The sequence below is a fragment of the Populus trichocarpa genome, chromosome 11 (assembly GCF_000002775.5).
Source record: "Populus trichocarpa isolate Nisqually-1 chromosome 11, P.trichocarpa_v4.1, whole genome shotgun sequence".
Lineage (NCBI taxonomy): Eukaryota > Viridiplantae > Streptophyta > Magnoliopsida > Malpighiales > Salicaceae > Populus > Populus trichocarpa.
The window spans coordinates 113810-185294 of NC_037295.2; the positions used below are offsets into that span (position 1 = coordinate 113810).

At 32.2% G+C, this 71485-nt stretch overlaps 7 protein-coding genes, 3 long non-coding RNA genes and 1 pseudogene across 14 annotated transcripts in view; 5 read left to right on the forward strand and 6 right to left on the reverse strand.

Annotated features, from left to right (window-relative positions):
* The first annotated feature begins 2160 nt into the window (after positions 1–2160).
* LOC18111264 (uncharacterized) lies at positions 2161–2502 on the forward strand. Its single transcript, XM_006389577.2, has one exon. It carries the CDS (start codon positions 2161–2163, stop codon positions 2500–2502), a length of 342 nt encoding a protein of 113 aa, XP_006389639.1.
* Positions 2503–2515: 13 nt separating this feature from the next.
* Positions 2516–6004, forward strand: LOC112329090 (uncharacterized). Its single transcript, XR_008056775.1, has 2 exons — positions 2516–2741; positions 5126–6004. It is a non-coding gene; the product is annotated as an uncharacterized LOC112329090 (long non-coding RNA).
* A 1453-nt stretch (positions 6005–7457) lies between these two features.
* On the forward strand, positions 7458–10766 carry LOC112323335 (uncharacterized). The gene is made up of 5 exons (XR_002976757.2): positions 7458–7507; positions 8329–8370; positions 8461–8588; positions 8857–8965; positions 10546–10766. It is a non-coding gene; the product is annotated as an uncharacterized LOC112323335 (long non-coding RNA).
* A 3256-nt stretch (positions 10767–14022) lies between these two features.
* LOC112323365 (uncharacterized) lies at positions 14023–14919 on the forward strand. Its single transcript, XM_052445252.1, has 2 exons — positions 14023–14166; positions 14257–14919. The coding sequence occupies exon 2, from the start codon at positions 14269–14271 to the stop codon at positions 14785–14787; it is 519 nt and encodes a 172-aa protein (XP_052301212.1). The 5' UTR covers positions 14023–14166; positions 14257–14268; the 3' UTR covers positions 14788–14919.
* A 1514-nt stretch (positions 14920–16433) lies between these two features.
* On the reverse strand, positions 16434–20820 carry LOC18111263 (protein DETOXIFICATION 36). Of its 4 annotated transcripts, none has more exons than XM_024581016.2 (7): positions 20381–20818; positions 19664–20295; positions 19094–19150; positions 18530–18768; positions 17816–17934; positions 17465–17551; positions 16434–16861 (listed from the first exon to the last, which is right to left on the reverse strand). In XM_024581016.2, exons 1-7 carry the CDS (start codon positions 20726–20728, stop codon positions 16787–16789), a joined length of 1557 nt encoding a protein of 518 aa, XP_024436784.1. In that variant the 5' UTR covers positions 20729–20818; the 3' UTR covers positions 16434–16786. The 4 variants fall into 4 exon arrangements, with proteins under 4 accessions (XP_024436784.1, XP_006389638.2, XP_024436785.1 ...); XM_006389576.3 differs by having other exon boundaries at positions 16434–16846; positions 20381–20815; XM_024581017.2 differs by lacking the exon at positions 19094–19150 and having other exon boundaries at positions 20381–20820.
* Positions 20821–22780: 1960 nt separating this feature from the next.
* Positions 22781–25877, reverse strand: LOC18111262 (uncharacterized; annotated as a pseudogene).
* Positions 25851–29757, reverse strand: LOC18111261 (protein DETOXIFICATION 40). The gene is made up of 8 exons (XM_006389574.3): positions 29625–29757; positions 29116–29525; positions 28275–28906; positions 28068–28124; positions 27030–27268; positions 26660–26778; positions 26481–26567; positions 25851–26176 (listed from the first exon to the last, which is right to left on the reverse strand). Exons 2-8 carry the CDS (start codon positions 29455–29457, stop codon positions 26111–26113), a joined length of 1542 nt encoding a protein of 513 aa, XP_006389636.1. The 5' UTR covers positions 29458–29525; positions 29625–29757; the 3' UTR covers positions 25851–26110.
* Positions 29758–30411: 654 nt separating this feature from the next.
* On the forward strand, positions 30412–34860 carry LOC112323315 (uncharacterized). Its single transcript, XR_008056786.1, has 3 exons — positions 30412–33215; positions 34141–34220; positions 34814–34860. It is a non-coding gene; the product is annotated as an uncharacterized LOC112323315 (long non-coding RNA).
* Positions 34861–38684: 3824 nt separating this feature from the next.
* LOC18111260 (protein DETOXIFICATION 40) lies at positions 38685–42388 on the reverse strand. The gene is made up of 7 exons (XM_006389573.3): positions 41989–42388; positions 41193–41824; positions 40800–40856; positions 40087–40325; positions 39730–39848; positions 39469–39555; positions 38685–38903 (listed from the first exon to the last, which is right to left on the reverse strand). Exons 1-7 carry the CDS (start codon positions 42328–42330, stop codon positions 38838–38840), a joined length of 1542 nt encoding a protein of 513 aa, XP_006389635.1. The 5' UTR covers positions 42331–42388; the 3' UTR covers positions 38685–38837.
* A 9456-nt stretch (positions 42389–51844) lies between these two features.
* LOC18111259 (protein DETOXIFICATION 40) lies at positions 51845–57512 on the reverse strand. 2 transcript variants are annotated; one of them, XM_024580904.2, is made up of 7 exons: positions 57086–57509; positions 56325–56956; positions 55255–55311; positions 54825–55063; positions 53161–53279; positions 52836–52922; positions 51845–52292 (listed from the first exon to the last, which is right to left on the reverse strand). In XM_024580904.2, exons 1-7 carry the CDS (start codon positions 57434–57436, stop codon positions 52227–52229), a joined length of 1551 nt encoding a protein of 516 aa, XP_024436672.1. In that variant the 5' UTR covers positions 57437–57509; the 3' UTR covers positions 51845–52226. The 2 variants fall into 2 exon arrangements, with proteins under 2 accessions (XP_024436672.1, XP_024436673.1); XM_024580905.2 differs by lacking the exon at positions 52836–52922 and having other exon boundaries at positions 57086–57512.
* A 6119-nt stretch (positions 57513–63631) lies between these two features.
* Positions 63632–71485, reverse strand: part of LOC18111257 (protein DETOXIFICATION 40) — a 12648-nt gene continuing 4794 nt past the window's right edge. Inside the window, exons 2-8 of the mRNA XM_006389571.3 lie at positions 66465–66527; positions 65508–66142; positions 65336–65392; positions 64849–65087; positions 64348–64466; positions 64181–64267; positions 63632–63936 (exon numbers count right to left, since the gene is read on the reverse strand). Of these exons, the coding sequence (XP_006389633.3) occupies positions 63871–63936; positions 64181–64267; positions 64348–64466; positions 64849–65087; positions 65336–65392; positions 65508–66142; positions 66465–66527 (1266 nt within the window). The 3' untranslated portion in view covers positions 63632–63870. The remainder of the gene's footprint in view (positions 63937–64180; positions 64268–64347; positions 64467–64848; positions 65088–65335; positions 65393–65507; positions 66143–66464; positions 66528–71485) is intronic.

A 71485-nucleotide genomic window follows, 5' to 3' on the forward strand; every position in this document is an offset into this window, starting at 1 on the left:
CATTTTGTCATGTCATTCAAAATATTACTGTTTTTTTTTTTTAAGTTTAATATGGGTGTCCGGATCAGCTTACGCGCACCTCGACTAATTCCATGGGCCCTGAAATTAACGACCATGTAAGCCTCCAGTGGCCATCATATAAGCAACTACATGGCTCGAACCTGAGACCACAGAGAGAGCAAATTACCGTCTCCTTTTTTATTTATTAGTGCAGCGTGTGTCTCGATTGATGGTCATGTTTGGTGTAAGTGAACTTTTTTCTTTTTTTTTTCTCTTTCTCCTCTCTAAAAAAATATAGTTTGACTCCCTTAATTGTAAACATTTCAACTTCAATCCTTCTTCTTTTAATTTTTAATTTTTAATTTTTAGTCTTGGTTTTTTTTATAGAAATTTTATTTGTTTTTAATTTTTTCCTTCAATATCAATTTATCAAATATTATATTCTCTAACATGGTCCTCACTTTTTGGATTTTAAATTTTTATCTTTGACTTTTTTGTAAAGGTTTTAGTAGAATTTCACCCTTCAATTCAAATCGATGGTTTTATTTTTCAATTTATTCCTCATTGTTTTGATATCTAATTTTTTTCTTAGCCCTTTTGTTAAAGTTATTATTCTTTTCCATTTCACTCTTCCATTACAATATTGTTTTTTATGTCAATTTTGATCTCCATTCCTTTAAATTTGTTTTGTCCTTTTACTAAATTGATTTTTTTTCCTTCAATTCCACCCTTCAATTATATATAAAATTTATTTTGTATTTTAATTTTGATCCTTATTATTTTAATTGCTATCTTTTTTAAATTCTTTTGAATAATTTTTTTTTAATTTCATCCATCAACTTTTGATTGATTGAGAATTAAATTTATTGATTTTTCTAGTTTGGATGTTTCGGGTCTAATAACTCAGGTCACGGTTTGTTTTTTTTAAATAAAAATCTTTATAATTCTCTATATCTTTTTGTCTCTTTTTATCTGGTTATTCGAATTTCATATTCTGAACCGTCAAATTAGTATAATATTTCAGGTTGGCTTGAACTAATTACCACAATTACAATTTTATCATAACTGGTTTTCATATATTATTTTTTCACCTCATTTAAGCTACTAAATATTATTTGTTGAGAAAACAAAAATCCAGCAAATGGCGTGCACCAAATCTAGTAATAAAACTATAGTGACAAAGAGAGGCATGCAGCTGCAGTCGGCAAGTGTACCTAACAGGCCAGAAATTGAAAAGCCAACAGTTTTGGGCATGGTTTTGTCCCCTCAGTCACTGAAGCATGGTCGACACAAAATTTTATTTTAGTTTGTGTGTCAAAGATGCTTCACGCCGGTGGAAATTTGACGTATTTTATGTAAGGCAGGCATGTTTCTCCTTTTTGACTTTAGAGCTCAAGATATAAAATAAAAACTGTGTGATATCAAGCACCGTTTAATGCTCAGCCGGTCTGTGAATAATGTCCTATTCATTTCAATATATAAATGCCAATAATTCTGGTTTGGTTCAATAGTTTAAGTGCATGAAATTTAGAAAATTGTTCTGCTTATCAAGAATATATATATTTATTGATCATGATTAAGGGAGATTAACTGTCCCCTGCTAGTTTATCCATGTATTTATCAAATTCATGGTCTCTCCAGCACATTAAATCAGCCACATGCATGCCTATCATAATGATGTGATCCAACAATCTTATCCAAATATCAATAGATTAAATCACTTAATCCATGCATGATACTCCCCTAGTTTCCATCCACAAATACAATACATTAATCCTCAATTTCGTTAATTACTCATCACTTGCTCCTGCTGGCTACAATATTGTTCATGCTGGCCTGAACCATTATTAATTAATTTTGGCAGCAGCCTGCATTGAAAACTTGTCATAAGGGCTACACAAACAGACAAACTAAAGTGGCAGTAGTGGTCTTCAAACCATGATGTAAGGCCATCTCAACGGGGCAACTTTCCCATTATTTTTATACCAAGCATTAGTGCACATGCACCGCTTCATCACCGTATGACCACATCCAACTTGCCCCACATAGAAACATACTACTCCAATTACCATTTCTTTTCTACACACTATAAATATACTTCTCCTCTAACGTATCTTACTTCAACTTGTGCGAAAATTATATTGCTTTTCCTTACAAAGAATGAGTACTCTAGCGAGAAGATCATCATATGGCTACTCAAAATTGGATAAAGAAGACCCGGAAGAGGTAATGCATAGAAGAGCACAGTTCTTGATCTACAAGGCACTACAGCAAGCAGATTCTCCTAGAAGAAGGCCATCTTTTTTGAGGATCAGATTGTGTAGGTTAAAGATAAAGATTGGCAAGAAACTAAAGAAGTTGGGGAAGGGCAAGTTGTTGTCTATATCTGCCGCGAGAGTTAGAGTGTATGGGCAAGTTACTAGTCATTGGAAGCGCTTGTTTGGCAATGGAGAGGCCATTGCTAGTCTTCCTCCCATGCTGGCCTTGAAGGCTCGAAATTAGGTTTCAAGTTTTTTGGTTCTAGTCTTTTTGCTTGTCAGAGGACGGTACTACTGAAAAGCAATATTATGGTTAGAATCATCGTTATAGCCTTTATATGTTATCATTGCATGTTTGTATCTAAATGAAGGATTTCTGGTGATTCCAATCATCTGATCGACAAAGGATTTAGTCTTGCTATTGGACTAATTATCTAGCACGTACAATCTCTGCTTTGCTTGAGACATCAGATCCCTCGAAAGGTAAATGCCTGTTCCATGTTCTCCCAACAGTCTTGTAATTGATCATTGGATAAGTTCCATTTTCTTTCTTTAAGATCCAATTAACCCCATGTATTTTTGACCAACCAAATAATCCCATCCCATGTCATGTGGAGAACATCAAAGATCTTGCAGCCTGGCAAATCTCATCGACACATCTTCTATAATTTGATTAGTTTAATTAAGAGATTTTATACCCCTCCACGACATGAATGCATGTACCGATTCTGGCCAACACTGATATATTTACGAGGATACTTGAGGATGTGTTAATGATTGTAGTTTAAAGTATTTTATATTTGAAAATATATTAAAATAAAATAAAAAATTTAATTTTAAAAATTATTTTTGATATCAATATTAAAACAATTTAAAAATATAATAAAATTAATTTTAAATTAAAAAATTAAAAACTTAAAAACTTTTTAAAAATACAATTTTAACTACGATACCAAAGACCAACTTACTTGGTGCCTTTCGAAGATAGTGGCAACCCAAATACTTTAGGAAGTTTCCCATTTCTGCCGTACTGTCCCCTAACACTCCTTTTAGTTGATTGGCTAGATAGTTGGCAGCTGGGGCATCATCAGCCTAACAACACCAACCCATATGATCCAGTTGGCACAATTAATTATATATTATATTATATTATATTAACCGTACACTTACCTTTATATAGTTAAATTATGATTTTGCTCTTCACTGAAAAAACAAAGAATTGGTCCTAAAGAGTAAAAAAGTCTTTTCATACGATTTACTTATTATTTTAGAATTTTTTTCGGAGTATCTCAATTTATTTATAATTTTTTAAATAGTTAAATTACTTGTTACCATTAAAAAAAAAAAATTTGGCCTAGGGGTTTTCCCAATAATTTCTTTTGCTACGTACAGTTTGATTATTTTATTACCCTTGAAGCAAAGAATTCTTAGATTTAATTTGAAGGGCATATTAGTTATTTCATATTGGTGTTATGACGATCCTGGTTTCAAAAGTCATTTAATAATTTAATTAATAAAAAAATAAAAGGAAAAGCCGCTGGAATGTTTAATAAGTGAGTCACCCCGTCATCTTCGGGTGGCACGTGTACTGGTTCAAGGAGGTGAAAAACCAGTTTTTTTGATGTTTTTCAATTCGGGATAAGCCTTCCTAGGCGGTGCATATGACTTAATTAAAAGTGGTTTGACAACACTTGATTGTTTTTCCTTGGATTCCGTGTTTGCCCTTGTATCGTTTCACACTAACTCTTCAATTTGATTTTTTATAATTTAATTCATGTTTTTTTAATTATAAACTAATTAATTTATAAAATTGAATATATTTTTTTCTTTCATCCTTCATCAATTTAATTATTTATTTATATATAAGCTTTTTAATTTTTATTTAGATTTTTTTTAGTGCAAAAATATGTTGAAAAAGTTTGTGTTTACAACTTTTTTTGTCGGAAAAAAAATATATGACCCGTGATAAAACGTCGGGTTAAATAACTAGTATTTTGCAATTGAAAAACGTTTGCCCCCCTTCTTATTTCTGATTTATGAAGCCTGATCCCCATTTATTTTCCAAAATATCTGTTCTATCCACACCCTTACTAATTGTATCTTCGACTAAGAATTTAGGCTATGTATCTACACGGGTTCAAACTATGTTTGATTTGAAAAGGCATAAAAAATAATGTTTTTTCAAGCCAAATGTAGTTTGAAATAACTTTAATTGATTGCAATAACTAAGAGAAATAAACTCCCTCTATATATGCTTTTTCATAAAATATTTTTTTTAAAAAAAAAACCCTTAAAAATTGGTGTCGGGTTCATGAAGGGCACAACTAGGAGCACGCACGGCTTCTTTCTATTAAGAGGGTGTTTGACAGTGTGGTAGTGGTTGCTTTTTAAATAACTTTTCGTGCCGAAATACATGCCAATGATGTTTTTTTATTTTTTAAAAATTATTTTTGACATCAACACATCAAAACGATCCAAAAAGTACAAACCGCACTCAATTTTAGCAAAAAAAAAAAATTGAAATTCGATGAAAAGCAGGTTGAACAGCAGAGCCAAACATGCTCTAACATGTTGGGGTGATCAGTTAGGGCCTCGTGATAAGATCAGGCTAACAGCTAATATGGTCAATGTTTTATGCATTTTTCCTGCCATTGATTGTGGTGTGATGGCCACCTGCTTGACACATCATGTCACACTCTTTTTCCACTCGTGCGGAAATTGCTTTGCTTGTTTGTGTTTGTCGTCATTTGTTTCTCTAACTCTATTTAACAGGACATTGAAGAAAAAGTTTGTTATGAGGAAAATCTTTGTTTTAAACCATGCTCTTTGCTTTCCTTGATTCTTTATTCTTATATGTGCTTTCTTAGGTCGTAATGGATTTGAACTGGTTTTGAGCCTTTAGAGTATAATTCACCCTTTCCCCCCTTCCTGAGTTGCATCTTGGCTTAACTCGGTAACAAGAAATGCCAGAGCTTTGTGACTGAGTTACAGAGGCATGGGATCTCTATAATCTTCAAAAGTCGGAGGAGTGATTTTACGAAGATGGAGCAGATGAATCAGAAAGGTACTTAGACTAGTATTACCTTTGAGATTCACCATAATTTATCGTGTTATGGAAACAACTGACAAGTACTAAATATTGATCCTAATTAAAATCGATATAAAGAAGAAGAGGCTAGAGAGAAAGCAAGAGAAGATCCTCCAAGTCGTATTGCAGATTATCGGTTGAATGATTAATCACTTCCTGCTGGTGAGAGATGGTTGAAGGAGAAAACTCTGAACGATGGTTGAAAGAGAAAACTCAACAGCAGGACTCGTTACTGAAAATGTTGATCCAGTGCTGTGGTCAAGCAAAATTAAGAGAAAAACAGAGGGTTTTGATGCGTACTGTTCTCATATCCTTTGACTTGCAAAATATAATATTGTGTTAAAGATTATTTCTGCTCGATAATTTGATCTCTGGTGGAGGATCCTCCTTCGAAGTTTGATCTTGTCGAATGATCATAAGGTCAAAAATATACGACAGCATTTTGTGCATGAAGTGGTGATTGAATATTTATGTGGAAGATTTTAGCTAAATGGCCGAGCAATATCTCACTCAATTGTTAGAATGAGGTTCGAATACTAAAATGAATGTCAAGATTTTAGCTAAATGGCCGAGCAATATCATTTAGCTAAAAATTGATCACATGTTTCTAACAATTGGAAAAATTTATCACATGAATGTCGTGCTTTGAATTCTACAATACTTGAAGTCTTCTCCTGGAAAAGGACTCATGTTCTAGAAACATAATCATGAAAACATCAAGGGGTACATGGATGCTGACTGGGTTGGAAATACTACTGACAAAAAATCTACATATGAATATTTCACCTTCATTGAAGGTAATCTAGTTACCTGAAAAAGTAAGAAACAAAAGTGATTGCACTGTCTAGTTCAGAGGTTGAATTCAGAAGCATGGCTAAAGGACTTTGTAAGCTTCTCTAGCTAAAGAGGCTACTAGAAGAAAATAGCTATTCATCCAGTTTTAAAATGAATCTATTTTGTAATAATAAAGTAGCTATAGAGATTATATAAAACTCATCGAACAAAACATGTAAAAGTGAACTGACATTTTATTAAGGAAAAACTTGATCTAAGATAGTTCTATTTTCTTTTGTAAAATCTAAAGAACAACCAGAAGATGTTCTTACAAAAGCAATCTCAAGTAAGGTATTTTATAACTCATGGGCATTTGAGACATCCATGCGTTATTTGGTATCCACTGGTTATGGAATACCAGTTAATTCTAGCCTAAATTTATGTATGACAGTAACTACCTACCTAGAATAAATCTCCTCTGTACATACTATATAAATATACTCTTGTATTCTGTAAGTGATATATAGAAGTTGATATATTTTGGAATAATATATATATGTATATATACCAAGTTACTAATACATTTTGTATGACTAGCTAGGGTTTCACTACAAAAAAAATGGGGTATTAGCATCTGAATTTAGCAACGGATAATTCCGTTGCTAAATTCAGTAACGGATTTGCAACGGATTACATATATATTATTTTTTTAATATCAGCAACGGACTTTAGCAACGGATAATCCGTTGCAAAATTTACGTTGAATTTAGCAACGGATTTTCCGTTGCTAATTAAAAAAAAAATTATTTAAATTTTAATATAAAACCAAAATTACGAACACCGTTGATTACATTTACAAGGATTAAATCCCAACCGTTTATTTTTCGCTGGCTTTGGTAAATCGACCCCAGTGCTCTTCCCCCACACCGAAATGCAAACAGATCTAGACGAAATGAACAAAACCAACAGATCAAAATTAATGATCTTCCACTCTTCCAGTCTCCTTCGTCCCTAACAAAATCGAACCAGAACTGTAGAAAAATCACCCTCTCTTCATCGATTTGATTTTCCTTTATCCCAAACATTTCATCTTCTTCGTGTCTTCAGCATCCCTAATTTCTTTTCTTCATCTTCTTCTCCTTCATCTGAACAAAATCGAACCAGACCCATCATTATCACCATCGAACGTGCTGATTTAAAGTATCTCCTTGTAAACGGGTTGGGTGTTTCACGGTTTTCTTCAATAGTTCAGGTAAGTAATTAAGGGTTTTTTGTTTTTGTTTGTTGCAATTTAACTTGCACTAAAAATTTTTCACCTAACTTTCCCAATCCAGGTTTCTTTCTGTCCTGTAGAACGATCTCGGTCACCTGTAACTCAAGAACACAGGTAACTTTTTTTTTTTTCAATACTTTGAATAATGGTTTTAGGCTATTAATTCGGTAATATAGGGGTTTATAAAATGTTTTTACCATGATCTATAACCTAATTATGCATGTGTAATTGAAAATTTATCAAAACCCCCAATTTAATTTTTAGGGTTACGGTTCATAAATTTTTTAATGTCCCAGCAGTTGAGCTATAATCATTTTTGCTTCCCTTTGGTTTCTTTTTGCCAGTAGATAGTTGTTTTCCCCCATGAGATACCTTCATATCATCGTATAAGTGGGATGCATTTTTCTCTTCAAACTACTGTTTTGTAATATGGTAATTGGATTGCAGTTGTTGGCTTTTTTCTTATTTTTGTGTTATGATTGTTGGGGTGAACGGATTCATCTTATCTCTGTTTCTATTTTCGCATATAAGATCACTCTTTTTTTTTCTCTGTTTTTTTCTGAACAATAAAAGATGCTATTTTATTAAAACTGTCCTTGAAGGTAGTTTGTTGTTTCTTTGTGCCACTGAAAGTGCCTTTCTTTCGTAGTAGTCCAAGTGTTTCTTTTTTTCTTTTTTTCTTCCTGTGATTTGATTGAGCATGCTTGCAGAGTTTTAGTGCTGCCTTTTAGTCACAGCAAATCCAACTTACTAGGATGTGGTGGTTGCTGATTCGTGTAGATATTATTTCAAAATATGCAATTATGAGTTTTAGTTGCAAAACTTATACGCACTTATTTTCCTTGACAAAATTCAAATTTTGCGATCCTATTCATATTTGTAATATCATATCATTTTCTGGAATAATCCACCTTTTATTTTGCTGTGTTATGCAGGAGAAACCTCAACTATTTCAGTTTGTTCCAAATTAAAAGCAGGTACCATTTGTTCATACCACATTGTATTAACAAAGTTGTATTTATTGTGATAGATTCATAATTCTGTTTATCTGATTTATGCTCTCACAGGTCAAGGCAGCACACCAACTTCTCAAGACTATTCCACATAGCTATGGGAGCAGGAGGGTTGATGGAGTTCCTGTTTTCAGCAAACAAAATTCAGATATTGCAATAGCTACCAAAGACGGGATTAAGTGGTGTGTATTGATTCTCTTGTATCAAAATTTAAATATGCATATTTAAATTTTCAGGGCATAGGACTGTTTTTTTTCTTTCCTTATTCAATTCAGAAAAAAAATTGTTATAAGAAGACAATTGCCATGAAAATATGAAAACTAAACAGTACTTTAACTTGGATATTCTTTCTGTTTTTCATAGTTTAACTTAGATTTGTTTTAAAGACTAGCAATTGATAAAGCTAGGATGGGTTTAACATACTGTTTATGTTTTTTTTTATTTTTCCAGCAATATGAATGGCTTATTGGATCACAATATAAATCAATAGAGTTGGCTAAGTCTGATTGGGTTGCAACAAGGAAATCTCCACCTTGGGCCATTGATTATTGGGGCTTTGGTAAGTCAATTTTGCTCCATTTTTTGATGGTTGCTTAATTAGATTATGCTGAATTTGTCTGTTGGGCATGCCTATTGCAATCTTTTCAATTAATTGGAACTCTGTTTTTCATTGGGATAAGATTATTCATATTTAAATTTATTGTCCTTGTAGATCCTAGTATGTGAACATGATGCTGGGATTATATTCAATTAACTTTTCTGGGCATAGTACTGTCTTTTTTATTTCTGCTTTTACATATTGCTTCCTGAAGTTCATGTTTTTGGTGTTTTTCCTCTTAAGAAGAATAATTAATGCTTTTTACAATAAGCTGTGGGGGGGAACATTACAAGAGGAAAAAGAATGGGGTAAGAGGTGATAAGGACATATTTAAGGGCAGAATCTTATGGGGAAACTTTATTTTTGCTAGTGGAGGGTGTGGTGACTGTTTAAGGATTCCTTAATTTGTCTGTAAAGTCGTGGTGTTTTGTAGCTTTGAGGTAAAATTGGATTTATAATTACGGGGAAAGAAAATAAAATTATTGGTTGACAGCAAGCTGTTGCGCTGTGAATGGATGGTGGAGGAATGAGGAGATGTTTTGGACTGTCATAATGCTACATTGATTTATTTATTTATTCTCCACTGTAAAGATATTTATTTTCAAATTAAGTTGTATATCAACTGGAAAGTAAATCTCTTATGTTACAGGGGCCTCATATGACATCATCATAAATGAAAGTATTGCTGTAAATTAAAGCACAGACGTCAACTGTTTTTCCTTCCATTTCATGTAGTAACAAATAAGAATTGGATTGAATAATTCCAAGATAAAAGAGACCTAAAGCAACGCTTTTTCCTAATGTACACATTCTTTTCTATGTTAAAAATCTGTCTCGTCAGACCTGTAACCAAAAGAATGTCTCGGCCATTTCTTCTGTTGACAGACTAAAGCATACAGAAGTTGTTTGGGCATTAGACCTGTAACCACTCAAGTCTAACAATATAGAAATATAAAAGAACAAAATTAGCTAACAAAAATGTGAACAGCAACCAGATTGATAACAGGGTCAGACTCTATAATTAGCAACCCCAAATGGTAGAATCATCAATGAACACTCGTGTGCGAAATTAATTGGTCAAATGGATATCAGACATCCACATCACATCAGACCTAGTATAGGACTGCTTCAAATAAAAAGTAAAACTGAACTTGAGTACTCCACATAAAATCAAAAGGGTAAACTGAAGAAAAAGGAAAAAAAAAAAAAAAAGTTCCCCATTCAGGAGTTACTAACTAGTGAAGTTTTATTGCAAGTAATGATTTTCTATTTAAAAAGGAGATGTCTGCTTTTTTCTCCTGCTAAATTCCAACAGATTCCAATTAGCTAGCACATATCTGGAAGACCTTGTCTTCTGGATCATTTCAAGCTTTTTACACAAAGCAAGCATTCGATTCCTTTGTGCATTTTATTTCCTTTCATGTCTTTCCACTCTCTCAGACGCATCCTTGGAATCAATTTCACTTGGATTTGTTTTAAAGACTAGCAATTGTTATAACTTGATGGGTGTAACATACTGTTTATGTTTTTTATTTTTCCAGCAATATGAATGGCTTATTGGATCACAATATAATCCAATAGAGTTGGCTAAATCTGATTGGGTTGCAATAAGAAAACCTCCACCTTGTGCCATTGATTCTTGGGGCTTAGGTAAGTCTATTTTGCTCCATTTTTACATGGTTGCTTAATTATATCGTGCATAATTTTTTTGTTGGGCATGCCTATTGTAATCTTTTCAAGTAGTTGGAACTCTGCCTTTCATTGGGACAATATTGATAGTTTGTATAAGAAAACTAATTGAATGATTTTCTTTTATTAAATCTGATATTGAGTTTATTTTTTATGGAAATTAGGAGACCAAAATGAAACCTAGAGGTGGCTGAATAATATATCAATTAATTGTAAATTTAAATGTCATGCTATTTGTCAAGTCTTGAAACATATTGTGACGTTGAGATTGAGAAGACAACATTTCTCTTACGGTCTGCTCATGTCAATTAATTAATAATAATATTATGCTCATGTCAAAAAAAGATCCGAATAAAAATAAAAAGTTTGATGGATCCAATAAAAATAAAAGGATCGAAATAAAATAAAAAAAAACTATTTCAGGTGGTAACAAAAGTTAGAAGGACCAATAAAAAAAATGAACTCCAAAACTATTATAAAGATAAATTTATTTAATATTTGTTCAACTAAATATTTTTTTTTCTTTATCCATTCATTCTGTATAAAATACTAACCGAACATAATCTAAAAAGTATATTTTTGTCATTAGTTAGAAAATATAAATGACAATATGAGTGTGGGAATTCCTCACACACTCATATTGTCACACTAAACAACCCATATATTTAAAAACTCAATAAGAAAAAGTAGAAGAAAAACAGTTATCCATTTTTTAGCTTCATATATGTTTGAGCTAGACAAATAATTAAAGTTTATTCATGTGGTACATATTTTATTTTAAAGGATTGTTTAAGTACTAGTAGTTAAAGAAGTATGCGTATTTCAAAAAATGCTTATTGGTGTTGTCATGTTAATTAGATTAACATGGATGATCGATCGTGGATGTATCGTCGTCTTATGGATGGTCGCCTTCGTCCTGAATACATTACTGGTGTTAGAAGATTTATCAATGTCGTGTCCTTCCTACTCCAACACTTGATGATCCAAATATACTTGTTGAATCATCTTATTATGAAGAAATCGGGCAACATGAATTGATTCAACTTGACATGAATTGGGGAAACAAAGATGATGAAGATGAAGATGAAGAAGAAGAAGAAGAAGGTGATGGTGATGGTGATGGTGATGGTGATGGTGATGGTGAAGAAGAAGAAGATGATGATGATGATGATGATTGTTATGGTGGTGATGGTTAGGAATGATGATAATAATGAGTAGCACAAGTTAATTATATTTTGTAGTATATGTAATGAATTATCTTTATTATATGTATGAATGATTTCATATTATTTGACAATATTTAGGCTTTCAATGTTTTTATTATTATTTTATTGAAGTGTGTGTTTTGCATCACATTACATAAATCATTTTCATTCACCTTTGAAACCATTTATAACCTTTCAAGTAACAATCTTTAAATTGTGATTCTGATGTTATATTTTATTTTGTGATTCGTTTTCTTGCTTACAGATGTTGAAGCGTGAAAGAAAGGGTTCTTCCTACTCAATGTTTTGATTTATAGGACCAAACATTAAGGTAAGCATACTTATAAATTTTGATTTCTGTTTAATTAATTATTTAGATTTTTATTTTTATTATTGGTTTTGTTACAGTAATTATTTTATTTGAAGTATAATATTTTTCGGAGTGATGACTATTAAGTGGACAATCCATACTGATTTTGAACATCATAAACTAGATATTGTTTGTAATGAATTGGGAAAAAAATGAGATTTAACAGTTTGTTTTCATTCTAGTTATGGCAGTCTTAGGAAAATATCTGTGAATTTTTTGTTCCTGATGGTTTAAATATGAGCTAATTTATTGTTATGTTGTATATATTCATATTAAATGTTAGTTATTTTTTCTGGTTTTTAGCATGCCTCGACGAGGATCCATATTAGATTCTAGGAGTGACAGGTCCACATCAAGGAGTGACAGGTCCACTTCATCCAAGTCATTTCAAACTACATCAAGGCATAATAACAAAGGATCCACATTTCATCAACCTGTGTATCAGAACGTAAATGAGTATTATATACCCACTTTGGGGAGTACACATCCTCCTCCACATGATTATGGGAGGGTTGATGCATATCAATATTGTGAGGGCTTTCGTTTTCAAGATTTGCTTCAAACTCAAGGAGGTTTCTCTCGAGATAACCAACTTGTTTATGGAGGACATAATTTACATGGGACTTATGGGAGAGTTGATGGTAATGATGATGATGTGAACATTAGAAATGAAGATGAGGGAGACGGTAGTAATGAGAGAGGTGTATGTGATGAGAGAGATGTATGTGATGAGGATCAAGATGGTGTTCCATCGTATCACGGTTCAACATCTTCTCCATACAATTATGATCAAAGTGTTAAAAGGAAGGGTTTTGACACGCCAATAGATCCAATAACAAGAAAAAAAGAGCTTTGTTTGTATGGAACAACAGAGTAAGTTCAAACTTTTAATAACTAACTTATTAAGGTTATATTTTCAAGTATGAAAAAAATTACTTATTATTGTGTAATTATTTGTTTAATATAAGTTTGTTATTATATATTTTCAGGTTCAATAACGCATCGTGTGGCCGTGCAATCGGAGATATTTTGAGGTCCAATTTTAAGGGAGCATGGCACTCTTGGGAAAAAGTAGATCCAATGTGCAGGGATGAACTCTTTAAAGAGTTTAAGGTAAGAACCAACACTAATTGCCATAATATTCTTTTCAATTTTGATCACTTTAATGTAGAATTATGAAAATTATCAACTGAATAGCTATGACTGATTTGTGTTATAATTTGTTCTTATTTCTTGTTTACTCTTTAATATCATTTAATTTCTTTAGTTATTACATCATCTTGCAAATTCTGAACAAGATAACACAATATGATTAATTATTTATATAATTTGAAATTTTATGCACTCTTTTTACTTGGTATATATATTATTTGGTAGAAAAAATATTCCTTTCCTGAGGAAGATGAGTCGATTGTTCGTAATATTTGGGAAGATAAGGCTAGGATAGCTTTGAATCAACAATTGACACGAGCTCGCAAGAAAGCCATGTCAAAAGAAAACACTACAAATATTATAGATTGTCTTGATAAAGGTCCTGCCTGGATAAACAATGATGATTGGAATCAAATGATCAAAGATGTTTGGTCCACCCCTGAATTTCAAAGGAGATCTGAATCTGCTAGGAGGAATCGATTAACCAAAACAGATGACAAAATAAGCACTCATTCTGGAGGAACAGTGTCATTTGCATCATATCGAGCTAACATGGTATGGATTTTTTTTTATGCTTAAGATAATAAATTAAAATTTGTATATTTATCTTTTATAATATTTATTAATCTTGAAAGCAAGAGGAAGCTGGTGGAAAAGAACCTCCATGGGATGATGTCTTTTCAGCTTTGCATCAAAGTATTAAGCAATCTGGTAGCTTCGTCGACAACAAGTCTAAAAAAGTGGTTGTATGTATTTTTATTTGATTATTTCTTAATATAACTTAAGTATTATTCAACATTCAAATTAATTTATTATTGCATGTATTTTATTTGTAGGAAAATTATAAAATGGAGATGATTTCAAAGTATGGAACTGATCGGGAAAATCATCCTTCATTTGATGGAGCAGCTTGGTGTGTGGCTTCAGGAGGAGTTACAAAGGGTAGGGTATATGGTGCACCTCGTATGCCAAAATCAAAAGTTAGTACAAGCTCTTCATCACATTCCTACTCGGTGGAGTCATCATATCCCAGTTCATCGTATCGAGCATTGCAAAAGGAGATAAAGGATAAAGAAGAGGAGATAAAGAAAAAAGATGATTTTATTCTTGAAATGAAACGTCAGATGGATTCCATGAAAGAATATCTTGTGAACAATCTTGGATACCATGGTGGGACATCAAATATTGATCAAGGTATGCCACCACCTTTGACTCCATCAATACCGCCACCTATGGCTCCTCAGATAATGACACCTATGGGCTCCGCATCTCAACCAATTTTTCGACCTACACCTCGACCTTTATATCCTGATCAATCTTGTGTTGATCCACAATATCATGGTTCGTCTTCGCAACCAGCACCATGATTGTATCTTTTGTTGTTTTTTTTTATTGTATTTGAACTTAATTGTATTAATGCAAGTTTAACTAAATTTTTATAATATGAATATTATTTTTATTTTGTTTTTTATTAATGATATAATTATTTTTAATATTAATTAATTTATGTTGGTTATATAAATTCTACAACTTTTAAAATATCCATAAATAATTAAATAAATAAATTAAAAGTCATTTTAATAAATAAATAAAAATTAATTTAATAAAAACAAATGCAATCACCAACGGATTCTCCGTTGGTGATTGCAACTGATGCATGAATCAGCAACGGAGAATCCGTTGCTGATTCACAAAACTAGCAACGGATTTATCCGTTGCTGATTTGGCAGCAACGGATAATCCGTTGCTAGTTTTGCAACGGAAAATCCGTTGCTGACAATCAGCAACGGATTATCCGTTGCTAATTGTCAGCAACGGATTTTTCGTTGCTGCCAAATCAGCAACGGATAAATCCGTTGCAAAAAAATCAGCAACGACAAATCTGCATCGGATTTTTGCCGTTGCTGATTCCGTTGCTAAATTGTTTTAGCAACGGATTTTAGTATTATTTGCAACAGAATCGTCCGTTGCTAATTACTCTATTTTTTAGTAGTGTTTATTATAAATATATATTATGTAATTCTACTTTGATATATAATGAAATACAACTTCTCAGTACTCCTGTGGATATAGGTACGTTAAATCTATATGTATATATACCAAGTTTCACATCAGAATGTTATTACTGTTTTTATATCTTTACAGAAGCTGACAGATATTTATGTTTCAACACCTGCAAATATATACTGGAATCTCTCCGTACAATAGTTGATTGTACGGACAGAGACAAACTAAATGACTTGAAGTTAGATCGATGTTGTTTTACTTTGTTTGATGACAACATCAACCAAGAGAAAAAGTAACAGATTGAATATTCATCCTGAAAAACAGTCCATTAATTACATTGATAATTACATATTTTACAAGCATGGTTCTTTGATTTTGCTCGAAAGTGAGATTTGGTATGGTATATTCAGTCGCCAATAATTTTTTTGCCATCATGCAACATTGGTCTTCTAGTAAAGGGTTGCAAGTTAATTAGTCTGAGACTGAGGTGGACTGTTGGTTTTGTATTATACTTTGCAAAAGAAAAGAAGAAGAAAAAAATGTTGAATCTTGTATTCATTCCTACAAATCTAGTTTCATATATACTAGCTAGTATAGATTGTTAAGAAATAGGAAGTGTATAGTAGTTTGGAGTGCTCTTATGTTATTATAATTATTGTTTTATTGTTTTATTTGTTATGCTGATTTTCTGGTTCACTAGATGACCACGTTAATTAATTTCCTCGACTTTCATAAAAAATAAAAAAAGGAAGGAAAGAGGGAAAAAATCTGAGAAAAAAAAGAAGAAGAAATATCCAGGAAGGAAATGCTTTGGCTCATCGTGTATTTGTTATGTGATGGACTCAATTTAGCTGTGTTACCTTTCTACACGATGAAATGAGAGAGGAAAAAAAAATCACAAATGATTTTGATAGATACTTTTGCTTTGTGTAAAGATTGTCAAATATATATATATATATCAAAGATGATGTATCCTGAGAAATTTGCTAGCTTTAAGAAATTAAAAAAAAAAAAAAGAGTACTTTCTTAATCATCTGGTCAACTTTTATGGCTAATGGCACATAAAATTTAATGAACATATATCAAGCCTCCCAATACAATGGATCATAAAGCAAATCTATCTTAGCCAAGATAAATGCAGTTAAAATTAATAAATAATGGCATCTTTGTTCATAGCAGTCTTGATAGGCTGACATTCCTGCCAAGAAGGGTGCCATAATGTTTATTAAGAGTAATGGATTGATTTTTGGACGAGAACGTTGATGCCAGCCATGCATAGCTACATAGAGTTGCATCCTTCGAATCTTCTAGTTCTCCATACCCACCAATGTTCAGTCCTATGGACCAAATATTGCTATCCTAGACTTGGTTTCCTCTCTTATCTTCCCATTTGTGCAGACGACTCTTAGCCTTCTCCACCTGAAATTGGAACATCTATAGAGAATCAAGAGCTTCATCACTAGCTAGCTAGAGAAATTAAATGATTATTTCTGAGAGCCATGCGATATTGCACATGCTGGTCAAATTAAGTTGCTGGATTCACACCAACCAGTCGACTAAGGAACGTCAATTAATGCCTTTGACTTCTGTTAATTGTAGCTATCAATTAATGTGAAAGAGAAACCACAACCACTCTATAGACTATTCTGATGGATGCCCTTGTACCAATGTAACAAATGCACATGTAGCCTCTTTCTGTCATAATTAAATGCTTGATTATAACCCACCGCAGCTACTCCTGCACCGCGTTGTATCATCGACATTAAATTTAACGACAGAAGGCAGATCAGGAGGGGCATCTAGTTGGCAATGGTTTTATTTGTCTTGGCCTGATGACAATCATGTGTTGATGTAGAATTTGCTTAAGTTTTTGTTGTTTTTCTACATGAATTGTCATATTTGCACTCATTTTGTTTATTAAGAAAATAAATCCCCCCTTCCTTATCCGGTATGATTCATTTTCCGTCCAAGCATCGAACGATATATATCAAGGAGATTTTGTAATTTATAACAATAGACTTTCATCAAATCACTCACCTCCTTCTTCCAATCTGTTCGAAATGTTACCCACAGTAAGATTAGGGTTTGCAATAGTGTTCCACCGATCATCCCAGACCATATTCCCTATATAGAAAAGTTCAAAGTTCAAATTAAACTTTTTTGTTTTTTACTACATGCATTACATTATATTTTTTAATGTTTGCTTAAAAAATTATATTTTATTTTGTTTATGCGCATAATATATTTTTTTTCCATAGAAAGATTCATAGGTTTTTTAACTACACGTCAGAAGCAAAACCTATAAATATTATAAGGGAAAAAGTTACAATCACTTGAATTCGAATTAACCTCACAACAACTGCTATAGAGAAAGAGAGGTTTAATTACCTTTACTCCAAGATCAAACTTAAAGCCTATAAGACATCCAAACGGAATTCCAACCACATAGTAACATCCCACATTCACATATGCAACAAATGCTTGCCATCCACAGCCAACGGCCACCCCTTCATCACATTCCATTTCACAATGTATAAGTTACCATAACAAGTGTGCTAAAAATATATTAGTGAATTATTTATATGATATGATGCATTTCCATTTGTTTCTTTTGGCAAAAATATTATGTTCTCTAGATATTATCACAGAGGAAGAGGGTAACAAAGTGCATGCTAGGTGTTGTCGAGACTAATTTATGATGAATATTTAAAGACAATTTGATTAGCTGCTGCTGATTCTTGATTAATTAATATAAGAAATGAATAATAATGTCTGGACAAATCATAAGTTGTTTGCATGCGGATTTGATAACAAAAAAAAAAAAACACATTTGTCCGACCAATCCCTTAGGAAACCATTTGTAAGGACTGCATGCACAGCCTTTTTACACCGTTTAATACGTGATCTATGTGAAATTATTAATCAGGAGGTTTTGTACTTTTCCTCTTGTCCAGTGTTCATGATTAACGCGGCTCATTTTGATTAATAATCAGAAGTGTAGTAACACCATTTGATGCTTTAGGCATCCTCAAAGTTAAAATAAAGAAATTAATTAAAAACAGAAATTAACATGAAAAGTTTTAAATTAAAGAGCTTTATTACCTGACAAGACTGGTTGAACCCCATTAAGTATGAGGGTGACAGCCAATAATGGGCAGAGTTCTGAGACTGCATTGGCCACAGTTTCACCACCGGTGAAGACATAGCTGATTACATGGCGCAGAGAAAGAATAGCTCCAGCTTCTATCAGGGCGATTATAAAAGAAACCAAAGTAACCATGGCAACTGAAAATGCTGCTGACTTGTGATTTCCAGCTCCCAATTCATTGCTAACTCTTACACTGTTCAGTAGGATTCAAGTATTTTTATTTCATGTGAATATTTTTGCAATTAGAAACAAACCAGGACTACAAAAAATGAGCTAATACTAATTAATGGACACTTTAGTGGACAGCTACTTTTAAAAGTCAAATAACAGCGGAGAATTCGTGATCATTTCAGTATGATCGATTCAAATTAAAAATATTATTGCTTTCTAATTAATTCCTTATCGTTTCACTATTGTGAGTTAAGTTGGGAACTCACATTGAGCTATTATTTCTAGAGAGAAAGGGGAATCTTCTAAATTAATGTACATAATAATGGAGATAAAACAAAATTACTAACCTTGCAGCTGCATTGAAACCGACTGATATCATAAACAAAAACCCTGTTATTGACGTACTGCAAAAGACGTATAATGTAATTATTAATTTTATTTTATTAATTTAGAGTAGATTCGAAGCTGAACATCACAATTTAAAAATTTTCTTGTGAGTTTGTACCCTTAGTTCAACCACTCATTAGCCCATAATTAACGGTCCATAAATAATAGTAAATGCATGCGTATTGCCAGCCACATTCCTGTCTCTCATAAAGTTTTTAGGTGTACACGTTTTCGCTTTTCTGAATATTTGTTTTTTAATTTTTTGAATGAAATTGTCAGCTTGAAACATCGGTACTGTGATATATATAATTAATAGTATTATATATTAATATCACGCTAGCTGTTTAGAGAATGGCCAACATAAAAAAATAATAGTAATAATTTTTAAAGAAAAAAATCATTATATATGCAAGACAAATATTATTAGTGAAGAAAGTTCAAATCTTTATATGAGTGGTTTGTCTAGATCGAGTCAAATATTATGAGTGGTTAATTTGTCAAGCGTAAGGAATCAAATTTCAATTCCTTACCACACAGAAAGAGAGTTCAAGGCAAGCTCAGGATTCTTGAGAAGGCCAGCAATCAAGACTAAAATCTGAAAATACCATGTCTCCAAGCAGAGCATTACAGCTGATCCCGTTGACAATTTCAGGAAATCCCATAGCCCGTTAAAAGCTTGGCTGGTAAAGCCAGTCCATGTCTTCTTGCACCGCCTACTCATCACTATAAATAAAAATTGAGCTGCCACTACAATCCACCATGACAAGCTTAAAACAAGTGATGCTCCTATCAATCCCCACCCTAACTTGTACACAGCAAGCCAGGTTAAGAATAGGTGAAAGACAAGTGTAATTGCTGATATTATGGCACTTGGGGTCACTATGCTTTGTGCTTGAAGGAATTTTTGTATTGGAAAATTCACAGCATAAGCAAAAATCTGGGGTAATAGACCATAAACAAAGACAGCTGCTGCTGATGCTACTGTTGTTGGTTCACCAAGTAAGATCAAGATTGGTTTTGCGAAAACATATACTGCAGCCAGTGGTATCCCTGTTAGAGTAAGCACCACGGTTGCTCTTTGAAGAAATGTGCCTAGCATTTCAAATCGTTGGGCTCCATAAGATTGACCACATAGAGTTTCCACAGCACTCCCCATTCCTAGCTACAAGATCAAGACACAAAAGCAAACCAATAAGATTACCTATGTAAGAAAACCTCGAGTTTCGCAGTTGATATTAGCTTATTACCATGAGGCCATAGACAAAGAGTTGGACACCACTATTGGCAAGAGAGACAGCAGCAAACTCAAGATTGCCAAGGTGGCCGGAGAAGATTCTGGTAGATAAGGACAAGGAGTTGTTGATCAAGTAAACAAAAACTGCTGGTGCAGCCAAGCGGAAGAGGAGTTTAAGTTCGATCCAGGATGCCAACCCGAGGCGCATGAAGTAGCTTAAGTTGGTGTCGTTTAGAACATTTTCAAGTCTAGAGTCCGCTTCATGATAATGATCATTGGTTTCAGGTTCTGTGGATGAGAGTACAAGGGGTTCTTGGAGTTCACCTCGAGACTCCTTACTGTCCATTTTGGCGGTGGTCATTTAGCTAGATTTAAGGTGTAAAAAGAAAGGAGCATATGGGTCTCAGAAGGGGTTGACGCATATATATATATTCATGGACAAAGGCTTAGCAAAATAGTGTAGTATGAGAAATTTTATGGTGTTCCGACTAGGCATACTTACTTTAAAAAGAGAAATACAAGGAGAAAAGAGAAAATAAATAAATAAACACTTTGCCGGGTGAACATATCTTATATATTTTTTTGAGTCTCAAATTTGATTTTTCTTTCTTTTATCAGCTTTATTCCAAATAAACATAAAAAAACAACTACTAATATTTAATTTTTCTCCCGTTGTCAACATACTTAATTACTCCTTCTGGTAAATGAATTGGACTGATAATAAGTTCCAAATTACGTCCGTGTTAAATATGGCTAAAATAGGATATAAGGTGGCATGAGGTGGATTGGCAGTTGCATGAAAGTATTATAGAGGTTGGGATAGGAATAAATATAAGGTGCATGGCTTACTTTAATGAGACGTGTTTTGTTCAAAATAAAGAAGGATTCTTTTCCTATTTAATTGGGAGATTTGCCAGCCAACCTTGTAGTTCAATATTGATGAGTAAACATATTTTTGTTATGGATTTTTATAAATAGAAATAGATTTTAAAAATATAATGGGTCTCGTAAGCTTACCTGACCCAAAGAATTTGGGCTTGGCAAATTAGTGGGAGTCTGACAAATATGTTAAATCCAAAACACTTGGATTCAATCATTATCAGGTTCTAAGACTATATGTTTGATCTTAAACAATCCTCTAAATCTAAAATATTATAAGAATGTTAAACCGTTATACCTCTTCATCTTAAACAATTGTATGTGCCCTTTATATTCAATATAATGATTTTTCTATACTCATAAATGTACACAAGATCTCTTAAGGGACCTATCATGCTTACTATCTTATTAATGATATGTAAATTATATTTCTCCTCCATTAATGTCACCGGAAGCCAAGGACTTTTCAGTCATTCTTTTCTAAAAAACCGACAAGATTCAAGGGTATTAATACCTCTTAAGCCATCCATGTAAGGGTTCAGAACTTTTTATCTCTTAAGGTAAACTTATATAAATTTCAGAGCATTAACATTCTTGAAATTCAAGAACAAATATCTTTTTTTCCATTAAATTTAAGGTTCTTTTAAGTCATTTATTACCTTCATATAAATATACTATTTTATCATCGGAGAGTTTTTAAATCCCCTGATTAAGACTGTTTTTTCAAATACTCAAGCTTCTGCCATTAGCTTGGTATTCCTTAATCTAAATAAAAGAATTCAAATATATAAACATATTGATTAACTATTATCTCAAAAACTAAATAACATATTATTTATATATCTTGGATTATACCATACGGACGAATCAGAATCATGTCGAAAAGAATAAAAATAATAATTGGGAATCAAAATTGAATAAAATAATAAAAAGAAGACCAAAATTAAAATTGTTTTATAAATATAATTATAGAACTGAAAATTCCAAAGTCATAAAAATGATTAAAAAATAAACTTAAAGTTTCATATCTCTCTACTATTCTCTTTTTTTATTTTGATCTTTCATTTTCTTTTTTAGAAAAAAATTAAATTTTGATTCCGGGTTGTTTAATTTCTATTTTTCTCTTACCATGTAGCTCAAGTTAACCAAAACATTGGATTTCACGTGATTGACACTGTTAGTAAATCTCTCAAACCATTAATTAGTCATGGATATAGATGGAGAGACTGTATGTGACCAATAACTTAAATTATAAGATCTAATGTGACCAAGATTGAACTATAAGGACAGATATAATCAAATCTTGAAATTTGAAGGACCATGAATCCATTTTAACATTGTAAGCCAGAGAGGCTAACTAATTTAGAAAATCAGAGGATACAACTACTATGAGATTAAAGCTTTAATTAATAGGCCTTGATGTTTGCTGGTTTCACTGTGAGTACCAAAAATTAATTCGTGCTCACAAAAAATAAGTGGTTACAACTATTGTGCATGCCAACTATTGAGACCTTCTCATGATCAATTGAAGCTCTTAATTTCTACCAACATTTGTTTGGGTCAAGAGTTTGTTGATGGCCAAGACATTGTTGCACAACTGGCGGAAAACTGCGTTTCTCAAAGACAGCACCATTTGTTGGCCATGACTGTTTTTCTTGAACCCATTCTCGCACGATTCTAAGTCAGCAATTGCTGCTCTCACCCAAGCACGCACATCATTAGTAGCGTTGGCTAGCAAAGCAGGCAACGAGTCATCAAGTTGCTGGATGGCATCCTAGTATTGGTCTGAGCAATCTTCTAGGTCTTGCTCAATGACAGGGTTCAAAGTCTTGTTACTAAGCAATGTTGTCTTGATGTACGACCTAGGATGTGTTTGTTGCATTTGAAGATGTAAGGTTTAATGCAATCACTACTCGAAAATCGATAAATACAAACGAAAATATCAAGAGAATATTTTCATCGGTAAATTTCTGAAGAATTTTACCGACGGAAATATTCTCTCGGTATATACCGAGGAAATTACCGTGGAAAAAAAATTAAAACAAATCAAAAAAAAATTGACGTGTCATTTTTACCAACGGAATTACCGACTGAATTTATTCCGATGGAAAATTCCGTTGGTAATTCCGTTGGTAAATTGTGAACACTGTTCATCATATCAATTACAAAGGGAATCACCGACGAAATTTTCCGTCGGTATTTTCCAGAGAGCTCCAGAACTGTTCACTTTCTAATTGCACTATTAATTGTTGTTCTTTACGAACAAAATCACCGACGGATTGAAAAGTCGGCGGTGTTATTTGGCGGTTTTCTGAAAAAATTCAATTAATTTAAATTTTTCATTTAAATATTACAAACGGAATTACCGACGGATTGAAAAATCATCGGTAATTGTTAGCAGTTTCTGAAAACTTTTTACGAAATTGAAAATTTAAATTAAATATTACCGATGGAATTACCGACAGAATAATTAAAAAAATATTAATATTCAATTATCCATTGGTAAATCCGTCGCTAACGCGCCCCAATAAAAAGCCTGAATCCCTTATTTCACAAGAGACATACTCATTTTTTATTATTCTTCTTACTACTTCTTCTTCTTCTTCTTCTTCTTCTTCACTATATGTAAAAAACATCAATATCCATTTCTTTCTCTTCTTTTCTCTCCTCATCTCCTTCTCTTTTCCTCCATGCTCGGGTATGTCTTCTTCTTCTTTCTTCTTTTATCCTCTTAGTTTTTTTTTTAATTAATATGCTTTACGAATTTTTTTTTCTCCTTAGCTTCACTTGCAACTACATTAAGGTAAGATTTTTCTTTTTTCTTCTTTTTTCATGATTTTTTCACTATATTTGTTTTTTATTTTATTTTTAATTGTTTTTGTTCTTAATAATTGTATAAATGTTGTTGTGAGATTATGTTTTTCATATGAGATCAATTTTTAGTTGATTTATTTATAGGATTTTTAAATTTTTAGCAATTGCAACTTCATTTTTTTCATATGAATTGTTTTAGTTGAATTTATTTTTTCATTTTATTTATTTGTTGCAAATTTGTTTGAGGTAGATTTTCTTATTCTTTTTTCCAAGCATTTTGAATATATATTATAGAGTGTTGATTTATGTTAATTTAATTATTTTATAATTTTATAAAATGAATTTTTTTAATGTTTTAAAATAATTACCGATGGATTTACCGACGAACAAAAAATTATCGATGAAAAATGCACCGACGGAACATTTTCGTCAGTGATTTCGTTTGTAAATTAATTACCGACAGAATATGTGTCTTACGCCAACAGAAAAATTCCGTTGGTAAAACTGTTAAATATTGTAGTTAATCATGCCAAGTTGTTGTAAATTGGCGCCTTTGCTATCAGGGTTAGATTCGAGGTTTGCAACACAATTACCCTTGTTATGAGTTGAATTACAAGAAAGCTCAGATCGAATTCTTTTAACTTCGTTGTTATTTGTTTTGATTATTTATTTATTATTATTGTATTTTTAATTATATTATTTAAATTACCAATAAACTAATTACTCGAGTCTCAAATTCTTTTTTCTTAATAGTTTTTTATATTAAAAAAAAACTTCGTCAGTGTGTGCTACAAATCTAGTTTATTAATAATGTTGGATGGTTAAAATCTTCCTTCCATGATCCTAGTTGTGCAGTGCATTACCCCCATTAATTTATGATAGCAAGAAACTTGTTTGTGTACATTATTTGAAAGAAAAGTAATCTTGGTAATTAAGGGGAATTTAGAGATCTGAGAGGACGTACTAAATATTTTTTTAAAATCATGTTCACCAATGCTATAAAGGATTTTGTCAGATCTATTTCCTTTTCATATGTTTAAATTTTCATATTTTTATTCAAGTGACATAAAAATCGTAATTTGTCTTAATTATATCAATTTGATATTAATAAAATATTTTCTTTCTCAATAAATTTGCTTGACTACATTTAACTAATCTTACGGCGTGACATATAGGGGTTTAATTGCAAACTTGTTAATTTAAGGGATTCCATTGTGATATATCATGCAAAAAGTACATATGGTCTCCGGAAGCGAATGGAATGGCCGGATGACTGATCCTCTAACAAATCAAGGCTTATATTTATTTAATTAGGGTAGGGGGAAAAAATTATTCATTAAAAATAAAACAAACAAAGAAAAAGAATCCATTTCTATTTTACTTAAATAAAGAACAAAAAAAAAAATTTGCACCTATGAATCAGTAAAAGGAATTTCTTTAAAACAATTATAATATATAAATCAGGAACTGAAATCTCATCTAGCCTTTTCTTTTCTAAAATACCAAAAAAAATAAAAAGATTATAGATTGTCAAAAACAATATGAAAAAAATGCTACTCCGATAATTATAATCATTGTGGGGGCAAGCTCATGATCATTTGGTTCTTTTTAAACTTGGAAAGAATAAAATAAAATAAAAAATTAGCAAACAAGCTTCATGTTTTTATCACCAAATTTTAAATGCTTTGAATATCCATGGAATGCCTCCATGCATGATTAAGATTTAATATTTTTATTAAAAGGTTTAGCATTTAAACAATGGAGGGATGAGACTGACGATGATTCTGGGATTGAACAACGAATATCTTATCCTCCATTATTTAACCCAAATATCATTCAATCATGCGCTGGGCTAAAATGGCTTGACGAAGTCTACTACTTCCAAACGCAATTCTTTTGAACATTATTATTACATTTAGTCCAATAGTTATTCAAAGAAAAAAAAAACAAAAATAGAAGGTCAACCCTTGCTTCATAAGGCTAGCTGTCTATTGAAAATGGCTACCAAATCCGAGACAAAATTTCTGCTGAAGTTGCTCCGATATCATTTTTACTCCCTCAAAAGCGGTTCCTTGTTATCATCCCACTTATCCAATCGACTCTGAGCTTTCCCCACCTGAAGAAAAAAAAACCCAAAGCTTACATTTCTCTCATATCACAATTATATACACTTTTAAGATTATATATCGTTTAAATTCAATCAATCTTCAAACGATTTTAAAAACATATTCTCTACATCTACATGTGATTTTTGTCGCTCTGTGTTAGCTTCAGAATTTAAACTTAAAAATATTAAATATATTTGACCAATGAGTCCACCCTTTAGAATTATTTACAAAATGTATGGTGAAATATATATATATATATATATATATATATATATATATATATATATATGGGTGTCTATGTACGTAGTCTACCTCTTTTCCCCAGTTTGTCCGAATTGTAGCCCATAATAAGACTATAGTCTGAACAATTGTGCCTCCTAACATCCCAGTCCATATTCCCTACGTACCATAATAAGAAAAATATATTATCCCAATAACAAAATAAAAAGTTGAGAGAGAATATCATCGATGCATTACGGTTCTGTACATACCTTCGTACCCATGTCGCATACAAAGCCAAGAACGCAACCCAACGGGATGCCAATGATGTAGTAACATGCAACATTGACATAAGCAACGAATGCTTGCCATCCGCATCCAACAGCCACTCCTTTGAAATGTGATTTCAAAGAAATAAAAAGTCAAAAAAACTTTAATGGCTGAAAGTGTTGTCTAACCTCTACTCTCTATGATCTTCAAAAAATGGTGGTTGAGAAGGTACAAGTGACGGATGCGGTTGAAATTGCCCGCAGACCCTTATAAAATGAAAAGCACTAAAAGACAACAAAGAGCCGTCCGCAAGGCAAGTGCAGGAACGTGTACAATAATTATCCCCCGTAAATCATGGCACCATTTACTTACCAGATAAAACAGGTTGGACTCCATTAAGCACGATGGAGGCTGCGAGGAAAGGAGATAGCTCTGCAACAGCATCGGCAACTACTGTACCGCTAGTGAAGGCATAGCTTATGACATGCCGCAGTAAGAGCACAGCAACAGCCAAGATCACAGAGATGAGCAGCGAGCATAAATTTACTATTACAACAGAAAATGATGTTGCTTTGGGATGTCCAGCACCCAACTCATTGCTTACTCTCACACTGTAATTAACCACAGAGAAAAGGAAAGAAAAACTGATTGTCGTTATTTATGTTAATTGTTATATAGCTGTCTATAAAACACAATTTCAAATATTTTATTTCATGGATGATTTTTTAGCCTTTGTAATTAAAGAGTGAGTTCTTTCTAATTAAATCAAGTACAAAACAATTATGATTTTTTTTTCTCCCGGTCCTAACACTCTCCAGGGATCTTATCCGCAACAAATGGATATTAATTCTTGAGAGAAGGGCTCTCTTCTTACGATATGCGGGGACTTGGTAGTGTGGTAACGGTTGTTTTTTAAATAATTTTTTGTGCCGAAATACATGTTAATAATATTTTTTTATTTTTTAAAAATCATTTTTAATATCAGTACATCAAAACAATTCAAAACGTACAAATCATATTAAATTTAAAAAAAAATTAAATTTTTTAAAAACGTGATTTGCACCGTATTCCCAAACATATGATCTTTGACAAAAAAAACTTTCCAACTGAGTTCTCTGCCTCTCAGCACTATCATCCTCCTTAATTAAATTAATAAAACTAAATACAAGTTCATTTAAAAAACTACATCAGAAAATAATATTAATTCTTTTATTATTACCTCTTAATATATTAACTTGAATTATTAAATTGAGATAATTAAAAAAAAAATTATCTAAGAGGATCTAACTGAGAATTTATTTTATTTCAAAACTAATTGAGAAATGAATTAATAAGTATATTGTTTGGTTTGAAGATCAGAATTGTAACAAATATTAAATAATATAGCCTCAATTATATACGAAAACTAACCTTGCAGCTGCCTGAAAACCGACTGAGATCATGATACACCAACCATTTATCGTCGTGCTGCATTGAAATTATCCGAGATTCATCAAAACATCTTAGAAGGGAACGATAATAAAAGAGAAAGTAAGCAAGTTCACCGTTCCAAACACACACGAAGAATGATCTCGTGCAAACTAGCTAGGTACATGCATGGAGTAGATTCTTGCTTACCAGATGGACAGAGCGTCCAAGGAAATTTCAGCATTTTTGAGCAATCCAGCGATCAAAGTTAGTATTTGGTAGTACCAAAGCTCAAGGCATAGCATAACACCTGATGCAAGGGACAACTTGAAGAAATCCCATAACCCAGTGAAGGCCTGTATGCTAAATCCCCTCCATGTGTGCTTGAACTTCGTGCTTACTAGAATGTAAACAAACTGGGCCACCACTATAACCCACCATGAAAAACTAGTTACCAATGATGCACCCAACAACCCTCCTCCAAGCTTGAAAATTACAACCCAACATAGTATTAGATGCAGCACAAGAGCAGCAGCTGATATGCATGTACTAGGGAAAATTACACTTTGCGCTTGCAAGAACTTTTGTATGGGGAAATTGCAAGAATAAGCAAAGATTTGAGGAATTAGACCATAGACAAAAAGCGCAGCTGCAGATGCAATGGTAGGTGATTCGTGTAGTCCAAGTAAGATAGGCTTGCAAAAGATGTAGATAAACATAAGTATAAGCCCAGTTAAAGTGAGGAGAATCGTCGATCTTTGCATATATACGCCTAGCATTTCATACTTGTTTGCTCCATAGGCTTGCCCACATAGTGTCTCCACCGCACTTCCCATTCCCAACTGCATGTAAATTTTTTTTAGAAAGAAACAAACTATTTGAAATAGACAGCTAGTATAATTGATGCATTCAGATCGTGCTTTGTAATGAATTTTATATTAGGACAAGAACAAGTAATCCACATACGATCAGAATGTATCTGTTGTATAAACCACAATTGATGCTAACATTTGTTTTAATTTACATGGAACTTTAATTTTCGAGACTATACCATAATTCCAAAGACAAAACCTTGGACACCCATGTTGCCAAGAGAGGCAGCAGCAAGTTCAAGATTGCCAAGATGACCACAAAACATTTGAGTTGATATGGAAACAAGATAATTGAGCATGTAAACCACAATTGCTGGTGCTGCTAGAGGAAAGAGGATTTTCAGTTCAACCCAGGTGGCTCTTAGGATTCGCTTAGATCTGGACAACTCCATATTAGATAATATGTCTTCAAGTTCAGAACTCACTGCCTCCCGGGAGAATGATCTTTTGTCATGCATTATTGACTGATAAGACTCATCTTCAGCATACTCTATTCTGTTGTCGTCACTAGAGGTGGCCATGATCTGTGATCTCTGATCGTTTTACTCTACACGAGATAATTAATGCTGATATAAAGCAAAAAGTTGATCTGACAAAGGGATATCGTACATTAGAGAAAGCACAAAGATAAGCTAATTCTCTAACAGGGAGTATGTTTACAGGAAAATGAGTGGAGATGAGAGCATACTTTCAATGGTTTGCATAAGTAGTCGAGACATAAACGTTGAGTTAGTCAGAGAAACAGTGAGTCAACTAACTTTCCTGGTTCTAGAAGAGAGAAAATCCAGTATCGTAGACTCACTGTTCTCCTTCTTAATTTGGTTGCTGTAGACCCTTAAAATTTCGTCTTACAATTGAAGTCATAGGTTTAATTAAAATTTGGCTAAAATTGAAATTAAACTTTAATGAGTTTAATTGACTTAATTAAGGATTTAATTAAAAAAAATTAAGTTTGGAAGCCTAATTTGGGTCGACTTGCAATAATTGAAAGATCAGGGACCTAATTAAACTTTGGAAGTGCTTAATTGTTTAGTGATGGGCTTAATTGCAAAGAAAAGAAAGTTTGAAGGTGCTAAAGACATGTACATTCAGTGACCAAAATTGATTGGATCAAGGGTGACATTGTAAGAATTAAGAGTTTGAATGGCCATTTAGGGATAAAATTGAAGAGTTTCATGGCAAAGGAACATATTGCATAAGACACTGAAATTAGAGGGACCAATTGAAAGATTCTAGGGGTAAAATTAAAACGATTCCTAAAAATAAAGATCAATTGAGAGTTTACTTGCAAAAGATTCAAAAGATTAAGGGTTGTAATAAAAAAAATGGAAGATTAAAACCCTAACTAACATAGGGTAACCAAAACAAAACAAAACAAAACAAAACCTTACCTGGGCTCAAAACAGCGCCGTTTCGGTTTATTCTGAAGAAGAAACAAATATTAAGGCTAGACCACTTATCATGTGACCACTATTCATCTTCTTTCTCGTAAGCCCGAAAAACATGGTTGGATAATCACCTTGCAAGATTTATTTCACCATCATCCCAAAATTCACCTCCACAACATCCATTAACAATCAATTTTTTTTCCTTTGTCCCCAAGCCTCTCTCACTAGACAACAAAATGACTACTCAACCAGCCATATCGATCTGCCAAAACAATAAAAACAACTGGTGTTCATGCCTTGCCAGCTTTAAAACAGGACAAGCAGGGAGCCTCATCTTTAATCGATGGCTGTCATCTCCTCTCCAACATCAAAGGTCCAGGTTCAACCAGCTCCCAACCTCTAGAATCATCCTCTCCGGCCACCAAAACCCCCATGAAACCTTAACAAGAAGGAGGGGGGATCGAGGACCATGCATCACCATACTGCATGCTATTCCATATATCAAGCCCTGGTTTTCACCCTAAAAACATAAAAAATAAAAAACCTTTACACCCTTTTCCAAACACTCGAACCATTGCAAGATTACAAACCTTAGCATTAACCACCGAAGCACCATCATCTCAGCCACAGCTCCTCCCCATAGCACATGGCCAGCATCCACCTTTCAATAAAATAACTTAGCCTTTAACCATTTTCCCATCACAAAGAGCATTACACCTACATCTCAGACCCGAGCATTTTCTTGATAATAGTATACCTCTAACCCTCTCCTTCGTTGCGATACAACATTGACATGATTTCTTAAAGTTGGCATCTGTTTTAAGGTGAAGGAGCTTGGGTCTCGAAATTTAATACACTAGTCCACTCTCGTTGCGCGCTATTATGTACTCTTCAAGAACGTCCACTACCACTACACAAGAGCATGCAAGGGAGAAGTCTAGCAACCATTTGAAAAGAAGAAGTTCCGATCTTTATTATTGCTACAGTATCGCAACTGTCTGCACCTTCCACACCCGTCATCAACAGTACCGTGAGCTCCTCCAACGCAACAGCAACCAATTTTTCCCATTCCAAGCGATTGAAAACTTCAGGACCTAAAACGGAAGCTTGTTCATGTGGATGCCTAGGAGAAAAGGTCATGGTAAGTGGTACTTGCCAAAGTTTTTCATGACTAGAAAAATAAGAAGGTGCTGGGTAACGTTCATCCAAACTGGTGGGTTTGATCTTTTAAACAGGAAAATTTTTTCTCAGTTTTTGTTTATGGATTAGGCTTTCCAAAGTCACTTGTTTTAAAGAAGAAAGGCTGTGCTATTCGGCGTTCCTTAAGCCCGTTTTTTTCCATTGGAAAAGGCCTGCGTTGGTTTTGGGCAAAACGTATGCCTTATCCGGGCTTGGGTTTTAGCAGAGGTCTTGAGTTAGGCTGAGAAGCCGATCCACAGCTTTTAGAATCTAAAACCATGTTTAGCTAAGCCAAAATTTATCAAAGTAAAAAATTATATTTTTAGGTTTCTAAGCCATGTTTGGTAAACACGTTTTTAAAGTAATTCTTAAATTGTGTTTTTTTTATTTTTTAATAAGAGTGTGTTTTGGGAAATATTTTTTAACACATTTTTCACAGCTTTATTTTTTTATTTTTAGATGACCATTTTCTAATTGATTTTGGATTTTTTATACTTTTTTAAAACCTTTTATGTTTAATATTTAAGAACGTGAACTTATATGTAAAATAATTTTCTAGTATTAAATAAACCAATTTAAAAAATAAAAAAAAAACACAAATTCTTTTTTAAAAAAACATATTTATGTTTAAAATTACATATGGCCAAATTGTAAGATAATTTTCATTCATGTTTTTGTAAAATAAAAATATTGTATTTTAAGAAAAATCAATTAATGAATTTTACAACTAGTCTATAAATATTCATTAGAACTTGGAATGAATTTAAAAAAAAATAATTTATTTTTAATATTAGAATTTATAAATTTACATATAACATGTATTTTCAATATTAAAAAAGCTAATTAAGCCAATAATAAATAAATAACCTCTCTCTGTATTTACATTTAATATTTAAGAATTACAAATTTATACTAATGCTGATAGTCTCGTAGGTAATATAAGTTTTGATTGTAATACAAGTTGATGTCACTAGTTTCATTCAGGATAACTAGTCAAATATAAATTCTGCTCATTAGACATATTGACACCACTAGTTTCATTCAGAATAACTAGTCAAATATAAAATCCTGGTCGTCAGACAAGCTAACATCATTAGTCTCATTCAAGGTAACTAGTTAATTTTTCATCTTTTCATTTCTCATGTCATAATTTATATAAATTCATAACATATTTAAACAAATTACAGTTATTCAACATTAAGAAATTTGAGCAAAATAAACGGTTGTTGTGCAAAGTACCTACCTAATGCTTGTGTTCAAGCAGAAATCCCCTATTGCTGAATGAATTATGTGGCTTTTTCTGTACCAACAGGAACAACACTATATACAATTCAATTACTATGGCAATCCAATTTAAATTTTCATTTCAAGTTCGAGTCTCAAATTAATGATAAGGAAAATATAAAGTTTTCCGTGCTTAAATACTTTTCATTAACATATCCTTCAATATACCTGTAATGTTTTGAATTAAAAGAGTTAGGAAAATACAACAAAGTTCTTGGTGGCTTAAAGAGTGGGTATAATTAAATGAGGGGTATTGTAGTAATTGTATAAAGAGATGATATATATAAAAAGGAAGGAAAAAAAACAAAAGAAGAGACCTGTAAAATTTTGAGAGAGAACCGCGGGAGTGAAGTGAGAAAGAAGAAGAAGAGAAAAGAGGGGAAAATAAGGGAAAAAGGAAAGGAGTTGGAGGAAATAAGTAAAAAGGGGTAAGATTATGCTTTAATGTGTATAATATGTTTTCTTTAGCTTTAATTTCAGTTTTGATGAATGTTAGGGTTTTGAAAATTTGTGTTTTGGGTTAATTGATGAATTAAGTTGAATGTTATGGCTTAATTGTTGTGAGTATTTGATTATTTGGATGATTTTGAGAGATTGAATTGAAAGATGATGATTTTGAGTTATGATTTTGTTTGAATGGTGAAATTGCGTTAGGAATTTGGAGAGAACAGTAGGTTTCTGTTAAAAATTCTGGGTTGGAGGTTGAAGATGACAAAATTTCGGTTTGGTCCCTTAATTTTGGAAAATTACAGTTTAGTCCCCAAACTTTGGAAAATTTACAGATTGGTCCCTGGAGCCTATTCCGAGAATCTGAACAGAATAACATATGAATTATGGACAGAATTATTGTATAGATAAGAGAATTTAACACTTTCAATTTGGTCCTCCAATTTGGCAAAAATTACAATTTGACCCTAAAAATTTGGTAAAATTCCAGAATGGTCCCTGTAGCATAATGATATATCCTGGACAGAATTGAGGATTAATTATGGTCATAATTTCAGTATATTCATGGATTTATGATAAATTTCAGTTTGGTCCTCCAATTAGACAAAAATTGCAATTTGACCCTTAAAAATATGATAAATTCCAGATTATTCCCTAGCTGTAATATTAGCTTTTGTAGATTAGTTTGATGAATAATTAAGGGTTATTTAGTGAATTATTTCCAATTTTATTAGTTGTTTTATTATGGATTAGATTTCGGGAAAACCGTTAAATGTTGGGTTTTTAGGAAAGATAACTAGTTAGTTCAAAAACATATAGGGTTATGGAATACACCCTTAGATAAGTGTATTAAATAGGTTATATGTTATTTTGAGTCATTCTTGAACATGTCTCATTTGTATTTAGATAATCCTGATATTCTACCGGCGGGACGTCAGTAGGATTTCCTTCGATATCAGCTTTGAGTTTTGTTGCTTTCGAGTCAGGTGTGTGGATAATTTTCCATATGCATGAGAAATATTATAAATACTTGATTTGTTAATATGAATTGGATCATGCTTCTTGATAATATATATGTTGATTATTATCCTTGTTATGATAAGCATGATCAATTGTTGAATCCGAATTATTGATATGAACCAGTATATATATTATGAATTGACTTCTGAATTGATAGCTCCTCATTTGATTGATGTCATGAGTTGAGCCTTGAGATATGAATATGTCTGTTTGATTATGATTATGAACCTATGGTATGTCAGTCAGAATACCCATGCTAACAGGGTAGTGTTAGTCTTTGTGCACATCGTATCTGAACCCTAGTTGGTCGGGGGAGTCACCAACCTGTGTGGATTGATCATCCCACAGTACGGAGCCTCATGCTCATTGCATTTTGATTTTCTGACGAGTTTTACCATATGATCTTCTTGTTATGGCCAATTTGAGAACACTTCCATAAGAACCTAAAGCCATACTTGTATATATATTTCTCATTGTTGTATTACCTCGTGTGTGTATATTGAACGTTATCTACTCACTGAGTTGTTGAACTCACTCTCTCATTATTTATCATTTTCAGGCTTATAGCTTGATAGCAGGTCACTTTTGTTGAACCTTCCGAGCCTGAAATAAAATTGGCCAAAACATCCCTTATAAAAGAGGTATGAATTTTATTTCCAATAAAATTCCTTACCCTGAAATAAACTCATCAATTAACACTTTTAAATAATGTTTTCTCATCAAGTTAGTCAAACTAATCTATTATTCCTTTATTCTACTTTGGTTGAAACTACCATCCAAGAGAAATCCTACTTACTCTTTTATATAAATTATTTTTAAAATTTTAAAACATTAAAATCATCCTTCAAGTATTCTAAACAGAAAGCCTACTTACTTTTTTATATAAATTATTTTTATAATTTTAAAACATTTATACTATCATTGAAGTATCCTAAACAGAAATCCTACTTATTTTTTTTATAAATTATTTTATAATTTTAAAATATTTAAACTATCCTTCAAACTAATCCATTATTCCTTTATTCTACTTTGGTTGAAACTACCATCCAAGAAAAAATATTTTCATTTATTAATTCCAAGCAATTTGACACATGATTTATACAATATTACACATTCTACTTAACATCTTATAACACAATTTTTACACCAATTAAATTAATTCTAACCATTATTCCCTTTACTCTCCCATGGCCAAACCTACACAAGAAAGAAAAGGAAATCTTTAAAGTTTCTTAAAATTCCATGCATCACCCAATTATTAAATAATCAATCATACACTTTAATATTTAAATTCCATAACAATTAATACAACAATTCATTCCCCCAATTTGTTTAGTCTTGGTTGAACCTATTATGGAAAACGTATATATGGTTTCATTCATATTCATTACAATTAACACTTTGTCAAAACTTTATCCCTTACTTTTAGCATATGTAAACATAATTTAACCATCAATTAGATAAAAAAAAAACCCTATCCCTTTTTACTTAGCACACTGAAACTTCCTTCTCCAAGAAATTGCATGTGTTTTTCTCAATTTCTTTGCAGTTCTTACATTACTCATTTATTTAGTATCTAACTAACACAATTCAACATTAATTAAATTTAATCAATTTAAGCTACCTTCACAACCCCTTTGCTCGAACAAGTTTATAGGGAAAAAAGGTACCAAATATCTTCAAATTTCTATAATTCACCCATTAGTAAGCCATTTCACCTGTAAACCAACGCAACTCTACACCAATTTATACATCAACCCAACATAATGAATCCAATTATTTTATATATAATGTTGGCCAAAACCTTTGTTCATGGTGAGGGGGGTTTTCTTTCTAATTCTCATAATTAATCCATTATCAACCTCTTAAATTCTTCAAACAACACATTTAAACATAAATTCCTTGTCAATTTAAACATTTAAAATCCCTCTATTTGAACAAGACTTGTTCAAATATTTCATGGTTAACAATGGTGAGCTTCCTTTTTCAATTTGCAAAATTTACATCTAGTTCACTTATTAAATACCAATACTAACACAATTAATTTTATACAAATTTCATGACAATTACATCAAATAATCCTAACCCCATTAATTTCTACCTGGGCCGAGTTTGGTGGAAGAATTATTCTCAATTGAATCCTTACCTAATCATTTATTATGTCAATAAACATCATTCAATTACAAAAACAACATTTCAAAAAATCAATTTTTATAACTCAATTTTTACATAACACTAATGCATTTGTTGTTACCCATTTTTGGATTCCCACACAAAAAATACAAAAAAATATATAAAAAATACAAAAATACAAAAAAATACATATAAAAAAATATATATTCGGAAGGAATTCAAAAAATAGTAGGAGTGAGAAAAAGTCGACGTTGGAATGCCTACAAAATAGCGAGAGATTGGTTGAGGAGGTTTAAAAATACAAGAATTGAAATTTTGACAGTATATTTTTTACTGATGAGAGCCATGAGGACAAGAAAAATTCAATTTGAGAAAGAAAATGCCAAAATCAGATGTTTATGGATTCAATTAAATTTTATCCAAGGTTTAATTGAATTTATGGAGGGTTTTGATGGCAAGAAAATTAATTTTTTTAAGTCAATTTAGGCTTTTATTGAAAGAAATTAAAGATCTGGGGTCCAATTATAATTTTAAAAAGTTGATTTGGCCAAATCAGGGGCTTAATTGAAACAATCCAAAAAAAGGACCAAACCGGAAAAGGCACTAAACTCAATGGATCCAATTACAATTTTTCTGGGGGGCTTGATTACAAAATTGCAAAAAACTTCAATAACCAAATCAGAAGTATCATTTGAGTTTTGAAACGGCGCCGTTTCCATGAACACTATTGATTGTCTCCTTCGGAAGCCGTTTTAGCAGTAAAAGCCGAGATACGTTTTTTTCAGCAAATGCGCTAAATTGCTTCAGTTATGGGGCACAGTTTAAGGCTGTGATCCCTTTATCCGTTACCATCTTTCTGCAATAAAAGCATTCATCCTCTGGCTATAAAAGCCAGAGGAGAGACAGGCAAGAGAGTGGGAAGAGAGAGAGAGAACAGGGAGAATAAAGAAACTGAGGGAGATGTGAGGAAGAACTGGGAAACACAGGGAGACGGAAACAGAGGAGAGGGACTGTAGAATCTCCTTCAAAACTCCAGCATTCCGGAAGCAAACTCAGACGAACTGTGAAGAAAAAAAATACCAGTAGCTAGGGAAAGCAAAAGAGAAGAAAGAATTAACTAGAGGAAAAGCCAACGAAAAGGGGAAGAGAGCAGTCCAAAGCACGCCATTGTCTTCGTCCTGCTTCCAGGTAAACTTCTCCAGGTTTGCAAGATAACTCACCAATACTGTGCACAAACAGAGAGAAGCACAAGCAGAAGGCAGGAGGAAAGGAAAACACAGAGAACGGGAGGGTGAAAGAAAGAAAAAACAGGGAGAAAAGAGGAGAACAGGAGAAGAACTAAAAAAGAAACCAGGGGCGGGAGCTTCCATTTAATCAGCAGCACCTCACGCCTTCATCACCATCATCTTCGTCCTGAGCAGAGGAAGCACAGAGGAACAAAAATAAACCGAAGAAGCAAAAGGAGAAGACAGTGGAGCAACACACGGGCAGAGAATAAAAAAAGAAAACTCAGAGAAAGGATAGAGACACGAACAGAGGACCAACAACACACCAGTGCATTCAGAACATATTGTATTTTCATACAAGAAAGAAAATTTTAAAAATATGTATTAGCATGTATTTTAGCTTTAATAACTAGTTTATTAAAATCGCAAGAACTAGACCAATATTTCAAAAAAATTTAAAAAAGTATTTTGTTTTCTTTTAATATTTGGGGTTACGACCTTATACGTAAGATATATTCCGGATATTAAATTATTTTGTTGACATCAGAATTACTCGATAAGATAAGAATCTCCTTACCGAGAAGGACTTTTTTTAAACTATAGACGGACCAACAACTAGAAAACACGACAAGACCTTAGATTTTATCAGACAATAAAACAATGCAGCTTATCTTAGGTAGGGCGTATTTGGAGTGCTAATACCTTCCCTTTACATAACCAGTTAGGGTTTCTAGTTGCCAAAACATTAGGTGGCGATTTTCATTTAAATTTTCTATTGATAAGAGATAAGAATTCCTTGTCTCCCCATATTTGTCATATTTTTAGATAATACAAAATTTTGAGGGTGGATGTTTTCGGCACGATGCCACACACGTGCGACACTCTAGATAGGATGGTCATCCCTTTAGATATGCCAAGGAAGGATGAGTCCGTTCTTTAAGTATGCTTAAAAGAGGAGGATCATAAGGGTTTTGTAGGCCTGTTAAAATAGGTTTATCTCTGTCCAAACCCGGTTCAATCTCTAGTTTAACTAAAATGGATTGAGGATTTTTATTTATAAATGCAATGCTCTTGAAGCATGATCATTATTTTTATTTCAAACAGAAAAGGATGTTAAAACTGCAATACTTAAAAGAGTAAACCTCTTGTTCCTTAAATTTGTTTATTAAAAGTGGTTACTCAACAACAAACAAAATTTTCACCACGCTGACAGCAATGTCCTTTTTACTCTTTTAAAAGTGGTTCCTTAACGTCATCCCATGTATCCAAACGACTCTGAGCTTTCTCCACCTGAAAAATCAATATTTACAACATGATTTTACAATTATATAAATTTTAAAATTGACCATCAACTTAAAAGAATATTTCTATATACATGATAAAGATTGGATAGTTGTATCAACCCATAGAATTAAGATCTAAGATTTTAAGGTTTTTAGCATATTTATAAGACTTAAGCCACGATGCTTGAGTTGATTTTTTTTAAATACCATGACTTAATTCTTTAAAAAAAAAAAAGTCAATAAGTTTATCTTAAGTTGATCAAGTCGCGAATCAACTTAGATTTTTAACTAGATTAGATTGAATTAATTATTTTTTTTATTTTTTTTCAATTCGGATCAGCTCAGGTTTCAAGTCGATCCATTGAGACATTCTATGTTTTATAATTACAAATTTAATTTGAAGTTATGTATTATATATCTGAAAATCTATTAGACTTTTTAATAAATTAAATAAAAATCATTACCTCTTTGTTTTTACCTGGTTCAAAATGTGTGTGTGACCATATATGGATAAAATGTCGATATATTTTACAGTCTATATAAAATATAAAATATATGCAGAATAAATTTACCTCTTTGTCCCAGTTTGTTCGAAATGTAGCCCATAACAAGACTAAAGTCTGCACAGCTGTGCCACCTAACATTCCGGTCCATATTCCCTATAAAAAGCAGAGACATATTCAGTATTGGTAAGCTAGCTAGTCTTGTTTCACAAAAGCAAATTGAAGACAGACACCCACATTAACACTAACAATTCAACATAAATGGACAAGAAAAAATATTATATATATGATCATGCGTTATGGCTCATAAAAATACATGCACATACATACCTTTGCTCCCATGTCGCATGCAAAGCCAAGAACGCAACCCAACGGGACGCCAATGATGTAGTAACATCCAAGATTGACGTAAGCAACAAATGCTTGCCATCCGCACCCAACAGCCACTCCTTCAAAAGGTAAATTTAGAGAAATCAGTCAGTCAATGAAGTGTTGTCTAACCGTCGGTCTCTATGATCTACAAAGAAAGTTTGTTGAGTTCACATAGATCGATGTGACGGGTGTGGCTTCAATTAATTTAGCGGCTTGCCCTTAAAACGACAAGCAGTAAGAGACAGCAGAGAGGGGACCGCAAGAGAACTGCAGGAACATCCGCAATGCTATCCCACATAAATCACGGAGCCTTACCAGATAAAACAGGTTGGACTCCTCCTAGCACGATGGAGGCTGCGAGGAAAGGAGATAGCTCTGAAACAGCATCGGAAACCACTGTACCGCTAGTGAAGGCATAGCTTATGACATGCCGCAGTGAGAGCACAATAACAGCCAAGATCACAGAGATGAGCAGTGAGCATAAATTTACTACTATAACAGAAAATGATGTTGCTCTGGGATGTCCAGCACCCAACTCGTTGCTTACTCTCACGCTGTAATTAACAATAGAAAACGATTGAAAAAATAATTGTCATTATTTATATAAAAGACAATAAACTATCTTAGGATTATAAATTGGGTCCCAACAAAATAAAAAATCAATTGGACCTTACCAACCATATATTGTTTTAAAAATAAAAAGGATTGGATTCTAGACTGTTCGATTAAAAAAAATCAAATCATGTCAGAATTGAGTTGATTTGGTCACATGGTTGATCTCAGCTTTACTTATCAAAACCCAACAATCTGTTTTTTAACCTTATATTAAAAAATTTAATCCAAACAATATCATATTTTATTTTATTTTAATAAAAATTGGATTAACTATTCTCACTTGAGCTTGTCCAAATGGGGTTTTAAAACTATATATGTCATCAACTATCTTTCATTACTTAGATTAATTGTTTGTATAACTGTAAAAAAAATACCAATAACAGAGTCTCAATTATAAACAAAATTAAACTGACCTTGCAGCCGCTTGGAAACCGACAGAGACCATAAAACACCATCCATTTATAGTCATGCTGCATTCAAATATAAAGTGCAATTACTGTTTATAGTAAGAGACCCAAGCAAACAGATCTTCAATTGATATCTATCTATATTATATTTTGTTCTTGCATATATTATATTTATAGTCTCAACTATTTTTTGATTACTTAATTTAAATATATTATACCTATCGTTCTTGCATGCATTTCTCGAATCCAAAGGTGCTACTGAGAGTATTCAAAAAGGTGGCTCTGTTTTTTATTTAATTTCTTTTTTCCACACTAACCTTCTTCCTTTAATTCATTGACTCAATCTGAATCACAAATGGCTAGATATAAACGAGCAATTAATAATAGAGCTGTGCTTACCAGATGGACAGGGCGTCCAAGGAAACTTCAGCATTTTTTAGCAACCCTGCAATCAATGTTAATACCTGGTAGTACCAAAACTCAAGGCATAGCATCACACCTGATGCAAGGGACAGCTTGAAGAAATCCCATAACCCAGAGAAGGCCAGTATACTAAATCCCCTCCATGTGTGCTTGAACTTCTTGCTTAATAGAATGTACACAAACTGGGCTACCACTATAAGCCACCATGAAAAACTCGTTACCAGTCCCGCACCCAACAAACCCCCTCCAAGCTTGAAAATTACAACCCAACATAGTATTAGATGAAGCACAAGAACAGCAGCTGATATGCATGTACTAGGGAAAATCACACTTTGAGCTTGCAAGAATTTTTGTATGGGGAAATTGCAAGCGTAAGCAAAGATTTGAGGGATTAGACCGTAGACAAAAATTGCAGCTGCAGATGAAATGGCAGGCGATTCGTGTAGTCCAAGTAAGATAGGCTTGCAAAAGATGTAGATAAACATAAGTACAAGCCCAGCTAAAGTGAGGAGAATCGTCGATCTTTGCATATATACGCCTAGCATTTCAAACTTGTTTGCTCCATACGCTTGCCCACATAGTGTCTCCACTGCACTTCCCATTCCCAACTGCATTGGGAAAAAAAAAAAAAAAGTCTTTCTTTTAAAAACATATCTCAATTGATTCATGGATTGAAACAGATAGATGTGTCAGTAGTGATTGATACATGTAGAAAATTCTGACAAGAACATGTAATCAACGCATTTTCAGAATGGATCAGTTGAGACCATACCATAACTCCAAAGACAAGACCTTGGATGCCATTATTGCCAAGAGAGACACCAGCAAGTTCAAGATTGCCAAGATGACCACAAAACATTTGAGTGGATATGGAAACAAAAAAATTGAGCAAGTAAACCACGATTGCTGGCGCTGCTAGAGGAAAGAGGATTTTCAGTTCAACCCAGGTGGCTCTTAGGATTCGATGAGAGCGGGATAATTCCATGTTACATAATATATCTTCAAGTTCAGAACTCACTGTCTCCGCGGAGAATGATCTCTTGGCATGCAATATTGGCTGATAAGACTCATCTTCAGCATAAATTATCCTGTTGTCGTCGCTGGAGGTGGCCATGATCTTTGGTCTCTGATTTTTCCCCCCTCTATATGAGCTAATTTAGCAGAGTTATTTATAAGGTAAAATCTGGGTCTTACGGAGAAATATTTGTCTTAAAAAATCAAAATTATTAGACGAATAATTATTTTTATAACTGTGCCACCTAACATTCAAATCCATATTCCCTATAAAAAGTAGAGAAATATTTAGTATTGGTTACGTTATTCTTGTTTCCCAAGAGCAAATTGAAAATATTCACATTAACAATCATCATAAATATTGGACACGGATAATAATAATTTTTTTCTCAATCATCATTAACACTGTGATGCATTATGGTTCATAAATAGGTATCCCTTAGTGCCCATGTAAAAGGAAGAACGCAACCCAGTGGGGTAGTAACAAGCAACAATATTGACATAAGCAACAAATGCTTGCCATCCACATCCAAAAGCCACTCCTAATTCAAAAGATAGATTCAGATAAATCATTTAGTCAAAAACCCTCTACCAAAAAGTGTTATCTAACCACTAGTATCTGTGATCTTCAATGAAAGGTAGTTGAGTTATCACGCAAAGCATAACTCAGCTAAAAAATAAGGTGTGAAATTCTAAGACTATATTATAATAAAAAATACAGCATATCAACTATTTATTTAGAGATAAAACCCACAAATCAAAACTAAATAGAAAAGGTAATTAAAATTAAAAACTCATTAGAAAAATAATTAAAACATAAAAAATAACATATTTCAGCTCTAATATGAGGTCTTCCAAACCAAAGCTAGCTACAACCTCGTCTAAAAAATTAGGCTTGTAGAATCTCCTAATCAAATTTAAGTCTGATTCAATGGTAAAATCTAAATTTATGGCTGCTTTTGTTAGACTAGGCAATTGACGCATCCAAACTTCTTCTTAAGCTTTGCCTTTTTTATCTGGGCAATACATATACCCACAACATGTTCTATGTCAGTCACCTTTACTTGTGGAAGACTTGACCTCGAGTAAATATCAAATTCTGAATATAATGGCTCATCAATATCACAATAGAATCACAATAGAAATAACTATCAAAAGCATTAAAGATCTTGGAAATACCCATATTATCTATCTAATTGATAATATAAGCTTTGTTAATAATATATATTTTTTTATAGTATAAAGATTATATTTCTTCTACTGCATCTTACTATACAGACCCATAAAAAATCTCTCTTTCAGTAGAGACAACAACAACCTATCTCATTCTTTAAATACTTTAGCACAATGATGCTTATTGGTAGCCCTGTTATATTTGGCATTGACTTTTAACAATTTATATCACATATCAGCAATCATAGCTTTCTCACCCATAGCCATATTCTTGGTAGCAATGTTATATCTCGCATAAGCCTAGAATATTGCAAATACATAATCTTGAATGGTGATTTGCAGTAGTATTATGATTAGCATTGTTATATATAAATTCTATTTATGCAAGTACACAATCCTACTACTTTGGCTTATCACCATATATGCTTCAAATCAAGTTGCCAAGTGTTTGATTTAGCGACTCCATTTTCTCATTTGTTTATGGATGTGTTGTACTAATGAATTAATAATGAGTCATATATCCTCCATAAAGTCTACCAAAAATAACGAAAAAACTTATTGTCTTGATTAGGAATAATGATTTTTGGCATTTATTGCAAATAAACCACCCCTCAAAAGAAAAGCTAAGCAATCGGAAGAACATCATTTGTTTTCTTGCAAGATATAACATACACCATCTTTAAGAACTTATCAACAATAATAAATACACAATCCATTCTCATTTGTATGTAGGATAATCCAAGTATAAAATTCATAGATAAGTCCTTACATGTATTTTCAAGAATAGGAAAATACATTTATAAATGTTTATTTTATGTTTGTCATTTGGTTGTTTGACAAATATAACATTTTGCACAAACTTATCAATATCGCATTTCAAGTGAGGCAAATGATACCTTTAAATGACAACATCAGTAGTCTCTTTTTTTTTTTCCATAAATGACTTTTTTTTTGCCATAAATGATTATCCAAGCCTCCTCCATGCAAATCTCGAATCACCTTATCTCGCAATGAAGAACGAGGAATGTCAAGCTAATTAACTGTCATCAAGAACCCATAAAGTTTGTGACATTCTCTCATAACTCATCAAAATCCTTATCATTCTTGTACATTTGTTTCAAATAATCAAACCCAATGATCTGTCCTCGTAAAGTAACAATAGTTGGTTTTCTGCTTAAAGCATCAACAACTTTGTTATGAACTCTAACCTTGTACATAATTTTGATTAAAAAGTTGCTGCAAGTTACCCATCTCACTTGTATACCATCACTAATTCTCTTCTAACTATGTAAAATTTTTATCACCTCTTGATTAGAATACAAAACAAATCTCTTACCTATTACATAGTACTCCTACCTTTTCAGAGTTTGAAAAACAACATGTAACTCTTAATCATGTGGGAACCACTTTAATCACAAGCATAATATTTGACCTTTATAGTTTGTCAAATTTTGAAAGTGCTAAACATAAAGCAATGCTTGATATTATATTTTATCAAATCATATCAAATCAAATATCTTTTTTTCTTCTTCTCCTTGATTCAAATCCCTTTCATTCAAGCATTCAATAATTGGTGTAACTATGTTTTCCATATGAAATTATTGAGCATGTTAGACAAATCAAAAGGAATAATCAGTCACTCATACAATCTCTTCTATATCTTAAAGGTCATCTTCCATTTATTCCCAAATCAAATTTGAAATATTTGATGGTATCCATTTCTTAAATAAATCTTGTTAAAAATTATATCTCCATATAATTGATCAAATTTGTCATATAATCAAAAAAATCAAAAACTTGTAACCCACAATTATTTTATTAGTGGTGCATAATTTATTATAATATATGCCTACTACTCTCCTTCTTCAAGGTAAGAAAGGATAAAACTACCCAAGGACTGAGGCTCTCTTGAACATGCCAATTTCTTAACAATTCCACTTTCTTTCAAAACCCCATCCTTCTTAGTTCTCGTTCAATAATATGATTGATTTTCAAGGCTAGCTTGAGAATTAACCATTCTTCTTCCATATTATTTGGTTTGCTTCCCATCAAAGGAAGATGAAGTTTCTTCTCATATAGATAGTCTTCAATTTGTATTTTCCAGTATCCAAAATCTGTCCCGTTAAATTTTTTAATTTCAGCAACCTTTATTTCATCTGCCATTTTTACTATCTTCAAGTTTGAATTTTCTAAATCCAACTGCACGATTGTGTCCGAAATGGTCAAATATGTTGGGAACGACTCTGAAATCACCCAAATTGGACTTTGGATGACTTAGATCTAATCAATCAAAGTTTGGGTCAATGAATAGTTCAAATCAAGCCACGTGCCAAGTAAAACGATGACTCTACTGCACCGAATCAAAACCTTAATAATGATGTGGCTCTGATGTCATGGCTGACATGTAGGAACAAAGGGTCCCAGTATCTAACGTGGCATATACTGACAGATGACGTGTTACACTAACTGTACACTTGACGTGATAGTTGACTGTGCATATTCGCGAATGTGTCAACTAACTGTTGATGATGTGGCAAGCCAACCCAGGCCAGAAATGGGTAAATAAGTGAAGAAGGAGCATGAGACGGGTTTAACGTGTCTATGCGCGTTGGCAAATATGTGAGTGGCGTGTTTCGGTATGCAGTACATCAGTTCGTAGCTAGAGTTTCACCACCGAACTCCGATCTTCCTCCCCTACACAATGGTATGTTCAAAAACACATTTTAAAGACTTTGATTTATTGGTCTGGATCAAACATCCTCTTTTTCTAAGAACTGGCTCTGATACTAGTTGTTAGGTAATTCTAGAAATCAAACTCACAATTTACATGGTTCGGCAACTTGCCTATTCCACAGAGCTACTGGTTTGTATTAATCAAGTTGGAAACAATACAAACAACAAAACAAGAAGGAGAAAATTTGTCTCCACTCAACTTAAGTCTCTCTAGCTCTCTCTTAGTGTTTCTTTCTGTTTTTATGTACTATCCATCTCTCATTAGCTCCCTCTATTTATAGCTGATATGAGAGATAATCCTCCCCATTTTAGTCAATTATGGCAACCACTCTTGCCACCGTTTTTAATATTTGGTTACCTAATTGCAACCACTCTGGACCTTCACCGTACAACCATGTTTAACATGGCAGCCAACGACCAGTGTCCATACATAACAAGTCTCTCATCGTGAAACAAACAATGGGTACCATGCTATGCAGCTGAGCCATTCTCAATGGTCACGGCAAGTTGTACAGATCAATAGGCATTCTTCAACAACAAACAGTGACAATCTGAGGCAACACCTTAAATTCAGTCATTGTAATCGTGATGGTCACTTGATTGATCAATGTTTATATATATTTTCATGGATTTCCAGTTGGCCATAAATTGAATATAAAGGCAAAGAGAGAGAAAATGATTACATACAATACGCAAGTTAGCACACTACAGCCATCCAAAGACTCAACCACAGAACAGGCCACGTTCACAGTTGAGGAATATAATAAGACCATGTCCTTTCTGGAAAAAGAAAATGGTAATAACCAATCCTTTGTAAATATGATAGGTATGATTGCACATTTCTATCAGTCTGCACAACAAACATTACCCTCTGAAATATATCACTAAGTCATCACCAACACACAATAAGATCACCGATCGTGATTATGTGAACTTGTCTAACAGTGACTAAGCTGAAATAGTTTCCATTGGTTCTACCAAACTTACATTAGATCTTATTCTTGATGGGGTCCTGCATATCCCAAAGTTTTGAGTAAATTTGTTATCAGTTAGCAAACTTACTCATGCACCAAAATGTATTGTGATATTTTTTTCCTGATTTATGTGTTATACACGACATGGTTACAAAGAGGACAATTGGCTTAGACAAGCAACATAATGAGCTGTATTTTCTTTAAAAGAGTTAGGAACCTAATGAGTCACATACATTAAGAACCATTAGTCAAAAATTAAGCTGAGATGATTTAATTGAGTATGACTTGATTAAAAAATATTTTAGAAATTAAGGACTAGAATATAATTAATATATGGATTATATTTTTAGACCTAAAAAAATCAAGTATGGACTTGATTGAATTAATTTCTAAAATTATACTGAATTAATATATGGATATTGTTCAGGAGGCAAATTGATACTTTGTCAAATTATAGGGTTTTTCATATTTCCCTATAAATAATAAGTTATGCTTCTTATTTAGTATAATTGCTTGTTAGATAGAAAAACTACATAGGTCACAAAATATAGACTTAGAACTCTAGGCATATCTATCTATCTCTTCTAAATAGAGATTTAGGAGATTTCTCACTGATGGTTCGTGTGGATTACTATTGGAAGCTGGACAATTGGACAACTTATGGCTTGTGATAACCCAACCTTTAAAGAATTTTTCAAAGACAAAAAAGATCAGATCTTCAAGTAATAAATCCCTAAACAACTCTAAATATGTTTAATAGGATCCTAGAGACTCCCGAATAATTTTTTATTATTATTTCCGTTGCAACTATGATATTCAAGAAACCCAACAATTGAAAGTTTTTTTTAAATGACATACCATACTTTTAACTAATTGTTCGAATTATCCTTGAACCTGTCAAGTTAATTGGATCATATTAGGGCAACTTTCATGAGTTAATTTTAAGTCAAGGCTATGCAAGGAGTCATGCCAGGAGAATTCAATGTTGACAAGTTGGATCAAGTTTAATAATAATTATAAATAGTTTCTTAGGGTATGAATTTTTTTTTATTGAAAAGTTTTTTTTTATCTAAATCACAGTGTAATGCAGGCTGAAAACTAGTAAGAACTACAATATATTGATAATTTTTCATATTGAGTTGTTAAGATACCTATTGGAGTTATATAAAAAGAAAAGAAAAAAGAAAGAGAAGAGGTTTCAGTAAATGTGATCATTTCATTGCATTTTTTACTATTATAAAAAAGTAATTAAAGTGTTTATGTTTGCATAATTGAGTTTTTTTATTAAAAAAAAAACAAATTAAACTAGATATAGTTATAGTTATTTGAAGTTAAAAAGAAAGGCTAGTCACTATATCCTAAACATTTAACTAAAAATATATCAAACCTTTTATAAAATAATCAATCTTCCTCAACAACAAGTGCACATCGATCCCAGCTACCAGTCGTGTGTAGGTGACTGTCAAAATTAGGACCTCTGAGCTAGGCAAATCTACCGAGATAGCTTTAATGGCCCTTTTCATTTTTGTTTATGTGGTAGTGTTGGTATTACACAGGGAAATATGCATGATTCATGTGTGATCCATATTGGTTATAAAATATGGTTCTTTGACAAATGGTATCGTAGTTTTCATTTGAAATAATTATTTTCAATAATTAAGTGAAGGTGAATGTACCCAGATACTCTGTTTTGTCAAGTAGCGTACTACAAGACTTGACAGTATATTGTCCAGTGCTTTCAGCTACCCGAAGCCTCAAATCCTCGCTATGTGTACTCAAGCTGACCCAATTTAATAAGACAATAAGTTGCTGAAGTTGTGATGTATCTAAAGATCTTAATCGTCGATTCCATTTAAAGTTCCAGTGCCAAGAATCTGCCCTGAAAATCCCCCATTTCTACTAGTGTCTTTGTTTTTATGGGTGAAATTTCATAAAGTTGTGGGAAACAACATACCAAAGTCCCTGCTTCTAGCCATTTATCTGTTCAAAATTTAATGGTTTCTCCGTTGCCCCCCTTGAAAAAGCACTCATTCTTTAAGATATTTGAAGCTGTCGAATCAGAGTTAACAAATGGAGTATATTCCTTTCTAAGGCTGAGATAATGCAACATTGAAAACTAGAAGTCCATGGCAAAAGAAGGCTTACACTGGTGTTTAATGATGTCCCGCCACCCTTTAGAATTGGGGTCTCCTACACACCATAACCACTTAAATAACAAAGCCTTATTTTTCCCTTGTAAAGAGCCCGCACCTAGACTTCCTCTTGCCTTTTCTCTCACAACCACTTTCCACGATACCTTACAAAGCTTACTTGTATAGCCCATAAAACCCTTCATTGGATATAAGATATAATTTGAGCAACACCCTTTGGCAACAGGAAAACCGACATGTAGTATAAGGGGTGTGAACACAAGACTGTTTTTAGGAGACAAACCCCACCAACCATGCTTAACAACCATCCTTTCCATAATCCAAGTTGTGTTCTGATTTATTTTATTGATGACAGGTTTCCAAGTTGAAAGTCTTGTCGGATTAGCACCGCACCCAAAGGAAGTCTTAAATAAGTGAGAGGCAATGTATTCCATTTACAGTAGATTGTGCTAGCCAATCCTGTTGTAAACTCTTCGTCCAGGTTTATTCCAACAAGAGAACTCTTATAGAAGTTTACCCTCAGTACTGAAACTAATTCAAACCACCTCAAGATCCTTTTAACATGAAGCAATGAATTGTAATCGTTTGGTACAAAAACCAAGGCATCATCTGCATATTGCAAATGACTTAGATATATACCATTTCCATAATCGATACCTTTAAAATATTCAATGGCTAAAGCTCTTTTGAAAAGGATTGTCAGCCCCTCCACTGCTATATCAAACAATAATGGTAATAGGGGGTCACCCTAAAGTAATACAAGTGAGCCATTGATAAGTATTGAAGGTTTAGATCCAGAAATACATTATGAAACAAGAGATATCCACTTCTTGCCAAATCCAATGTAAGACATTACTTCCTCCAAATATTCCCAAGCAACGATGTCAAACGCCTTATGAAAATCAACCTTCATAATAAACCCATTCTTCCCACTCTTCTTCACCCCATGAAGTCCTTCATTTGCCATCATGAGTCCATATCTAATATTTATCATCCTGATATAAAAGCTGTTTGAGTAGGGCTGATTATGCTTGGCAAGATAGCTTTCAATCTCATAAAAAGTAATTTTCCAAGTATCTTATGCAGTCCATGCATCAAACTGATTGGTCTGAACTCCGTTGACTTTAAGGATTAATTCTACATGTGATGTGTTGATCCCTTTAGGCAATTTTCCAACTCTGAAAAATTCAGTCACCATATCAAAGATATCATCTCAAATCAAGTGCCAAGCCTAGAAACTGAATGTGAAGCCATGGGGGGCTTCGAACCATCACAGTCCCATACTGCTTCTTGACCTCTGCCATTGTGGCCTCCTGCTCCAGTAACCTTGCTTGATTGGAAGATATTGTGTGACATGCTGCTTGTCCCATGCTGACCCTGTTAGAAAAAAGATATTGCAGCCTCCTTACTACCCTTTGGAGAGATCTGGATGAGCCCATGATGAAGAATCCTTGTGATATTATTTCTTCCCCTTCTAATATTTGTTGCCAGAATTTTGTGTGTTGGTCTCCAAACTTACACCAATTATGCCGTGACTTTTGCCTCCATATCGCTTCAACGCATTTACTGACTTCCCAGTGTTTTTAGTTGAGTCTGTGTAAATCACTTATCTCTGCTTCCGTAAGCTGTCGATCGTCCCCTTCATTTTCCAGTTTTTGAATGGCACTTTGTAGCTGTAACAACTGATTATCCTGATTCCCAAAGTCAGTGCTATTAATTCCACCGTCTAAGCTTATTAGCCATAAGATTCAACTTTCGTACAATTCTGAATCTGCCAGTGTGTTCTAGACAGCATTCATGCCAAAACGATTCTACTGTCTTCATAAACATGGGTCGAGAAACCCAACAATTAAAGGACCGAATTAAATGGTTTCCTCCTAGTTTCAAGTAAGTAACAGACATCAATATCCTCATTCAATAACATAGGCCTAATAGAATTCCTCTTCATATATAGACATACCCAGTCCACGACTATTCCAGAAAAAAAAATCTTGATAATTGTAAATGTTTAAAGCGCTTACCAGTTTTGCTGCAAACTGCAATTACTGAGTTGCAGTCCAATCATTCACCTCCCAATCCACCTGTCTTCTAATATCTGCTTCCATAACCGCCAAATCTTGTGTACTCCCAAAACCCAGAATTTGCCCAGCATTTAAAATCAATGAATTTCAACGAGTTCCTTAAGACCTATGCTTGAATAACATAAAACTAACAAGATATACCAAGTAATATAAAGAAAAACGCAGTTCTTTTTTTTTTTTTTTTATGATCTGTTCTACAGCATGATGTGATAGTTTTTAGTAAATTTGTTTTGGTTTTTAACGATAGAAAGAGAAATCAAATGAATTTTTACATGATTACTTATCCATTATGTTAATTTAAATTAACAAAAGGACTGCGAATCTAAAAATATGTTGGGGATCTAATTGAGACTAGAAATGAGTTGAAGTTCTATGTACAGGTTGGAGACTTTTTTTTAAGATCTACGCATAAAAAACATAACTTCCTCATATATTATTCACAAATTATATTAATTCTATGCGTTATTAAAGACTAATGAACTGTAGCTTAAAGAAGCACATAATTAAAACAAAACAAGGACTCCGTTTTTTATTCTTGAAAGTGTACTAGAACAAGGAAATATTGAGGTGTGCTCCCTCATTAGACATCGCCGTTCAAACTTCAAGCTATACATCACCATAGACATCACTCTTCATCGTAAAACCAAAAACAAAAACAAAAAAAATCATATCTCACTTTTTATTTGATTTGGGAGAAAAGAAAATAAACGGCAACAGCTGCTGATATTGTTCGAGATGTTGCTATTACACAAAAATAGCAGAAGAAATGACATTAACTCCTTGTCACAATGGAGGCATCATTGTGATCAGGAATCTTCAACTCGTAGAATTGCCGAATGCTAATGTTCCCATAACAGTTTTTAGCTAATGAAACGACAGATTGATTTAATCCTTCAAAAGAGGCTGCTTGATGTTGTCCCATGTATTCAACCGATTTGTTGCTTTCTCAACCTGAACAATCCCAAATTCGACATTCATATGTTCTTACGAAACATTCCAAAACTGTTCTATAAAATTATCTATCTACCAGCCCAATGATCATACGCACCGAAATCTATAAAATTGGTAGATAGCATATATCATTATTATTATTGAAAAGCATCAAGTTGAAGATTTTTTTAGATGTTTTTAATATTCTCACATCAAAATCATCAAATAAGTATCAAGATAATTTTTATATAAGGATTTTAACTAAAAAAAATTATTAATTTGATATATTTTTAAATAATTTTAAATGATTTTGATAGATATAAAATGATGCATATGAAAAGACTCATCCCCTAATCATCATTGATAAATTGTATTATTCAATTTTACTAGTTTTCTCTCAAGTTTTCTATTCTTTTTTTTTTTTTACACTTTTTGTATGTATGTGAGTTTGCTTGATAGGTGATTCGTTATCAAAGAAATGTCCCACTTATCCCAAAAAGAAAAGAAAAGGAAAAAAATTGTATATATTGAAAAAAAAATGAGAAAAAGAAATATTAAATTTACCTCTTTATTCCAGTCCGTACGAAAGGTAACCCATAATAATATGATAGTTTGAATAAGTGTGCCTCCTATCATCCCAGACCATATTCCCTGTTATATATATATATATATATATATATATATATATATATATATATATATATATATATATATATAATCATAAAATAGAAACCATATTCTCTATAAGCAAATCGAATTGTTTTCCTATTAACGAGTGATGAATTTTACACACACACACACACGACAATATTAAACATTATTTTGCTAATTCAATCTTGATTCGATTTCTCTAATTTCAGGCCATCATATGAGGTATGGTTCAATGTACCTTAACACCAAAGTCCAACTTGAAGCCCATAACACATCCCAATGGGATACCAATAAAATAGTAGCATCCAACATTGACGTATGCAACAAATGCTTGCCATCCACATCCAACAGCTACACCTTTATATAAGAACTCAAAATAAATTCAATTTTAGGAAGAATAATACTCAAATGGAAGAAAGAAATGTATAACTACTGGCCTGTGATTGTGATTGTAAGAATTGAGTGCTCCTTCTTTGGAGAAAAAAGATAAATCCTTATCAGAAAAGGATCGCCCATATATAATAACATATGGAGGAGGTTGATTGCTTTTGATAAATGTTGGGTTAAAATATTTAAAAAAAAAAGAAGGTCTTGAACAATCAGATCAGACAGCTAGTTATTTTTTAATCAAATAAAGTGATGTTTTAACACCAACTATTATCATTACAAAAAGATTTTGAAGTTGGCACTCGATTTTTTACCACACGGACGTAGAAAAGTTCATCACGAAATAAAATCATAGAAACCAAGAAGACAAATTTTCTTATGAAGTTAAAAAAAAAATCTCATCGGTAATACCTAGCATCACACCCCTATTTTGAACCTATAAACTTCAAGTCCATTTGGTAGCATAGCTGGTTTTAATCATAGTTATTAAACTTGGACCGGCTCAGCAGGTCGATCCAGGGGCTGGATCGGTTCGGGTTTATCAAAAAACAGGCCGGTGCAACGACCCAGCCAAACCCGATTGACCCGGCGGGTAAACCTGTGACCCGGGCGAGACCTGTTTTTTTTTTGTTTTTTTTTAATTTCAAATGTGAGATTTAAAACCCATCAATATATATATACTTTATATTCCTAAGAAAAAAGTTATGTTTTTTCAATGTGGGATAAAAAACCTTTTGGTTTAAATATTTCAACTTTAAACAATAACATTAGTATATATATTCTATGTTTTCAAGAAAAAAGTTATCTTTTTTCAATGTGGGATTTGAAACTCATTAGAATATATACTCTATATTCACAATAAAAAAAACTATATTTTTTCAATATGGGATTTGAAACCCATTAGTATATATACTCTATATTCTCAAAAAAAAAGTTATGTTTTTTCAATGTGGGATAAAAAATATTTTTAGTTTAAATACTTCAATTTAAAAGCTTAACATAATATCTTTTTAATGTGGGATAATTTTTTTTTTAAAATATTCTTTTAAACTTCATTATTTACAACATGTATAGCTTATATTTACATGGATTTTGTTCTTAATTTTTTCATATAAAATATTAAAAATTTAATTTTTTTTAATTTTTCCGGGTTGACCCGAGTTGACCCAGGTTGACCCATGAAACCCGGGACCCGGCCCCTTGGCTGAGTCAACCCCTGGACCAGGTTTAATAACTATGGTTCTAATTGAAAATGGGTTGATAATTTTAAAAATATTTAATTAATTAATATACTATAAGGATCCTAATTAAAGCTTTCTATTAAAATATATATTAAAAATTATAATTTATAACTCTTTCGCAGCAGCAAAAAACACACAGAGAGAAAAGGGAGCCTTATGTTATAAGAACAAAATCATTATGCTTACTTTTATGGGATTGTCCCCTGCATAATTTAAAACCAAGGTCATAGAAAGCAGATACTACTACTTAGGTTACTGATTACGAACATCTTACCAGATAAAACAGGCTGGACTCCATTTAGTAAAATAGAGATGGCCAAGAAAGGAGAGAGTTCTGCGACAGCATCGGCAACTGTGGAACCACCAGTGAAGGCGTAGCTGATCACATGGCGAAGTAAGAGCAGAACAATAGCTAGGGCCAGAGCTATAATGAAGGAGCTTAAAGTTACAGCCACTACAGCAAATGATGCTGATTTGGGATGTCCAGCTCCTAATTCGTTGCTTACTCTTACACTGCATATAACAATTAACTAAATTTAATGTTTGTGAAAAACAATTCTCCTAGCTATAAATTATTTTCTTCTATGTCAACTTGTATGTCAATCAATACTAAATTCTTCGTCCGAATGATTTAAGAAAAAAAACAAAACAAAACCTCATTGATCATTTTGCTAGTAGCTAGTAATTATACAAGTAAAGCTAACCTTGCTGCTGCGTTGAAACCAACTGAGATCATGAACACCCATCCTGATATTGTCATGCTGCGTTCAAATAAAGCAAATACTCAAAATATTGTGAATCATGCACACATATAAAGTGACTTGATCAAGGAATTTGATACATAATCAGGCTAGATTTTAGGATTTTCCTTCGAAATTTTTTAGCTAAAGTTGATAGAAAAATTTCTACACTAACAAATTAATTAATATTGGGAGCACAATTATATGTTACATAGTTTGCTTTAATTAACAAATGAATGTTTTTTTTATGGATAAACATTTTTAAAAACTTTCTCTAGCAAAATATGATCATTTCATACTTCCATGTCAATCAATCAACTATACAATGATTTATGCAAAGTGCTTAAAGTTCTTGTGCTATCTAATAATGCAACCTACTTATTTTGAATAAGTACTATGATCCGGCCCTTGAATTAAACATGATAGTGCAGAGTCGTCCCTATATGGAATGGTAGCTCAAGCGTGCATGGTGAACGTTTGTTCTTCATGGAGAAATTAGGCATGCGCGACAAGATCTGTGAGTGTGTATAAAATTACTTGGCCACTTGGAATCGACCCAAGAGCCTCGAGACAAAAACTTATTAATTGTCGATCGTGGTAGCCATTGTCAACCTACGATCGACCAAGTGGTAGACAACTGGTACACCTCGTCAAAAATCTTAAGTTTATGTAGAGGTGTTCTGCCTCTGTCGTTGACGACTCTGTGTGATATAACCCTATTTGCAGAGCTTCGACTTTGACATAGATACGATAATGAAGATATCTCCGGAGATATATGGTATTGTATGCTTGGTGGGTTAGATAACATGATGTTTTTTAATTAAAAATATATTAAAATAATTTTTTAAAATTTGTATTTTTATTTTATATATCAACACATAAAAACTATTAAAAAAAATTCGTAAAACAAAAATTAATTTTAAAAAGAATGTCGAAATTTTTTTTTTTTTTTAAAAAAAAGAGCAATCCTAAACATCTCCTCAAACTCACCCACAAACCGACAGTTATTAAGGTAGTAGTGCCTCCTTTCTTACCAAACTGTCAGAGAGTCCAAGGCAATTTCAGCATCTTTGAGTAGACCAGCAATCAAAACAAGAATCTGGTAGTACCAAGTCTCAAGGCATAGCATAACAGCTGATGCGATCGATAACTTGAAGAATTCCCATAAGCCAGAAAAGGCCTGTAAACTAAATCCCTTCCATGTGTGCTTGAAATTTCGGCTTACTAGAATGTAAACAAACTGTGCCCCCACTAAAAGCCACCATGACAAGCTCAAAACCAATGAGGCACCAAGCAACCCCCATCCCAATTTATAAATTGCAACCCAACTCAGTAAAAGATGCACCACAAGGACACCAACTGATATGTATGCGCTAGGGAAAATTATGCTTTGAGCTTGTAAGAACTTTTGTATGGGAAAATTGGCAGCATAAGCAAATATCTGTGGAATAAGGCCATACACAAATATTGCAGCTGCTGATGCAATGGTGTCTGATTCACCTAGTAAGATCAAGAGAGACTTGGAAAATATGTATATCATCATAAGTGGAATCCCAGTTGCCATAAGGAGTACTGTTGATCTCTGAAGATATATCCCCAATATTTCATACTTGTGTGCCCCATATGCTTGGCCACATAGTGTCTCCACCGCACTTCCCATCCCTAACTGCATGCCGTTATTAATTATCAGATCATCGAACTCAAGGTTTTATGAGGAAAGAAAGAAAAAGACAAACACCAAACCAAGGACAATTATTCATTAGAGTTTTTTTCTTTCTTGAGATTGTTTAGTTACCATAAGGCCATAGGCAAAAATTTGGATTCCATTGTTGCCAAGTGAGGAAGCAGCAAGCTCAAGATTGCCAAGATGACCACATAAGATTTGGGTTGACATGGAAATCACGTTGTTGAGCAAGTAAACCACAACTGCTGGTCCTGCTAGCTGGAAGAGTGTCTTTAACTCAATGAAGGTGGCTCTTTGGAGTCGCTTAAAGTATGACAAACTTGTATCTGATAGTACATCTTCAAGTTCAGAACTGATTACTGGCTCCTGGGATGGTTGCTTGTCTAGCAACATGGGTTGATGAATCTCATCATTTCCAGTACTGGAGTCATCTATTGTGTTTTCAATACTGTTGGAGGACATGATTTGTGTTTCACACTCTTTGTTATAGGATTTTGTATGAGTGGCTAAGTATATATACTGAAGGTTTAGCTTAAAATGAGAGTGGAGTGTGCTGGTGGATGTAGGATGACCACTAGAAAAAAGAAGTGCGTATGTGTGCAGGAATACATCTAACAAATTCATGATGATTTTTATTAAATATAATAATTCGGAATCTTGCTCAAATGTGATGTGAAAATTTGACTATATAATAACACAGAAATAAGTCTTGGTAAAATAAAACAATTTTTTTTTATTATAAATATGAATAATGTTGATTAGCATATTATAATGTTTTTTAGGGTCTTCATTCAAAGTACTGTGTAACGGATTTTTTTTTTCTATCAAATAATTATTCCAATCCAATAGACTAAACTATTAGATAAGATTTCAAGATATGATTTATATTATTCTCTAACACACCCCCTCAAGTGAAAGTCTTTTGGGCTTGAAACTTGTATAAACTCTTATTACATTGTGCTTAATTTTTATCAAATAAATGAGGATGATAAAATTTGAAGTGACCACTTGGTTATCAAGACTATATCATGTCAAATAATCATCTCAACCCAATAGCTTAAGTTGTTAGTTGAGGTTTCAAGATATGATTTATATTATTCTCTAACATTTTTTAATAAAAAGTTTCCAACTCATCTATTTTCTTTAGCTTTTTTTTTCCTTTTTTTTCCTCAAAAATTGCCTTCTTTATTTTTCTCAAAAAGAATAAAGGCAGTTAATATATATAAACTTGACAGAAGAACTTGTAAACAAATTTAAAAACACAAAGGATCAAATATATATAATACTTGAAACCATAAAGAGAAATTAATTAATTTCATTAAATTATAGAGACAAATTAAGTTAAAGTTTCCTCCCTAATATTATAACCATTTTGTAACCAGATTCTTTCTATATACATCATAACAAAAAAAAAATTATGATAAGAGAAAATCTAAAAATTCATATAAATCGTTAGATTAATAAAACCTACAAATTGATCCTACGTTAAATTAATCATGATTCAATTAAGGGCTCATATATTCTTAAAATATTGTTATCATGTTTTCTTTATTTTTAACATTGGTAGATGTAACTGTCCAAAAAATATGATCGAAGACTGATAAGAGAATTATAATGAAAAACAAACGTGAACTGCTATAAGCTTGTCATTACCTATCAACAAATGGAAGGAAACAAAGAGTGTGCATTCGTTAAGTTTGGTTTTACTTTGAAGTCTTGGTTGTTGCAAAACTTAAGGAAAAGAAAAGCATTCTTATTGCAGCGCCCATAATGTTTGACCAAGAGATTTGCATAGTGTTTTCCTGCTCTGACCTAGCTAAACTATTAGATTAATTTGTCATCATTTTAATTACTTAGATTTAGTGAAACTCTCCATTAGTATATTCATTGTCAATTAACTTAATATTTCTTCTCAAAAAATTATTCTCGAAATCTAATCTGTTTTTTAATATATATATTCTTTTCATTATAACTTCATATCTTAATTTTTATTTTTAATTTATGCTAAGAATCATCTCAACCCAATAATTTTATAAATTGAATAGTAAAATCATGTTTTTTTTACTTGAAACTTGCACAGAATCATCTCAACTCAATAGTTTAATTTAATTAATTAGAAGAGAGAATGAGGGTAGTAAAACTCAAACTCGTGATTATTTCGTTAACAATGCTCTGATATTATGCCAATGAATCAGTTCAACTCAATAACTTAAACTAGCAAGTGAGGTATCAGGTTATGATTCATATTATTATCTAAAATTTTACAAGTTTTAATTTACACAAAATATCATTATCATCAAAAGTGAAACCAATTATTACAATTCTGGTTATTGGAAAGTTAACATACCTAACTACAACTTTTATAAAAGAACTTAACCCTAATTTTATCATTTTCAGGTTCTAATATCCTTTGAAAATCAGGAGAAGAAATTGTCATGTTTTTTCTCAATCTTAAGCATTATAAAGATGGGGCAACTGTCATAACCTATTTTTTTTATTATTCCTCAAATTCACTCCTTTTTCTTCCAAAAAAAATCAAAAAATAAAATAAAAACTGACGACGCTGAGAAAGCACACCAAGGAAGATCTCAAACATATGGAAAAATCAAACTGTAATTTTGAATGAAATTCAAAACCTAATTTTATCCTATTATACCCAAGACTGAAGAAACAATACAGATTCAAGGTCAAATTAAATGATTATTGGATGAATCTGCATAGAAATTAAGTCCAAGGGCATAATTAAATTTCTAATAGGCTAATTTTATTTAATCATGGGCCAAATTAAAGTTTAATTATATTTGCGAATTAATTTGATTCCAATTGAAGGATTTAATCAAGTCCAAGGACTTAATTATCCTTTAAATAGATAAAATAATTTTATTAGGGGCTTAATTGATAAAAATTAAGTTTGTGAGCGTAATTTGGGTTTAATTGAGAAGATTGAAATTTTAAGAAACCAAATTTAATTTTTACCAAGTGAATTGGTTGAAATCATGGGCACAATTGCAAGAAAATCAAAGTTTTGAGGTCAATTAAGGGTTAAATTGAAGAAATTCGCAGTCAATGACCATTTTATAAAAGGCGTCAAACTCCAGGGATCTAATTGATAAGAATCAGGGGCTACATTGAAGAAATTTAAAAGCTTGATGGTTAATTAGGGGTTAAATTACATAAATCTGAAACCAAGAACCAAAATAAAAAAGGCTGCTAACTTTAGGGCTAACATTTGAATTTGACAGGGATGCAATTGAATTGATTCTTAAAATCAAAATTGCAATTGAGGACTTGATTGAACAAATCAAAAATTAAGGACTCCTTTGAAAATTAGATTTTTTGGCACCATTTTCCTTTTAAATGAAAAGTCATTTTTTATACAAAACGACGTCGTTTCATGCACTGTTCATAAAAAAAAACAGACGAAACGGTGTTGTTTTAAATGGCATTGTACACAATCTTCTTCCCCTAACGCGCAAAGGCAGGGGAAGAAGGTTTTCCTTCCCCTCCTTTGCAGCGTTTGTTGATCTATATCTCTCTCTTCCTCTCCCTCCTACTTGCCCGAAAACTCAACATAACCCATACCCCCTCATGGCCTACCCCATGATGAAAAAACCATGAGACTCATACCTTGCGGGCGACTGCACAGAGACCACCCCAACCACCCTATCCATGTTCCATGATTGGACAGGGTAGTAGCTCTCTCTCCCCCTTTAAATATCAGGGGACAAGAGAAGCAAAGGGGAGGGGAGAGAGAGATGACATTTTAGAGGATTTTGAAAGAGGAAAAAAATGAGACAAGGGAAAAAAACGAAGAGAAAAGGTGGATTTGAGAGTTGAAAAGCAGAGAAAAAGACGAAGAAAATCAGAGAGAGAAAAAAAGAAAGAAGAGAGAAACATAAACGGAAAAAAAAGAAGAAATAACAGGCGAAAACAGAGAGGAGGAAAAGAAAACCAACAGAGGTGGAAAAGAGAAAAAACAGAGAAGAAAGGAAATAGAAAAAAAAAAGAGAAGAGAGAGAAGCAAACCAAAACGATAGAGGAGAGGAGGAAGTGAGAACAAAAAAACATAAAGAAGAAGAAACAAAAAGAAGCTGAAGAAAAAAAAAGGAGAAACCATCGCGAACCAGCACTTGTTTTCCTTGCCACCGCCACTAGTTAACGCAGTCGTGAGCCACCGCGAATCAGCTTCCTGCTCCTCTTCTTCTTCGTGATCGTTCTCTCCTCCACTGTTCTGTAAGTGAAGAGTGGAGAGTAAATTAATTCACTCTCACTCTCCATTGTTCATGTGAATAATGGAGAGTTTTCTCCACTGTTTTCTTGGTCGGACAGCTCCTGCCCAAACCAAAATAGTCGGGCCGGGTCCGTCCCAGAATATATAAAAGAGAAAGAATGTTTATTGGGCTGGCATCAGCCTAACCCTCTTTTAGGTTAAGGTCGGCCCTATTCTTTTTGGGTCGAACTCAGCCCAAGCAGAGTGGGCCCAACCCAATGTATTTTATTATAATATAATAATATATAATATTATATTATATTTTAAACAAAAAATCCAAAAATCCTTTTAAAAAATTTGTAATTTTCCTATGTATTTTTCTATCAATTTTGCTTAATAGTGGTTTGTATTTTTATATTGTAAAGATACAAATCTGGTATTAAAATACTCGATTTTCTCCTAAATGTTGCAAAAATAATTATATGAAAAAACAACAAAAAATATCTTATTTTCATACATATGGCCAAGTCTCTCAAGGTACAAAAATCATATCGTATTTTCATATAACAAAAAAATTCAAAAACATTGTGTATTAGCATGTAGTTTTGGCTTTAATAATCGATTTATTAAAGCCATGAGAACTAGGCCAATATTTCAAAAATACCAAAAAATTATTTTGTTTTCTTTTAATATATGAGATTATGAACTTATACGTAAAGTGTATTCATAATATTAAATAAGATGTAGTTATTCTTTTTGTTCACATTTGAATTGTTAGGTTTTACCCAATAAGATAAGAATCTCCTTACCGAGAAGGACTTTTCTTAAACTTTAGACAAACCAACAATTAAAAAACACAACAATATCTTAGTATATATCAGACAATTAAACAATGCAGCTTACCTTAATTATGGCGTATTTAAAGTGTTAATACATTCCCTTTACGCAACTAGTTCCCGTGCTCGATCTCTGAAACCAGTTAAGGTTTCTAGTGATCAAAATACTAGGTGGCAATTCTCATTCCTTCTTCCCACTGATAATACAAGAAATCCTTGTCTCCCTCATTTCCTGATTTCCAGATACCAAGGGTGGACTCATTCACCGCGACGTCGTACACGTGCGATAAATATAATCGATCTCACAAGTATCATACCAAATCCTATAAATCGAATCACTTTTCAAGAAATACAAGACATCTAAGTCATATAAGTGAAGAAAACATGAAAAGTGATTATATTGATTATAAAACTGAATCTTTGGTCATGAAAAATGATTCGATCCAATTCTCCATCTTAAGGACAAAATAAAGGATTGATCAAATTCTATTAAGTCTAATTAATAATGATCATAAGTATTTTGAAAATGTTTAGAAAAACAAGAGGTAAAAAAAATAATTTTTATGTCTTTTCAACAATCATGTTTAGAAGACTTTAACAAACAAAAATGAATGAAGAAAATACTTATTAGTTTAAATTGGTAATGAAGATCAGATTTTATTGATTTGCTTGTTTCAGTAGAGAATATTATTATCTAAAAAAATGAATGCTTTGTGATCACGAAATTAGTGTTAATGTATTGTTTAAGAAGATGTCGTATAAAGATTTAGAGATTTTAATAGAGATCTTGTAATGGAGATTTTTCATGGAGTGATGTTTCATTCCAATCTTCATTCTCTATCTTCATCCTCAATTCTTCCTTTTTTTATCAAAACGCATCATTTAATGTGAAACGATATCATTTTTTGACCTTAATTGAAATACGGTTTTCAAGTTTCAAATCATGCCAAACTTAATCTTTGTCCCTATATTTTAACACCTTTTGTGTTTTGGTCTCTAGGCTTCCAATTCTCTTATTTTCGGTCAATTTTCAACTCTTTCTCTTAATTTCTTTCAATTTTTCCCTTGATTGAATTACAATGTGCCCTCTCATATCAGTCTTTGATTCTTCAATCCTTCATTTTTTTAAGCCAAATTGACTTTTAATTTCAATTTTTTTTAATTAAACCCTCAATCAACTTTTCAATTTATTTCAAAATCATCCTTGAACTTCAAATCTCCTTCACTCTTAGCAAAATTAAATCAAATTGAAGCCTTTTTCTTCTAAATTGCTGATTGAAACCTTGATCATGGCTCAAAAATTCTAAAACTTTATTTTTGGTTGTGATAATCAATTATTGGTCCAATCTCAACCCCAACTATTTTTTTTGTTATTTTTACATTTGTTTTGTATTTTTTTTTCATTTTTGTATATTTTATGATTTTCAAGATTTTTTTAACACACACAAATTAAATAATAACAAAGAAAATAAAGAAATGATTAATATTAACTAAGATTATTGAAAAGATTTTTTTGGATTTTTTTCTATTTTTACAAAATATATATAAAAAATGGGTAATCAAAAATTGAGTTATGAAGAATATACAAGGTTTTAAAAACACAGTGAAAAATTAATAAAAAATTTATAATACTAATTCCAACTCACAATATATATAAAACAATACAATATAAAAAATATGAAACTAACCAAAATGTAATATAACAAAAGAAAAAATAAGAGTGACATTGATTGGGTCCAAGAGTGCTTAAAATAGCTTGAAACTCATTAATATATAATTGAGGCAAGACTATTCAAGCGTTAATGTGTCCAAAGTCTAAAAATCACAAGCTCAGACTTCCCAAAATCCATTCAATTCTGTAGAAGAGGCTGCCTTTTGTCATCCCATGAACTCAGCCGGTTTTTCGCAACCTCCACCTGAAAGTTACATAACATAAAATTATGTGTTTCTGTTTTCATAATTCAATTATTAAAAAAAAATGTGTAATTCAATTATAGAAAAAAAAAAAACTTTTCAACTGAAGTTAAGGGTAAGGTACAGAAGAAAAGTTTTTGAGAAAAATGACACACCATGTTCTATGTCCTGGTTCATACTAGCGAGGGAGGAGCTACACTAAAAACCCCATGCATTTTAGTTTTTTTCTATAATTAAACAGTGTACCTCTGTATTCCAGTCTGTTCTCCAAGTGACCCACAGCAAAATCAAAGTTTGCAAAACTGTGCCCCCCAACATGCCTGACCATATACCCTGTAGAAAACAAAATAATTTTAATTTCAGTATGGAAAAACTAATCCAGAAATGTCTAGCAAGGGAATAATATATATTACCTTGGCACCAAGGTCAAATGTAAAACCAAGAAGCACCCCTAGTGGAACACCAATAAGGTAGTAGCATCCTACGTTAACATATGCAACAAATGCTTGCCATCCACATCCAACAGCCACCCCTTCAGCACACAAAACATTTAAGGAAACAGTTAGATTTGATAACATATGTACTACATATCATAATGAAGACCACGTGAAGTTCCATCTTCGACAGAACAGTACTTAAGCTTCGCTGTAATGACAACCATTGATGTTTCCCTTCTTCTTTCCTCGATTTTGTCACCATTCCAATGCTACCTCCCTTGGTTTCGGAATCATGCAATTACTTGTCTTATGAAAACATAAAATTAAGATATTTTTTTTTCCTGAGAGACACATTTGTTGCAATGACAAGAGGCAACAGCATAGGTTTTAATTCCAGTACAATGACTGAGAAAAAGAGCAGTGAGTTCTACGTTTGTACAATGATTGAGGTCAGAGCCTGCCGCGTTTGGAACTTACCAGATAGAACAGGCTGAACACCATTTAGTATGATTGTAACAGCAAGGAATGGAGAGAGGTCAGAGGCAGCTTTAGCAACAACTTCACCTTCAGTGAAGATATAGCTAATGGAGTCTCGGAACATCATCACAATAATGGCTGCGATTACTGAAATTATAAATGAGCATGAAGTCACCACAAGGACAGAAAATGATGCTGATTTTGGATGTCCTGCTCCTAGCTCATTGCTCACTCTCACACTGTTTAAGACCAAGTAGATGTTAAAATTATATTTGTGAGAGTTCATATATAAGATGATGCGAGACATAATAATTTCAAACCAGTTAAAGATTAAGTCAACCTAGTGATCTGGTCGTGATTTGTGGATCGAGTAATTTCAAATTAAATTGAATGATAGTCGACTTAACTAAAAATTATATTTTATACAATTTTTTTTTTTTAATAGTAAATAATGGAAATATTTTAGAGTATTCAAAGATGACCGAACCTTGCAGCAGCATTGAAACCCACTGAAATCATGAAAACCCATACATTTATTGTCATGCTGCATTAAAGAAGAAACGAATGAATAATGTTAACAAGCAAGACAATTACATTAAGAAAGCACCATACTTTTACAATAAAAATTCTATAAGAACCAAGTCTAGTAAATTACTTACCAAACTGAGAGTGAGTCTAATGCAACCTCAGCATTTTTAAGCAACCCAGCAATCAATACTAAAATCTGATAGTACCAAGTCTCCAAACACAACATTACTGCTGATGCAGCAGACAGTTTGAAGAAGCTCCAAAGCCCACTAAAGGCCTCCACGCTAAAACCTTTCCATGTGTTTCTACACTTCTTGCTCATTACAATGTACACAAACTGAGCCACCACAATGATCCACCAAGATAAACTCAACACAAGACCTGCTCCTAGTAAGCCCCAGTTCCATTTGAAGACTGCAAGCCAGGTGAGCAAAACATGCACCACAAGTGCACCTAGTGATATGTACGCGCTAGGTGCGATTATGCTTTGTGCTTGCAAGAATTTTTGAATAGGAAAGTTGGCAGCGTAAGCGAAAATTTGAGGGATGAGTCCAAAGACAAAAACTGCAGCTGCTGATGCTATATTGGCTGGCTCCCCGAGTAAGATCAAGATAGGTTTGGAAAATATATAGATCATCATTAAGGGGAATATCCCTGTTGCCATGAGGAGAACAGTTGATCTTTGGAGGTATATGCCTAGCATTTCATGTCTATTTGATCCATATGCTTGGCCACACAGAGTTTCTACTGCACTTCCCATACCAAGCTGCAACAAGACAAAAACTTCTTTAGCAAAAGTAGAGGAGAATTCTCCACTTGATATAGAAATAAAAAACAAGAAGTGTAAAGAAAGAAATTGGATAACTGGAAAGACAAACCGATGGAGGATTATGCATGAAGTTCTTTTTGGCCTAAAGGCTTCCCCCAACAAAAAAAAAAAAAACAAGAAACACTACTTCCAAATCCTAAAGTTTAAAAGGGTAAAAAGGAAAGGAATAAACAAAAGAAAGAGAAGAAAAGAAGAGAGAATGATCATGACCATCCATGAAATATATGAGAAAGAGCAGACAGAGATCAGGACGTATTACCATAAGGCCATAGGCAAACATTTGGATACCATTGTTACCAAGAGAGACAGCAGCAAGCTCAAGGTTTCCAAGGTGACCACAAAAGATCTGAGTAGACATGGAAACAACATTATTGAGCAAGTAAACTATCACAGCTGGAGCTGCAAGGTGGAAAAGCAATTTCAGTTCAACCCAAGAAGCTGAACGGATTCTCTTAGAGTATGGTGCTTCAGTATCTGTTAGTATTTGTTCAAGCTCATCGCCCACTGTCTCATCATCATGGTAAGAGAGTTTAAAGTCTAATCTCGGAGGATCAGTCTCCATTAATTTTCCTCTTCTATTGATCTTGTAATTTGAGCTTCTGTATCAAATAAATGCTTTGTCTTCAACAACATAGCATAGCTATAGTAATTATATCATAAAGTTTATATGAGGAAGATACCTGCAAACTCTCGATCGGATTCCTTTTTTCCACATGACGTGGTCAACTTATTACAAAAACAATAAAAAACAGTGTGGTTAATTTAGTTGATATTTTCGTCGCATGTCCATCATCACACCATTATTTTTTCGATCAGGCTTCAAGTTGTCGGGCTGAATTTTTTTTTTATATATATAAAATAATATTAAAATATTTAAATGAGATTAAAAAACATAAAAAACTATTTAGGACAAATATATAATAACGCTGATTAGAGTATCTTTCCGATTCATATTCATTATGTGATTAGAATAACTTTATAAAATAAAAAATATATATATTATAAAGCCATAAAAATATATATATAATTTTTTAAATTTATGATCCGAGTAATTAAACTTAATGCATCTAATTTAGAAAAATTACAAATTCTAATTCCTAATAAATAAAATATTAAATAATAAAATTGAAAAAAAATCAATCTTATTACAAAAGGATTGAAAAAATAGTAATTCAAAAAATAAAGATTAAAATCATTATTATACTTATTATTATTAAGTAATATCATCATTATGATTATTAAAGTTACTGCCATACATTATTATTATTATTATTATTATCATTACTACTACTACTACTACTCTACTACTATTATTAAAAAAATAAAAACCATAAACTTGATTTGAAGAATAGAATTGAAAACTATAAAAATTTTAACAAAGAGGCCAAGAAACAAAAACAGAAATCAAAAGAAAGTGGATCAAATTAAAATTATTAGTATTATCATTAAAAAAAATAAAAAATCATAAACTTGATTTGAAGGGTAAAAAAATAAATAAGAAAAATAAAGCAAAAGTACCGAATCGAAACATATTATTTATACAAATTAGAAATCAATGGTTAAATTGAAAATAAATAAACCTTTAACCAAAAAAAAATAACAAAAGTACTAAAATTAAAACTAAAATTATTGAATCTGAAATACCAATAACAATGAGGACAATAGTGCTTTTTTGGGGTTAGAAAAGAGAAACAAAGAGAGGAAAAAGAAGGGGTCGCCGACGATAAATCAGCATATTTTGACTACACGTGCCACCTATTATGGAAGAGGAGACGGCGAGGAATAAATAATATGGCGAAAACCCATTTTTTTTCCATTGGCAGCTGACACACGCGTCGTCCAAAGTACGCGGCAACTCCCACACGCCAGCAGTTTTTTCCTATTAAAAAATATTATTTTAATATTAAATTACATCATTATCCTCAACCAAACCAACAATTAACAAAAAAAAAAAAAACCAAGACTAGACCATAATATCACTAACCCTAATGAATTAAATTTATTTGATCTAAGAGTACATGTATAATCCTATTGTGTATAAAAAGATAAAAATACCTAAATACCGCTACTAGAAACAATTGATTTTTTTTATACTTGGATATGTTTTGGTTATTTTACTGTTTATTTAAATATTAAATTAATAAAAAAAACCCTTAAACAAATTAATAATATCTAATGCACCATCTAAAAATACCAAAATACTCTTAGATAAAATCAAAGGCACTCAATTTTGTATGCCAAACCATAAAGAATCACAGTGAATAATGAATTGTCTATCGTTACGGGGAAATCACATTCCCTTTTTAGAATATTTGTTATATTAATTGGGCCGTGCAACTCGTGAATTCATAAACAAGATTAACAAATATATTTAATTTATATTCTCATGAATAAAACAAATCACGTTAAAATGGTTGCGCGGAGATGTTTACCCTTTGAATAACATCATGGGAAGTTTCTATAGGATCATGTTTAGTACACAGTGCAGCAGCACGATCGATGCAAATAAATAGTATGAAAGGTGAAAAATGCAATATTAAACTATAAATTGATAGTATAAAATTGTCACCTCGAAATATATATATATATATATATATATATATATATATTGACACAGAGTATAGTGTGATAAAGATTTAGGTTCTCAGTATTAGAGGTTACAGTCTTAAACGGTACAACAATTAATTAAATGAAAATTATGATATTTGTTAAAAAGTCCTTGAATTAATTAATTTGATAAAAAAAAATAGCATACCAACTATTTAAAAAAACTGATGTATTCAAAAGAATTTGAAGTTAAGAAAAATAATTAAAATCCAAAATTAACTAAAAAGATAATTATTTAAAAAAAACATGATTTCTAGATCTAAATTAAAGACCTTCATGACCTCAACTAATTACTGTTAGATCCATTTTCTGCTCAAACTCCTGATTAAATTTGAGTTTCATCTAATCTAATGATTAGATCTAAAGTTATAGATGTTTTTTTTTAAAATAGAAATGAATGAGAAACAAATAATGAAATCTAATCCCCAACAAATTCAATATTGAAGAATGTAATTAGAAAAAAATCAACTGTAGAAAAAGACCTAAGAAAAAGAGATAAGTCAATCCGAGCTAACCTTCTAAATACATGACCCGGGTTTTAAATTCGAGATTGCACATAGAAGGCAAACTCAAAAAAATTATGAATCCAAATAAAATATCATGAAACAAGCATCTCGTGCTTATATTTAATCAAACAATTTAATATAATTCACGAACAAAATATCTTTTTAAAAAAGCTTAATTTAACAAAGAATGATAAATAAAAAAACCTGAGATAATCCGGGTTATTTTTAAAATTATCAAAAAAATTATAGAAAGCAAGTTAAAATACAGAAGAATGAAATTGGGTCAAAATGATTAAAAAAAAAGAAACTCAAGTCAACCCAAATTGACATGACAAACCTTTAACCCAAGTAATAAGAGCGGGATAACTTAATAAAAAGCAAATAGAAAAACAAATAACAAAACTCAATTCCCAACAAACCAATTGTTGAATGATGAAACTGGAAAGAAATCAACAAAGAAAAGGAACCTAAAAAATAAAAACCAAGTAAGACAACTAACCCCGTGACCCGAATCATGCTAATAGAATAACCCAATAAAATCCAAAACATAAAAAATTTTGAAGATTAATTTATAAAAGAACTGGATTTTGAAGGATTAAAAAAATAAAGTTTCATTTAACAAAAAAAATGGTCGCATAAAAATGTCAAAGTCAAACCAGGTTAATCTGTCAAACTCGTAGCCTAAGTTATGATATCGGGATAACCCGATATAAAAGAAAATAGAGAAAATCACAAAGCTCGTTTTTTTTATATAAAAAAAATAATGTCGAATGATAAAATCAAAAAAAGAAAATAAGTCTACAAAAACAATGTTAACTAGCATTAACTTCTCAAACTCATGACCCAGGTCATTAGAGCAGAAGCACCTCATTTGAAAAAACCATGAAACACAATTCTCAACCAATCAAATGTTGAAGATGAAATTGAAAAAAAAATATAAAAACGGATCCAAAACCAAAAAAAATAACAATTAAAAAATGAGCATCAAAATTGAAATAAAAAAATAGAGGACAACTAATTAATAATTTTTTTATTAAATGATGAAATTGAAAAGAAAAATCAATTTAATAAAAAGACCAAAAACAACAATCAAATGAATGAAAATATTTGAAAAACATATATATTATAAATAAAGATTAAAGGATGAAATTGAAAATACATCAAAATTTTATAAAAGGTTCAAAAAAATAAATAAAAAATCAATGGAATAAAAACTGAAGTTGAATTAAATATCAATAAATAAAAGAGCAATTTTAAAATTTAGAATGGTCAACTTGAATTTTAAAAGGAAAAGAAAAAAAAAAAAACACATCCTGCGATAAATCATCTCACCACCAAAACCATGCACCATCATGGAAAAAAAAAGAAATTGCAGATTCCAATGACATGTTAGAAGGAAATTCTTGGCAGCCAAAAGATGTAGCATGCTCCACGATGTCCCCCACTTTCGAGTATATGTTGCCACTTTTATCTTTTTAATTATATTTTATATTTATTAAAATATAAAATCATTCATTAACTAACTTGATTATAATTAAAAAATCAAAATAAAATATAAAAGATTCTTTGGAAGCCAATTAAAAAAAATATGCTTTCAAAGGTATTTTATGATTTCACTATATTTTTAAAATATAAAAAAAACTTATTTATTCATAATTAACCTGGTAATAATCAATGAACTTTGCAAAAAGGTCATATAATCCTCAATTGTTAGTTCATTGTTTTTTTCTTATCCTGAATATTTTGAAAATTTTTATGATAAAATTAATAATCAATTTTTAAAATGAGGAAAAAAAAAACAGGCCGAAAGGAGGATAATTTCCATGTGCAATCTCAGTTTCAATTACATTGCACATTTCAAAGATCTCATAAATAGGATTCATAAACAAGATTAACAAATATATTTAATTTACACTCTACATTAGTTCGACGGGAATAAAATAATTTGATTTGAATAAAATACTTGTCTAATTAGGTGGAGACTCATAAATAAAATATTACCAATCACGTTACCCTTTGAGTTTTTCCAGATTTGCATTATGGTCAAGAAGCACATGATGGGGATTATTTTATAGGATCCTGTTTTGTAAACGGTGCAGCAGCACGATGCCAATAAATAATGTGAAAGGTGGAATACACGCGCATATAATTACAAAAATGCAGTATA

Coding starts and splice junctions, on each gene's coding strand:
- LOC18111264 (XM_006389577.2), top strand. CDS start 2,161: ATGAGTACTCTAGCGAGAAGATCATCATATGGCTACTCAAAATTGGAT.
- LOC112323365 (XM_052445252.1), top strand. CDS start 14,269: ATGGAGATGATTTCAAAGTATGGAACTGATCGGGAAAATCATCCTTCA.
- LOC18111263 (XM_024581016.2), bottom strand. CDS start 20,728: ATGACCACCGCCAAAATGGACAGTAAGGAGTCTCGAGGTGAACTCCAA. Junction 19,151..19,663: donor TTGAACTCTCTTTCTGTGTG/GTAAGGAATTGA, acceptor CGTCTTTTGCAG/TACGTCAATAACAGGGTTTT. Junction 18,769..19,093: donor GGTTTCAATGCAGCTGCAAG/GTTAGTAATTTT, acceptor CCTACTGAACAG/TGTAAGAGTTAGCAATGAAT.
- LOC18111261 (XM_006389574.3), bottom strand. CDS start 29,457: ATGGCCACCTCTAGTGACGACAACAGAATAGAGTATGCTGAAGATGAG. Junction 26,568..26,659: donor TATGCGACATGGGTACGAAG/GTATGTACAGAA, acceptor TATGGTACGTAG/GGAATATGGACTGGGATGTT. Junction 26,177..26,480: donor GGACAAACTGGGGAAAAGAG/GTAGACTACGTA, acceptor TTTTTTCTTCAG/GTGGGGAAAGCTCAGAGTCG.
- LOC18111260 (XM_006389573.3), bottom strand. CDS start 42,330: ATGGCCACCTCCAGCGACGACAACAGGATAATTTATGCTGAAGATGAG. Junction 39,849..40,086: donor AGTCCAACCTGTTTTATCTG/GTAAGGCTCCGT, acceptor TACCTTTTGAAG/GAGTGGCTGTTGGGTGCGGA. Junction 39,556..39,729: donor CATGCGACATGGGAGCAAAG/GTATGTATGTGC, acceptor TGCTTTTTATAG/GGAATATGGACCGGAATGTT.
- LOC18111259 (XM_024580904.2), bottom strand. CDS start 57,436: ATGTCCTCCAACAGTATTGAAAACACAATAGATGACTCCAGTACTGGA. Junction 53,280..54,824: donor AGTCCAGCCTGTTTTATCTG/GTAAGATGTTCG, acceptor TCTTATATAAAG/GTGTAGCTGTTGGATGTGGA. Junction 52,923..53,160: donor AGTTGGACTTTGGTGTTAAG/GTACATTGAACC, acceptor TATATATAACAG/GGAATATGGTCTGGGATGAT.